At 40.0% G+C, this 72,089-nt stretch overlaps 1 protein-coding gene and 1 long non-coding RNA gene across 2 annotated transcripts; one reads left to right on the top strand and one right to left on the bottom strand.

Moving 5' to 3' along the window:
• Positions 1-33,703: 33,703 nt before the first annotated feature.
• LOC146559099 (uncharacterized) lies at positions 33,704-49,319 on the bottom strand. Its single transcript, XR_014888276.1, has 2 exons — positions 49,151-49,319; positions 33,704-35,060 (listed from the first exon to the last, which is right to left on the bottom strand). It is a non-coding gene; the product is annotated as an uncharacterized LOC146559099 (long non-coding RNA).
• A 169-nt stretch (positions 49,320-49,488) lies between these two features.
• lhx1a (LIM homeobox 1a) lies at positions 49,489-58,092 on the top strand. Its single transcript, XM_085244786.1, has 5 exons — positions 49,489-50,380; positions 52,063-52,286; positions 52,913-53,196; positions 55,015-55,180; positions 56,088-58,092. The coding sequence occupies exons 1-5, from the start codon at positions 50,211-50,213 to the stop codon at positions 56,465-56,467; spliced, it is 1,224 nt and encodes a 407-aa protein (XP_085100912.1). The 5' UTR covers positions 49,489-50,210; the 3' UTR covers positions 56,468-58,092.
• Positions 58,093-72,089: the final 13,997 nt, after the last annotated feature.

Raw genomic sequence — 72,089 nt, 5'->3', positions numbered from 1 at the left:
TGCCATTTTGAAAATGACATGAAAAAATCAAGAAACTTAACAGAAATTTAGAAATGTAATAAAAAAAAACACCAACTGATACAAAATAAAACAAACACAAAGAAACGCATGTAAAACAGCTGTTATACAACAATCATATATTACTCTTTATGTTGTTGGTTTTAAATCTCATACTTTTAAAATAATCATCATTAAAATCTGTTATTATATAATGTTTTGTTATTACTTATCAGCACTTTATGGAATCATTGAAAATGTTTACCACTGTTGTTATTCTTATGCAGGTGGGAGAATCATAGAGCTGGTAGTGGGATGCTTCAGTGTTCTGGCATTGACGAGCTGTTTTGCTCTATTACAACATAAACCCAAGACTATAGCACAAAGAGATGTTGTGGAAACGTAAATGTTAATCTGGCAGCTGATGATGAACTATCCTTCTAGCACCAGTGATATGAATGCATATTCTCTTCTATTCACAGAGTATATGCATTTAGATTTATTTGAATGTAAATGCTGTGCATTCACATTATCTGCTGCATTTTGCATTTACCAGACCATCTGATCCTTTGGCACTACTGGTCCAATGCATTTCAATCTATATTTACAATATAACAAACTATAGAGCCTGCTACACGTTCATTGCTATTATCTCTTACACCGTTCATGTTCATAAATATTTCTTCGTAGCAAATTAGTGTCAGCTTAAAAATAACTAGAAGTTAATGTGCAGCACTTTCTTGCACAACCATCTTTTCAGAGTCAAAAGGGGAGAACATATCCAGTGAGCAGCAGACCTGACTGCTTTGAGCTGACATGGAGGTAAGAGTAACTCAAATAAACACTTTTTAAAACCAGGATATGCAGAAGAGTATCTCTGAATACAAATATTTCAAATATAATATGTCTGCTGTGTAAAGGTATGGTTCTAATAAACTTTTATAATTATTTACATTTCTCTATCTTTTGCTTCCAGAGTGGTCAGGAACAATCATTTTCAATCATTCTTCTTTATCATTTTTGTTGTTGTTGTTAAGCTATGCAACATTGACCTCTGAATCATCCAAGCATAAAATGTGCAACAAAGTTATAATGAACAAACCAGTGTTGAGGCTACAAATAACAGACAACTTAGAAAAAAATCCAAACAATTTCATATTGTATCTTTAGGCACTGTTAGTAGGAGCCTGTAACCTAAACACATTTTTTTAGTTGTATCTATGAAACATGGCAAAGACCAGTTAGCCAAAAATGTGGCCTAATTCAGCATGGTGTCCAGTGTTTCCTTAAAAAATGAAAGACAAGTTCAAGACAAAAGAAGCGCAGGCGTGAAATCTATTTAGCAGATGAACAGTATGTGGAAGTCATGTCCTCAATAAATAAAAAAACATCCAGAAAAGACCAGTGTGTGTGTGTGTGTGTGTGTGTGTGTGTGTGTGTGTGTGTGTGTGTGACAGAGAAAGACAGAGAGAGAGGGAGAGAAAATAAGAGATAGAGCATCAGGCATAGAGGAGATCCCCTTCTGGCTATCCTCTAAGGGGTTGATGATACTAAAGACACTGGAGAGCGCCCCGGCTGTGACCCACCCACACACATGCACGCGCGTACACACACACACACACAAAAACACACACGCACCAACCCTCCAACCATTCTGTTCTCTTTACAACTTTACAAAATAGGCTTTTAATTTAGCTGGGCGGCCGGGGCGTGTGGGGCCCGCCAGCATCAATCATCATGAGGAGGTTGAGGAGGCTAGGCCATCCCCTGGGCCCTCTCACTGACGAGGACATCCCTGCAAGCGCACACACACACACACACACACACACACACACACACACTAAAGCTCAAGCATACAACCATCTTCCTTCTGCCGTTCTATACAGACACACCTTCTTGAGACCCCAAAACCTTATCATTCTCTCAAACACACATGCACATGCTCGTGGACAGACACACACACAGACAAACCCTCTGTCCCCTCCAGGCTTTAAATGATTAAACCAGATGGGGAAATGGAGGGAATATGTGGAAACAAACCATTGCTTTTTCTAATCTTTTATTTTATTTAATCATTGGCAAAACCAGACTAAACCATATGACAGTACATGTATGTGTGTGCTCATTTTGTATGCACCCAACCCAAGTCTGCCTTCTAGATTATATTTTATTTTTCTTTCTCTTTTTGTCATCTTTTTGGAATCCTTTGTACAATCATGTTCTCCTCTAAGCCAATTTGTATTTGCATTGCAAACATTCATTTCCATTTTGGGTTCATGTGCCTACCTTCTTTGTTAATTGGATTTGGATCGTTTCCAAATGTTCAATGTGTACCCAGTAATAATTATATTCCAGAAGAGATCTGTATGAATTTTGTCACATCCTTGACGGCTTGTCACCAGATCACCACGTGACATTGATATTTTATTGCATTTGAAGGATGCCTAACATGCAACAAAATATGACCAGGATATTATCTTTTATTTCTAAATCTGACGACACTGAGGTATTCTATTAGTGTTCTATTTGTTTCACTCTAGACTGTAAAGTCTGCATTTACTAAAGTACTGCAGCTAAATTATATTTTTAGATGTTTTATTTACTGTTGTGCGACTGACATTTTTCAAAGCTATACTTAAACAAGCTACGTGTCACATTAAAGGAATACCCCCAATAGGCAATATTAAATTCCAATAAAAGATTACAGAGGTCAGTAAAAGGCCAAAAACTGTGTATTAAACACCAATTTATCATGACTTTCGCTGCCTTCTCCCACCTAATTACCTTATGTAGGGTAATTAGTTTCTGTTGCAGGGCAACTGCAGAAACATATATGTTTTCACAAATGACTAACATTTGAACTATATCTTTGTGAGATGTTTATGTATTGTAGCACCTTTCTAAGTGTTCAAATTTGCAAGAAAACTTACATTATTGACTTTTTAGTACTCATGTCAGAGTTGGTGTCATCAACAGTGACTGAATTAAAAATATTGAAAGCAAAGGTTTCCTACATCAGCTGATGGGGTCTTTCATTTGATAAAGCTTGTAGGTTTTTGCTGAGAAAAGAACAATGGAGGCATTCTGGACTTTTCAGTTTCAGTCAAGTGTTACTTAAATGCATATTTTGTTTACATGAAATAGGCTAAACTTGCTAAATCCCATTTTCATTGATCACAGAACATTTAGCAAACATTTTCTTTTTAAAAGGCCAAATCCATATTCACTGACCAACATGTTTTTACAATTACCATGTGCAAAAACATGACTATGTAACACTTACTAATGGTCTAAAAGTCCACATAGTACCTTTCATGATTTTTCATAATGTATTTGTTTTTTTTACCAACCCCGGACTATCTGCAATACAACCATTATCTTTCACATGTCAAAAATGTGCCCCTCAAGAGAAGGAATAGGGCCTAAACACTCCTGGCTAATCATGGAATGTCATCCCATGTCCACTTGTGCACAACTTACTGACTTGACAGTTGGTTAAGGTCTATTAGTTTTTCTTCAAAACCTTTCACCATTATTGTGGTGATCAAAAGCTGCTGGACAACTTACACTCTTCCATGTGCCTCACTGCATCTTATGGATGGGTAGAAAGAAAGGATTCAATGTAGCAAGGACAAGTTGGCATAAATAATGCTTAAACACCGGTCTGGTGTGGCATACTAGGATTTGTGGCTTTGGTGCATAACATCTGTTTTCCTACTGGGAAAGTCTGCATTCTTGACATTATTTTCACTTAATGAGAGTTTCGTCAGCTCTTGATTACAAAGATAAGAAAGCAAAGGTAGTTTTGCACATTACCACTATTAAAGGCTCAAACAGAAAAGCAAATAAAAATTCAGTGTGTTAAAACATGTCAACAAAGCCTATATCATTACCCATTTTTCCCTCAAAATCTTTCATCTTAGTGATTGAAGAAAAGAAGGAAGCAAAATTTGACCAAGTTAAAAACCTGACTGCCCACCAGTCTCCTATATAGTATATGTGCGACATCTCTCAACCTTTCTTTCTCCCTCTCATCTCTGTCTCTCACTACCTCCGTCTTCCAGGTCGTGTGTAATCAGATAAACTGAGCCGAGAAGTGCGATAAGAAAGGGGCTCCCTGGGGTGCTATGTCGCTCCCTCCTACACCCCTCCTTTTCCCCCACCCCTCATCCCTCCTCCACCACTACACCCCACCCATACACCCCCCCTAGCTCTATCTTTGCTGCCAGTGGCAATGGTGGTTTTAGTATGCATAGAGCTGAGCTATCTGCTCCCCTGCACCTTGACTTCCCCCCTATACACACAAACACACAAGCGGCAACACACACATGCGCACACACACACGCACACACAGACACGCACGCACACACAGACACACACACATCACAATATTCACCCATGCATACATATAGACTCACCCATATTTTACCACAATACAACATGTCACATACACTGCTAATGATATGTAGAGAACGCTGTTCATAGCAATTATAACAAAGTGTCAAAAACATACACAGACAATAGGTCTACTTCAAAAACTTGTATTTTAAGTCACAGTTCGATTTATCGCTAAAATAGATCGGGTTGGCAGTAAAGTAGCAGTCTCTTTCAAATATCAGGAGGGCTGACCTCTGATGTGGGAAAGAACAGCAGCTTCTCTGCAGTTTTTTCTATTTTCATCTTTCTTCATTTCTCTCCATCTCTCTTTTTCTCTATTATTTTTCAAATAAAAATAATGTTAAGAATCTCGTGCTAAACCTAATCGAGTACTTTTGGAGCATAAACCTAATAAAACAGTGTTTGAAAATAAAGCTTGAAATAAAGAAAGTAAAAAAGTAACACCAAACTAACTGAAAGAAGGTCCTACCCAAGAGCTGAACCAAAGTCTGCTGAAGTCTCGTGAATTAAAATTCCAAAGACACTCCTAAATAGTCTTAATATCTTTGAAACTGTGAAACATTTTGTTGGAAAAAGTAACTGACATGTAACTGAGAATGCACTTTAATTGTCAGTTGAATAACTGGAAGTAATGACTTGAACTTTCCAAGCCACGCATTCAGTTTTAGATCAATGGGAAACTGGAGCCCATCGTAGTTTACTTTGAAAAAACGGATCATGGTGTAAAGACCCTTGTAAATCTTAAACTAATACATCTGGGACAGTATATTTATATCTTTCAAGTGTTCAACCTGCCTGTTTTTTACAATACATTACATTTTATCTTTTTTGGGGGTCTTTTCATTTTACACCTTATTTTAACGTCTTTTTGATTTGGCTTTGTATGCCTAAGAGTTCTGTATAATCTACTACATAAATATGTTTCCCTGGCTTGAATAGGTTCATATAGTAATCTCTACTTCTATGTAAATCTGTTTATGTACTAGCTTCCATTTTGCAGTATTCATATACCAAACCTCCTTATTGAGTGAATGTTACATATAGTACAACTTGAAAGTAATGTTAACACATAAACACAGGCACATTAGTTTATACCTGAAACGGACAATGACTCAAACACTTTGACAGGATGATCACATTTTATTTATTCTGGGAATAGAATAAGTCTTATCCAAATCTGGCCACTAACAAGTAAACTGGAACTGTCAGGTGGACTTTGTCTGTGTCTATTGGGGGACATTGGGGAAGTAGTTGTTAGACTCTGCAGCTAGCAGCTGGTGATAAGACAAAGGCAGGTTGTTTGCTGTCTCCTGTCCTGCCCGGCCATTAATGGTAACCTGCTATCTGATGGAGGCTAGGCTGGACACAGTCTTTCTGACTGACCCACTGGACAAGCTTAGGCTGTGTGTGTGTGTGTGTGTGTGTGTGTGTGTGTGTGTGTGTGTGTGTGTGTGTCCTCCTGTCTGAAATCAGTCTGCTATCACCTCCAAGCCTTTGAACCTATAAATTCATAGTATGTGAGTGTGTCAGTGGGTACATTCAGACCTTATAATTGTCTTTATACATGCTCAGCCAACGGAGTGGAGCTGTAGCAATCATCCTGCAGAATTGCTTTGTCATTGTTCCTTGTGATTAGAAGTGGGCATGTGTGTTATTTTGCCACTGGCTTGTCAAATGGCTCTTCCTGTGTCTGCTGCACCCGCTGAGGGGAGACTTTTCATTTGTCAAACCAGAGTTTGTTGATCAAAAGAAAAAAAAATCTCTTTCACCTTTTTCATGTCAACATCTCCATCATTTTGTATAATTTAATCAGTTTAAGGACAAGCTTAAACCTCAAGTCTGCAATACACATCAAAATTTGGTTTATTAACACAGCACATAGTAACCCAGCGGTCCCCAACCTTTTTTGCGCCACGGACCGGTTTAATGTCCGACAGTATTTTCACAGACCGGCCTTTAAGGTGTTGCGGATAAATACAACAAAATAAAACCAGTACCGGTATCAAAACAAAAGAAGATTTATTCATAACACACGGGAAAAGACCCAGGAAAACTGAGTTAGCAATAAAAATAATACAAAAATAACGATAAAAACCCCGAGAACCATAAATTTCACACCCGAGCCTCCACTCTCGCGGCCCGGTACCAAATGACTCACGGACTGATACTAGTCCGTGGCCCGGGGGTTGGGGACCGCTGTAGTAAACCACTATGAATTACTCTTCCTCGCTCTTGTGTTGAAGAGGCCATGTTTTCCTGCGTTTAGACAGCTCTACTGTCAGAGACAAGTGATCAATATATTTGGGGTTGAGTGATCTGCTGTCCCTCAGTGTCTCAAAGACAGCCAACAATTTTCACTTCAGTTCCATTCAAGTCCATCTTCAACTTCTCTGTATAAAAAACATGACTGGCAGATCACTTCACAAACCTCTAGAATACCTGACGGGATAAAAACACCAACATTCAGATAAAAAATTAGATGGATATTTTTTTCAAATATCTCTAAAACCATTGCTTTGGTAAGCACCTGTGCAGTATGAGCAATACAACTTATATAATTCACTTTATATAATTACTCTAATAAACATTCCAGTTTAGTGGGTAGTTTGCTAATGCCAGTGTTTATTAATGCATTTGAGCTTGTTCTTCGACAGCTGATGCTGGATAACGATGTTAAGAAGTGTTTTGTTTTGTTTTTTTATAACATTTTATAAGGTGACACATCAGTGTGCTTGGTTTGACGGAAGGCCTCTGTAAACAACAGAAAACTCTTTTTACTTTACTTTTCAGTAACTTTGAATGCCCACCTAAAGTAGCATGGCATGGCATGTCAGTGTGCTTCATTTGACCCGAGGCCTCAACAAACACACAAATATTTTTTCTTTAAAGGGTATAATGTACATGAGAAATATACTGTAAACATTAAAGAACATGAATATTACTGGAAAAAAGTAGGGTCTGCATTTGACTACATCAAAAGAGGCTCGATTTTAGCAAGTAAGAAGTAAAGAAGTATTAAAAATCTCTACGTGTGTACCATTCCAAGCATCACTTTGAACCAAAGCTGAGCCTGCAGCAAAGTGAAGTATACAGTTCCTGCAGACAGCAAAATCCAGGCTGCACTGACCAGAACTAAATTCTAAACCAAACACACACACACACACACACACGTACATAGGCACTACAGAAACTTGGACAATGGCAGCAGCTTCTTTGTACCCCGTGTGACTGCAGCAGCTACTGGCTGGGGCTGATGCAAAGCTGATTAACAGGACTCATCTGGAATCAGTGACAGATGGATAACCTGTCCTGCAGGCCTGGGCACAACCAGAGCTCCAGGAAACAGGTAAACCTGGTCAGAGCTCCGTTTAGTGACCACAATGTAATCAGAAGATTTACCAGTCAAGGTGCACTTGCATACATACTGAATAGAAACGCACAGCTGCAAACAACTGTTTCTGACAATATTATTCACAAATGCCTCAGCTAATAAATCCGTTTCTTTGGATGGTCCAGGTGCCATGAAGCTAGCTAGGTTTCTGAAATGGCTGAAGTAAAACTGGGTTTAATTTAATCTTAATGTAATTCACTGGGATGATTCACTGGGATGAAAGAATAGAAGTATAGTTTAAGGTTTACATCGATCACATTTGTAACCTGTGCAAAAAATGGCTTTTCCAATACATACAGAATAGGCGTTAGTATGTTAGCAGAACAACAGATTTACATGAGATGTGGGTGTAGATCACACATGTTTTTACAGTGTACCAAGTCTATTTTTCAGTCACATTATGCTCGTACAATCCAAGAAAAACAGACTTGGAGTGTACAATTAAGCCCTGTTGCCAGATTAAACAGGGAATATGTATGTGTATATTTATATACAGATGAGCTACAATATTTTTCATACATATTGTTTCTTAAATCCAGTACTCATTTAAAGTTCAGAATTACAGAAATATCTCACCTGCACTACATAAGTTCTCCCATTTTCTAAATAACAACAGTCACCACGATCATCTAAATCCAAATCACAGAAAGAAAGAAAAAACAGGAGGTGGAGAGATTTTAGCAAAGTCTAACATATTAGCTTTTGGGTAATAAACCTTAATCCTGCTGTGTGGCTGGGGCCTCTGCCAGTGGTGAATGCAACTGCCATAAAGTGATGTACATGGAATTGTTTATAGGTAGGTTATATGTTTCCAGTCATCCATGAATATACACAACCCAAAGTTTTCTAGGAGAATATTACCCAAAAGATTCAATTCAGTTTTATTTATATAGCGCTAAATCACAACAACAGTTGTCTCAAGGTGTTTTATATTGTAAGGTGTCTCTGTTCTTTGTTTTCTCTGTGTAATAATACAGAGAAAACCCTGAAAATGCTAATGTTCAAATGACCCTTTATGAGCAAGCACTTTGGCAACAGTGGGAAGGAAAAACTCCCTTTTAACAGGAAGAAACCTCCAGCAGAACCAGGCTCAACATCACACAGCGTCTCCTAGCTTGCCTTCTTCCTTGATGGAAATTAATTAACTGAAAAAGATGGCTGAAATGTTTTATCACCAGTGAAGCTGACTTGGCATATATAAAAATGACATAACATCGGCCCTACAGATGTATGGTAATTGGAGTTATTCCACAACATTTTTAAAGTGTATATGCTCACAGCTGCGACTTTAAATCACACAATATCAGTATGGCAACTTTTGTAAAAAAAATAAAAAATAAAATATTTTTTCTCTGGCAAAACCAGAGAAAAAAATATTAGTGATCAATGCAAAAAAAAAAAAAGGTTGTCTGTCAAAGCTGGCATGTCTCCGATCACCCCACTGTAAGGACCATGCTGTCTTTCTCAGCATTGTATCCCACATCATATTTCACACTTGTTTTGCACCCAGTAGTTGATTCCTCTAAAGAATGGAATTAACTTAATTTCTGTCATCTTTGGCCTCTTGTCAAAGGCTCTCCACTCATTTGTTCTTATTTTGCTATTGTTTTACATGAACATGTTTGGCAATGTCAGGGTGGGGTTGGAATAGTACATAGGTGGGGGGAGGGGGGTGCAATAATTAGTGTTGGTATTGAAAAGTAATAACAGTATGGATTAATGTGGGAGAAGTGGAGTGTAGCGCATCATCGAGTGAGACAAATCCAATGCTGGGAATTAGCAGACAAAGCAAGAGGCAGTCAATAGGGATTATGCGGGGGCTAAGCTGCCCCACTTTGGCTTGGGGAGGAGGAGAGGTGTGGGATGCCATGATGGCAGTGGTGAAAGCTTTAGGACTGATACTGATATACACTTGTGCCGGTTGGCTTGCCATCGCCACCTCTTCAGCAGATGATGCGCTGATGCAGGGTTGAGGAACAGTGGAGATGGCACAGAAGGAAGGACAGCAAAAGAATGAAGATAGGCGTCTTACACTTTCTTTTTAAGTTCTCATAACTCCACCCACTATCTATGCAATTGTGCCCCTCTGTATATAAACTAGAACCCTCCTGCATTTAGGAGAGGTGGTGCTGCAAGCAAAGTCTGTGCCAGCTGGGCAAACACTCAGGTTGACAGAATAAACACCTTGCAAATAAAAGTAGATTATAAAACCCCTAGACACAGGAGCAGCACAAGTGTCAATGCATAAGCACGTCCACACTCACTCCTTCTCTGCATGGAGAAAGAGACTGGAGGTTAGACTGATATATCTCCTCTGGTTGTAAATGGCATTGCATATGTGAAGATGTTTTTACTGTGTTGCATTTTCTGGTTTCTGCAGTTGCTTTCATGCTTGTCATACTTAACTGGAGACTGTAGTCCTTGTCCTGTGAAAACTTTGATTTTGCACTCAGTCTCACTTTATTTGCACTTGCTGTTTTACTTTCTATTCACTGTTTTGTTTGCTTTCTCACATTGTTTTGTTAGGTTTAGTTCATTTCATAAAAAAATGTATAAAAATATCATGGTTTCTGGCAAAACACGCTTGTTCACAACAATTGGCCTGGATATAGATTAAAACACTCTTTTTGGCCTTTATCATGATAAAAAGACTGTATTGGAAACTGTTGGTTTGCTGAGTTCAAGGAGGAAAAGCCTACTCTGGAATTAGGAGGTAACTCCGCATCTTTTCTGAAAATGTTTTTCAGTAGCTTTGAATTTGGCTTGGCTTGATGTCACTACTGGTAGCATGAGGCAAACGCTGGAGGAGCCTGGCCCCTAAAGAGGTTGCACAGATAGTACAAGTCCAAAATGGCACATTAATATGTGCCATTGCCAGGAGGTTTGCTGTTTCTCACAGTATAGGACCAAGAGTATGGAGGAATCCAGGAAACAGGGAGTTACTATTGGAGAGCTGGACAGGGCCCTGAAAGGTCCTTAACTCATTTGCAGGATCGGTCTTTACTCCAGAAATAAGGAACAAGATGACTGCACTCTGAGACACGAGATTTCTAAATTTACTGATGGTGCGTAAATGAAGCCAATCCTAGATGTTTCGATAATGTGCACGGTGATAGTCATTTTTTATTAGGATATAAGATTCCTCAAAGTGTTAATGCAAATGTGTTAATGTGTGTTCCCTAATAATCCACCCTGGATGACACACGGAGTTCAACAACTTATTCGAACAAGGAACAACGCTTTCAAATCTGGGGACCAGGAGGCATACAGTGCTGCCAGGGCCAACCTGAGAAGAGGCATCAAGACTGCCAAGCAGCAGCACAGGAGGCGTATCGAGGCCAGGTTTGAGAACAACACAAACCCAAGGCAGGTCTGGGAGGGCATCAGGGCTATCACGGACTACAAAAGAAGAACACCATCACCCTCAGCCGACAGTTCTACTCTGGCTGAGGATCTAAATCTCTTTTATGCCCGTTTTGACAGGGAGAACACCGACCCTGTCCTGTCCCCTCTCCCCTCAACCGACCCTGCTCCGGTCCTGAGCACTCATGAGCTGAGGCGTGTGTTCCGGAGCATTAACACCAGGAAGGCGGCCGGGCCGGATGGAGTGCTGGGCCGGGTGCTAAAAGACTGTGCTGCGGACCTGGCGGACGTCTTCACCTCTATATATAACACCTCGTTGTCCTGTTCACTGGTACCATCCTGTTTCAAAGCAGCAACCATCGTTCCCATCCCAAAACAGTCAAATGTCACATGTCTGAACGATTTCAGACCTGTGGCACTCACCCCCATTCCCGCCAAATGCCTGGAGAGACTGGTCATTAAACACATCAGAGCTGCTTTTCCACCATCCCTGGACTCGCACCAGTTTGCATACAGGGAGAACCGGTCAACCGAGGATGCGATCGCCACAGTGCTGCACACATTACTGAAGCACTTGGAACACAGGAACACCTATGCACGGCTCCTCTTTGTAGACTACAGCTCGGCTTTTAATACCATCCGGCCATACAAACTCCGTCCCAAACTCCACCAACTGGGACTTAACTCCTCTCTGTGCAACTGGATTGTGGACTTCCTCACTAACCGTAGACAGAGTGTCAGAGTGGGTAAGAACACCTCTTCCACCCTTGTGGTCAACACCGGTGCCCCTCAGGGGTGTGTTCTGAGCCCTCTGCTATACACTCTCTTCACCCATGACTGTATTTCCTCCTGCGCGTCCAATCTCATTGTTAAGTTTGCAGATGACACTACAGTGCTCGGACTTATATCCAACAATGATGAGACAAACTATAGGACAGAGGTGCAACAACTAGAGTCACGGTGCCACGACAATAACTTGGTCTTAAACACCAAAAAGACCAAGGAGATCATTGTAGATTTCCGGAAGAGGGGTCATAACAACCATCTGCCTCTCTTCATTGGCAGTGAGGCGGTGGAGAGGGTGAGCAGTTTTAAATTCTTGGGGGTAACTGTGACCGAGGACCTGTCCTGGGGCAACCATATCACCTCAGTTGTACGGAAGGCCCAACAGCGCCTCTACTACCTGAGGAGACTGCGGAGCGCACACATTCCCAGATCTCTGATGTTGAACTTCTACAACTGTGCCATCAGCAGCGTTCTGACGTATGGATTTCTAGTGTGGTTCCCCAGCTGCACCAAGGCCGATCAGCAAGCACTCCAGCGGGTGGTGAAAGAAGCTGGCAGAATTATTGGAACAAGTCTGCCAGAGATCAGTAATATCTTCCCCACTCGCTGTCTGAGGAAGGTGCACAGTATCCTGCGGGACCAACATCACCCTGCGCGCCACCTTTTCCATCTGCTGCCCTCAGGGAGAAGGTACAGGCCAGAACATCCAGACTGGCCAACAGCCTGTATCCACAGGCTGTGAGGCTCCTGAACTCTCTGCCCCCCTCTCACGGACAATAACCATATCCAACTTCTTAATAGCAATGAACTGGTCTGCATTGGTGCATCATATCTTTATTCTCTTCCCCCTCCTGCCCCCCCCCCCCCTCTTTCTTAAATAGATAACTATCATATCTGATATCATATCTCACAGTACAATAATATTGAATGGGTTGCATTGTTGTATTTTGTCATGTTTCTCAGGTCTTTGTCTGAATTTCTACGAACATTATTGCTAAGGATTGTCTTATTGCATTGGAGTCACACTGGGTTAAATATGTACACTTGGGTTTTAAGGGGTATTTATTATTTTCTTCTTTTTTTTGGGTTGTATGGAAGCCCCAAACGCAATTTCATTGTTCTTGACAATGACAATAAATAAATAAATACTAAAAATACTAAATACTAAAACCAAGGTAATTCCAGCTCAAGTAACTATTTGGTTAGACCATGGTTTTTAAGGTTTTTGGGTCCTTGTACAATCATCACGGCAACCAGCCTCAGTTTTATCTGAATTTAGAAGCACAAAATTGGAAGACATCTATGCTTGTGTTTTTTTAAGACATATCTGTAGTTCAACTAGTATATGTATGTGTGTATATATATATATATATACATATATACACGTGTGTGTGTGTGTGTGTGTGTGTATGTGTATTTATTTTAGTCCTTGTCCTGTGAAATCGAAGGTGATGCACTACCTTCACTGCTGCTCTGCATGAGCCTCAACACTCTAAGCCAGCTCATCACAAGGGGCAGATTTGGATATAGTCAAAAGTGACGAAGAAGCTAGAGGTGGGTGCTCTCTTCCACAGCATGTATTGTATCCTGTCTTCCTTCTTTGCCCAACCAGTCATAGCAGATGGCCCCGTCCCTCTCTGAGCCTGGTTCTGCTGGAGGTTTCTTCCTGTTTGAAGGGAGTTTTTCCTTCCCACTGTCACCAAAGTGCTTGCTTATAGGGGATCATATGGTTGTTGGGTTTTTTTCTGTAGGTATCATTTTAGGGTCTATCTTACAATATACAGTGGCTTGTAAAAGTATTCGGCCCCCTTGAACTTTTCTACATTTTGTCACATTACAGCCACAAACATGAATCAGTTTTATTGGAATTCCACGTGAAAGACCAACACAAAGTGGTGCACACGTGAGAAGTGGTATGACAATCATACATGATTGCAAACATTTTTTACAAATAAATAACTGCAAAGTGGGGTGTGCGTAATTATTCAGCCCCCTGAGTCAATACTTTGTAGAACCACCTTTTGCTGCAATTACAGCTGCCAGTCTTTTAGGGTCTGTCTCTACCAGCTTTGCACATCTACAGACTGAAATCTTTGCACATTCTTCTTTGCAAAACAGCTCCAGCTCAGTCAGATTAGATGGACAGCGTTTGTGAACAGCAGTTTTCAGATCTTGCCACAGATTCTGGATTGGATTTAGATCTGGACTTTGACTGGGCCATTCTAACACATGGATATGTTTTGTTTTAAAAGGAGATAAGATATAAGCCATCAATGCATATGCCCTACCAGTCCTGAGACACCCAACTAGAATAATAAACTGTCCAAAGAGGAATATAGATGCCGCTGATGTCAAAATATATCAATAACTCTAGCATATTTGGGCTAGAGTTCTGATATGGTAAATGGACTGGTTCTTATATAGCGCTTTTCTACTCTCCTGGAGTACTCAAAGCACTCTATACAACACGCCGCATTCACACAAGCACTATTATCTATACGTGCTTTCTAACTATCATTCATATGCACTCATACTCCAATGGATGCATCGGAGAGCAAGGCGGGGTTAATCTTGCCCAAGGATATTTGGCATGCAAACTGGGGGAGCCAGGGATTGAACCACCAACCTTCCGATCAGCAACTGATTAATGAAAATCACATCCACAATCCAGAATGAAACACAGAGCATTCATAAATACACCAGGAAGATGGCCCCCAAAGATGAACTTCTTCTTGCATCCTTCGGGGAGTGAAATGCATCTGAGAGAGAACGGTGTCACAGAACGCACCTTCTGTGGTGTATAATGTACAGAGAAGCTTCACACAACACAGTTATGAGGATTGTCATTGAAATCCAAGCCTTTGCATGGGATGTACCGTCATCAGATGTTGGAAGTGGCAGACATGAAGAAATCCTAAGAGTGGCTAGAAAGGGGCAGCTTAAAGGGCAGCACAGAGGCGCTGAGCATGGCAGGACAAGAACAGGCCGTAACCACCAGAGCCATGCCAGCAGGAGTCTACTGTCAAGAGACAGAAGAAGACTGCAACCCCGGCAAACAGCAATAGAAAGAAGGAGCACAAGAGTATAGGATCTGAGACAGATGGACCAGGTGGTAACACAGCATTGGGAGCTGTAAACCTAAAACTGTAATAGTGGCTCCAGCAGACTCCAGCCCAGATACAATCAGAGGTCTCTGCCTAGAGAAGTGCAGTTCCAGGATAAGTTAACATACTGTGCACAACTGTCAAAGTCACAGCCCTAGGTAGAGGATGTGAGTTTGGGAAACACACACACCGTGGTTTTTTTTGTGTGTGTTTTTTTAAATATAACTTTTGAGTATATTTGAGATTTAGATATTCAAGGAAATGTACGTAGATGTAGAAGACATTGCTAAGCCATGGTTAAACTGCCATCTTCCACCTAAATGTTTCCCTTTCTGAAACATCCAAAGCTGCTTTTGATCTACTCTGCTGGTCTTTTGTCTGCTTTGTATTTGAAAGCCTGTTTCTTGCTACTGTCACCCTGTTGCTTCCTGCTGCAGTACATGTGGTCAGCATTTCCTCTAAGCTTTAAAATCGATCACGTTTACACTCGATATACACAAAAAGGAAAAAGAAACATGCAAAAAGGTTATTGTAACACCTAAAAGCCTCTTCAGTTAGGACCACACACATCCCCCCCGCCCGCCCCCCCCCCCACCCTATACATGGTGCTCACTTTTCTTCCACGTCATTTTATTATTTTTTTTAAGCAGTGAAAGAAAGAATAGCTTGCTGGCTGAGAGGAGCTTGTGCTATTTTCATTTATTTATGTATTCATTAATTCATTTATTCATTCCTTTTTTCTCTGTATATAATTCTTTAATTTTTATGTTAATGGCCACATTGGGTGGTGGCCGGGTTTTGATGACATATCTCCAGTGGAGCTCCTGCGATGGCTTAGCCCATCCAAAAATAGCTGTGAAATCCAACGAAATAATAGAAGGGTGGCGGTAGTGATGGAAAGAGTGGGGGATGGATTTGAAGCAGATGAGGCTTTGCATTCGAATAGCATGGTCTGTCTGGAGTGAAGGGACATCCCCCCAGCCCCCACCCCAAGCACTTCATCACCACCACCACAACACCCAGGAGAGAGATGGAGAGAGGAGGTGTTATCGGGTCCTTGCAGCCACAGTCCTGACTTGTTACTGAATATGGAACGTGGCAGAGGACCAGAAAAGTGAGTTGTCTTTGTTTTGTCAAGTGTGCCATGACAAAATGCTGGGGAGCCCCCACCATGACCCCTCCAAACATACACATATACAAAGACACACATGCAGGTGACATAGCTTGGAGCCTGCTTGTTTGACCTACTAATCATATTTGCATAAATATAGACACACATACAGACACGCAGACAGAGAGATTACAGGGTTTGGAGGGCGGTATGTTGTGTGCATGCATTATGTGTGTATGTATGTTTGACGAGTGACCAAATAACGCGCACAAAATGTCTTTTATAATACAAATATACACACACACACACACAGATGAAGAATATGCAGACACACACACGGACATTCCTGGAAAATATATTTGAACATGTAGTCACACAAACACACAACAAGACTCCGTCTTCACTGCAACAAGTCCTGCTAAATATTCATGAAGCTCGACAACAATAGTGTCCGTCCATCTACCTCGAGCTGGCCCTTACTTCCCCTTTGCTGGTGTTTTAGTCTCTTGTCTATTAGACTGCTGTGTGTGAGTTTCCCAGCTGATGACTTGATTCAGGCCTACACCACCAGTATTTCACAAATTCTACACATGTTCCAAAACATGTAAGAACATATGTTCACACAAGTTCAAATGAATCTGATGCTCCAACAAAACATCAGTATCATAATATGGAGAGCTGAAGATTTGGACAGCTTTGTCATCACTGAGTACTTCATGAAGTAGAAATGCCTGTCAGATTATTGGAGACATGGAAATAGCCATAGGTGATGTGGGATAGGAATTACATCAGGGATGTTGGAGTTTTCATGGACTATGATGCTTGCAGAAACATCGTGATCTGTAGTTAGAGTACAAAGCAGACAGAAAGAGCCTCGTGAAATGGAGGTACGCACAGGAGAGAAGAGGAATGAAAGTTAGTAGATGGGTAGATCGATCCAGACATTAATAGTATCGATACCAACACTTTTAATGCAATAGGATTGGTATTTTTTTCTGTGCTCTATAGTTTAATTTCTTTTTCTGAAAATGAAAAATATACCTCAAACACACACTATGAAAAATGTCTGAACCTTTTTTGTAATAAATGTCAAGACTTTTCTATTTATTTATCACATTTTTAATAGAAGTTGCCCAAAAACGCTTTCAAGATAGACCAGAAACACCAAGTTTCAAAATACACGAAAAGATGAAAGGTGTGATATATTGTGTTAAGTAATTAAAGTGATTCAGTGTTTATTAAAAATGTGGTCAGAATTTACAAATTGATGCTGATTAATTTTACAAATCATTACACACTGCTCTAACCTACATTTACGTCCTTTAAAAGTTAAAAGTATCTCTGGTGACATTGGCAATACAGGCCTCTATTTACTTGGTATTGGATCAACACCAAAATTTTTAGAATCACAAAGCACCAGTAGAAGCTACACATAAAAGTGAATGAGAGGGAAACTGGTTTAACAGTGAAGCTGCAAGGAGCAGAGGTAGTGAAGTTGGATAATTTTAAATATCTGGGGTTAACCATCCAAAGCAATGAACAGTACACAAGAGATGTGAAGAAGACAGTGCAGACAGGGTGGAGTGGATGTAAACGAGTGTCAGGGGTGATTTGTGACAGAAGAACAACAGCAAAACTGAAAGGGAAGATTTACAAAATGGTAGTGAGACTTGGTATGGTGGGTCAGCTAACCATGGGTCAGGGATGGTTTGGAGGCAGTAGCATTAACAAAAAGACAGACGGCTTAACTGGAGGTGCCACGTGTAAAAAATGTCATTGGGAATGACCAGAATCGACAAGACTAGAGGATCTTGTCCATTCTGGTACATCAGAGCAATAGCTCAGGTTGAGCAGTTTGGAGAGGAAATTAGAGAGGCAAGGAGATGGTTTGAACATGTGCAGAGGAGGCATATGGATGGATAATGCATTTAATGGACAAAGGATGTTAAAGACAGAGAAGGAAGGAAGGAATGACCACAGAGAAGATTCATTTATGTGCAGAGGGTTGGTGACAGACTGTTGGTGTTGCAGAGCTGTGTGACTACATGTGTGTTCATTACAGATATGATATAAATCAATTTGATTAAAAGTCTGAAAAACTGCAAATCCATCAATTCTCTTTAAAATTATCTTAATTGTCTGCAATTATTTTGTATTGTGGCTTCCCTGCAATGCAAGAAAAACGCTTTCAAATATGCACAATAAATACCTAGAATATACATATGCAAATACATATAACCAACACTCTACAACAGAACAAAACCCCCTTTTGGAATTTTTGTGTTGCACTTGAAAGCCTTGGTCACAGTTGTTTGCTGGCATTATTGCATATGTAGCACAAGTTTGGGGAAGAATATTTAAAGGAATAATATAAATGTGATTTACTTAGCTTGTAACTTCAACACACCTGCCTTATTTACTATTACAATACAATTCCAATAGTGGAGAGTAGGTTTGTAGTGGCAACCATACCATCAAAGCAACGTTTAAAGTAATATGTATTCTCTTAAATGCTCCCATTGATATCATATGCTACTGGAAAGCAAACAAATGAAATGCTTGTAAAACTGATTTCTGAAAAATAATTGTTTTCCCACATCCATGTATTGATGTACATCCAGGATGAATGTGGGGAATCCAGGATAGTTTATGATGTGTTATCAAGGAATTTTATTTCAGATACTCTGTCTAATTCAGTGATATTTATTTTCAGTTTCCTATTGGTAGACTATGTGCAATTCTCAAATATTATGCATTTTGTTTTACTCAGGTTCAATGTTCATTTATTATAGTCAAACCTTCAGATTATTTAATCCATTTTCTAGTTCATTCAGAAGTTGTTCCGAGTTATTTCCACAGCACAGTAAGTCGTTATAATCTGCAAATAATATTCTTTTCTAAGACTTTGAAATTGCACATATGTCATTAGCCTACAATATGAAAAGCAGTGGCCCCAAAACTGATCCTTGGGGAACCCCACACGCAACGGGTTTCGGTTTTGATTTGATGGCATTAATTTTGATCAATTGTTTACAGTTTTTAAGGTACACATCTGGAGCAAGTCAGGGTATCTTGCCCAGGTGTACTTTGGTGTGTTGACTCGAGCAGGCAGGTATGAAACCACCAAACCTTCCACTTAGCAGATGACCTGCTCTACCTCCTGAGCCACAGCTACCCCAAGTACACGTGCCCACACAGTGCTATAAAAAGTATTTGCCCCATCCTGATTGTTTTTTCACACTTAGACAATTATACAAATTACTTTTTCACACAGGGAAATAAAATCATCATATAAAACCAGCATTTTATGATCACATGGCTTATTTTTCACTAATATTGAAATTTGTTTGATGATCTGAAACACGTAAGTGTGACAAATATGTGCTAGGATAAGAAATCAGGAAGGGACAACTATGTTTTCATAGCAGTGTGCAAACACACACACACACGCACGCACACACACGTAGGGTTAATAGGCTGCCAGTGCTGTCTGCATGTGCTTGTGGGCATGGTGGCTGAGGTGTGAATGTGTGTCAGATGGTCTGGCAATGTAGTGGTGCCCACAACTACAGGGAGCAACCCACATACACACACACACACACATGCATACACAATTTGTAAGCAAACACACACACCTTGTCACAGCCACACAGAATCCTGTTTGCTCAATCTGCAAGATGTGCTTCCATGAATATAAACATACACACATGCTAGGGTTGGAGTCACAAACCTGTTTACCTGCCTGCTACTCCTGTTCACCTACTACTGTAGTTTGTTTAGGGTTGAATTTATCTACAATGGAAAGTATCAGTTGTAGGTACTTGTTAATGAATGGAAGTTAAATATTTTGTTCCTGTTTCTCTTGCACAAATTCTTCCATTAGTAGTTTTGGTATTGCATGACGGTCAGAGTACTCTCCCTGCTAGTCAAGAATTCAAAAAATTACTTGATGCTATTGGATAGACGATATAAAGGCTTTATTCCAAAGATACTCACATCATCTGCTGTTTTGTTGTTGCTGTTTTTTGTTTGTTTGTTTTTTTCTCTGCAGCATATACACTGCTCAAATTGTTTTTAAAGGAACACTTTAAAAACACGTCAGAGCTCAATGTGAAAACAATCATGCTCTATATCTGTACTGATATGGACTGTGTAAAGTGTTAGGAATGAAATGGAATGAAATGAAGCAACACTGAAAAATTAGAAAGATCAAAACGGGCAAATTTCGAGGCCCCAAACCACAGCTCAATTCATGTTCAAGCCATTCACCTTTGTCAAAATCGCTGTCAAACCTAAGATGAGGATGTGGGCCCAGCTATTGAAATAGTACTCAGTAGTTTGTATGGCCCCCCACATGCTTGTATGTGTGCCTGACTATGCTCCTAATGAGACCACAATGTTGTCCATGATGATTGCCTCCCAGATCTGGACCAGGGCAACACTGTGCTCCTAGACAATCTGAGTTGCAACCTGGCAGTGTTGGGTGGACCAAAACATAATGTCCCAGAAGTATTCTATTGGATTTAGGTCAGGTGAGTGCAGATTTGATAAAGGAATTGATGCCACTGATACAAAGGTATCAATTCCTTCATCCTCTGGGAGCTGCCTGAATACTGACATGAGGTCAGGCCTTTTCAGGGAGTGGATCAACGCAATATCTAATATTACAATAAACAACAATCTACAATCTACAACAAATAACAGTGTAACATGTGCCGCTGGTGCCTAACAGGTGTGTTCACCTGTCACAGAATGAGGAGTTATTATACAGCTTTAAAGAAAAATGGTAGGAATGATTTTCTGAAGCTTTCTTTTATGGCAGTGAGGTTCAAGAACAAGAGAGAAAGAGTTTGGCTGCCTCAGAAGTGTGGAGTGGAGCGGTTGTCTATGATGGAGAGCAGTTTGTTCATTGACCTCCTGTACCTCACTGACTCAAGCACCTCAAAATTCTGACCATTGATGCTGGCATCTCTGACTCTCATGCTGCCACCCTAGCAGACAACAGCTATATGTATATATGTATATATCTGTATCTATCTATCTATCTATCTATCTATCTATCTATCTATCTATCTATCTATCTATCTATCTATCTATCTATCTATCTATCTATCTATCTATCTATCTATCTATCTATCTATCTATCTATCTATCTATCTATCTATCTATCTATCTATAGATAGATAGAAGGCAGGAAAAAGTAAGGGATGGTTTTCACACAGTTTTTTTGTTGGGAAAGGTACTTTTTACATTATACATGCTTCCCTTAGACAATATTATTAAAAAACACTGCATACATTTTTATAAAGCGAAATGAAGTAATCAGTTAAAGTTCAAGTATGTCTTAAAGACAAGTAGGCCTGGATGAACTGTAATGTTCTACATTCAGATGTTTCTGTTGCTTTTATATTTGGCCCTACTAATCTTAAAAGTATTGTAACTAACCAGGTAATTACTTTGGATTGAATTAACTTGGCCTCCAGTAACAATGAAGGATCTTAGAGTCATTTTTGACCAGGACATATCCATCAACATGTACATTAAACAAATACTTGGGAGTGATTTCTTTCATTTTCACAAAAGAAACATCCTCTCGGAGAGATACTGTTCTTATATTTATTACTTTGAAGGTAGCTAAACTCTTGTAACTCTCTATTATTGTTTTAAAAGCTCTCTGAAAAGCCTTCATATGACCCCAAATCCAACAATTAGGGTACTGACAGAGACAAGGAAAAAGTATAATGGGAGGCTGATAGGGCCTTGGACGTCCCTTTCTGATAAATCTTGCATGTATAGTTAGGCTTCCATAGCTATGCTGTCAAGGCTCAGGCTGCTGATTGACTTTCCATAATGCACTGAGCCTTTCTCTTCACTTCCTTATTATCAGTTCATGTGTTTATATGAACCAACTGCATTAACCTTCTTGCTATTGTACGCTTTTGCTATGTGCTCTAGTTTTTTTCTCTTCTCTTTGTTTAAAAAAGCATATTCAATATTAAAAAGGCTCAAGGACAAAATACTACTGAGGAGTTTATTTCCGAGTGTAGTTTCTATCAGTTTGCTTGTTTATGACTCTGGAAGAGTTTTTGTTTCTACACCAAAAACCTTTATCATTGATTTTTTTAAGATTCTGTCAGCTTCATCTTACATCTCTAGTTGAAAGAGCTGAGAAGGTAGAGTGGGTCATCTACTAATCAGAAGACTGGTGTTTTGATCTGGGCTTATCAAGTCTGTGTCCTTGGGCATGATACTCAACCTCAAGTTGCCCCTGATGCATCCATCGGAGTGTGCACACACGAGTCTTTAAAAGGCGTCGAATTAAGATGGACATCACTGAATACCATCTTTTTCTGAAAAAATAGAGTTACATGGTAGTGTGGGGGTTAGCACTACTCAAAGCCAGGGTTGGGGTTTTCTGTATATGTTTCCCTGTGTTTGCACATGTTCTCTCTGGGTACTCTGGCTTCCTGCAGGATCCTAGAAAGTTGTATGGGTTAGAATGTTGGACTGGCAATTTGTCCAGGTTGTACTCTGCCTCTAGTCCTACGACAGCTGAGACAGACTCCAGCCTCCCTGTAACTTGGAATTAGATAAATGGAAGTAAAAGGATGTTAAGCATAGTTATCTCTTTATGCCCACTCTAACGTGTTTTCTTAGGTGAGATCATGCTGATTAATTTTTGAGTTTTTTATTTCCCACAAATGATAGTGTGCTCAATTTAAAATCTTTGAGATCACACATGACTTGATTTGTGACTGGTTATGTTCTGAGCTCTTATGTTGTGTCCACCAGTTAATGTATGTTGCTCCACTGTCTCATTTTTATTCTCTCTCGGTCCCTGCGTCTTTCATTCTCTCTCGTGCCATCTCTCTGTCTCTCTGTTCCTCTCCTCCCCCTCTGTCTTTGCGCTCCCTCTCTCAGCGGTAAGCCCTCTAATCTCTCCTGTTGAATCGCCTGGCAGACACATACCCTCTGTCTGCGGAGCCAGTAGGGAAGCTTCCTGTGCAGGTGCACCACAGAGCATGCACGATAGGTGCAGAGAGCATAGCAGCTTTTGGGTTACAGAGCAGGCTGGGCTTCGCATGACGGGTATGTTAAGTGTGGGTATGGTAAGTAGAAATGACATAGCAGGTATCTTGGACAAGATAGGCATAGGAGACTCTGGGTATAGTGAGGATCGTAATAGTAGGGGGTGGGTGGTTATGAGTATATGTCAGGCAGAGAGCATGTGGAAACCTCAGCATGTATGTCAGCCATGGTGACCACACTGGGACTGGCAGATGGTGGGCACAGTGAATACAGATCATGGCAGACATTTTGTGTACAGTGAGCATGGCAGGAATGGTAGCATTGTTAGCAGTCACAGTGCGACCCCATGCAGCGTGGCAGGACCAGGGGCCAAGGTTGTTGGTCGCATCTGGACTCAGGCCCAGGCTTTCTGAGATCCAAAGAGACATTTCCTTTTTCCTCATTTTGCTGAGTGGTTAGTAATTTTTGATAGTTGGTAGCTTTCCCCCACGTTACTGGCATCTCTTAATCAATGTTAATTGGCTTGGAATTAGCATATGTTAATTAATGATATTTACTTCAAATTAAAGGTATGAGTGGTCCCAGAGGGTTTCCTGTTCATCTAATTAGAACCAATTAGCTGCAATTAACACGTGTAAATGAGACAGCACTGAGTCCAAAACAAACAGTGTGTATGTACAGGCTGCTGCCCAGCTTCCCCTGTGTTGCTGAATATGCATGGGCCTGTGGTTGCTTTTGTGTCTTTTTTCTTGTGTAAAGTGCTGTTAGAAAGTATTTGACCTCTTCCTGATTACTTTTTTTTTTGCATGTTTATCACACTTATATGTCTCAGATCTTCAAACAAATTTTACTATCAGACAAAGAAAGCCCAAATAAATATAAAATGGTGTCCTCAAATGATAACATTAAGAAGTATCCAAAACTACATGTGTGAAAAGTAATTGCCCTCTAAACCAAATAACTGGTTGTGCTACTATTTGAAGCAAAAACTGCAATCAAGCATTTGCGATAACTGGCAATGAGTCTTTGACATTACTATGACAGAAATTTGTTGCACATTTCTTAACATATTTGTGTAAGTTCAGCCACGCTGGGTGATTTTTAAGCCTGAATGGCCTGTTTAAGGTCGTGCCAACTGGATTTGACTTGGCCACTTCAAAACCTTCATTTATTTATTCTTTTTTAGATTTCCTGGTGTGTTTCCAACTTTTTTTCTGCTATATAAGTACTTTTGAACTTCAGGGAAAGAACTGGAATCCTCCTTAAGGATGTTCTTGTAAAGAACAAAATTTATAACAAGTTGTCTAGTTCCTGAAGCAGCAAAGCACCCAAAAACCCTTACACCACAGTGTTTGACTGTCTGCATGCTCATTGATGCTCGCTTTTACAAAATGCTGTGTTAGTTTTACAACAGATGTAACTGCAAACATTTCAAATTCCATTTTTGTATCACCACTGCACAGAATATTTTCCCCAAATTTGGGGAGTGGGATTATCGAGAATGTTTTGGCAAATGTGACACAAGCTTTTATGTTTTTTTCTCCTTGGCTCTCCCTCATGGATGCCATTTTCTGTCCAGTCTGTTTATTCTTTTTGAATCATGAATAATAACCCTAACTGAGGCTCGCAGTTCTTTATTTGTTGTTCTAGATTCTTTTGTGACCTACGCAATGACTCACAAATATGTAGCTATATTATATCAGGTGTCTTATCGTATATTTTACAACACACCAGAACTAACATCCCTTCCCAGCACAAACAAATAACCATTCAGGACCCTTTCACTCCCAGTTTCCCTGCTCACATCCTCAGTGCCTCTCCTATTTTTAGAGCTCTATTGCCAAACTAATTTGCTTTACAGACCTTTCTATCAAGTGAAGAAAATCCCGGAGGTGTATTAATTGAAATTCAGTCGACGGCACATCTTGTTTTGGTCTAAGAAACCACCAGCCGTGCTGAGTGTGGAGAGTAATCTCACACAGGGAAAATTGCCAGGAAATGAGAAGATGTAAACAAGGGAGAAGGTAGAAAATAAACAGAAGTCATCCAAGCATCTATTGCATCTCACAGTACTCTATTAAAAGTATACTGCCTTTTTATATATAATTTTGGCAAATACCATCTTGCTTGGCTAATAAAAAGGGCTAGATTTTTAAAGCGAGAAATCACAAATGCAGTCTCTTTCTGTGGTCAAATGATGTCGCCAACTTTTTAAATCAGTTGTAAATACATATTCAGAGAATAAACTGGGATGCTTAAGTCAAGCTGCTATATTGTTCAAGTTTGTTAATGGGTGGGCCACAAGCTTAACGCCACAGAAAACTAGCTTATAGGCTTATCCTAATTATTGTCTTTCATCAGTCGTTAAAGAATTTGTGACGTATAGAATACATATCTGGCTGGTGTTGTTGTTTCTAGGGAAATAATTTCACCCCTCAAACAGTCCCTGGCCTGATTACAGTACAGGAACTTTACAGTTCTCATTGAGCCACTAATATAAACCCCTGTGCTCATACTCTCTGTGCCTGCCCAGAATATGCAGCAATTTAGGTATCATTATTTGGATCTAATGACACTCACACATACAGGGATCCAGACACCAACCCTGAGATTGGTCATCAACCTCCTCTTCTACCTAAGCTAAAAGCTATTGTGACGGTCAAAGAAACTTGATTCTTTTCTTTTGTTTGTTGCATTTTTAGTGGGAGAAGTGTTTCATTACTCATCCAGAGTGCCTTCTTTAGTCTCACCTGACTGCAAGTTTCCCCAGCCTGGGGGTCCCATTGTATAACGACTAACACTAGCACCACTGACTAACAGTGGGCTGTGAGCTCAAGTTCATGATTTTTAATATGTAAATTGTGATTAGCATGTGACCAGTGGCCATGACCACCATTCACAGAGAGAATGGCTACAATTACAGCCATGTAAGATGGTGAAAAATGTTCTCTGTGGTCCCCTCCACACTTCAGAGATGGTTGTTCTCTTTTCACATAAATGTCCTCCTTGACTTCCTGTTCAAATCAGCCTTCCTTCCTCTCCAGAATGTGCACATCCCCATTGCTAAAATAGTGGCCACTGGCCTACGGTTTTAAATGAACTGTAGAGTCCTAGCTTGAAGAGATAGCTCTTCTGGGATATACTCTCCATTTAGCCAGAAGTCGCTTGGTTTTCCCAATCTATAATTCTCAGCATTACTCTGTTTAACCCAGTCCTTGGAAGGCTACACAATTTTGGGGTTTGAAAGCAACAAAGACCCATTGCTTTTAAAAAATGCATCATAGCTGTTCCAATACTTTTGACATGTCAGTTAAGCAGTGGTTGTCCTTTGTCTCTCCTGGATCACCTGGAACATTCTTTAGTCACCTTCCCAGCTTTGACAAATGTCCAGCTGGGATAATTATATTTACTCGGGGTGATGTTTTGGTGTTCTTCTGCCTCCCTGGTTGTCGTGTTTGCTCTGAACACACAGTGTTTATATATCTTACATAACCCATACAGACTTCGTAAAGTCTGGGTATAATCTGTGGGCTCCAGTCAGTAGTGATGTCCTGTTCTAACTGCTTCAGACAATCGGTCACCCTTTCCCTGTAACTACTACAAGTGTCTTGTTTCAGGGTATAATAGGTATTTTTGTCAATGAGCAGTGACAACATTTTCTTATGATTGTCTGGTTTAGCAAAACCTACCGTGGTCTGCCAGAAGGATGATGACGTTGTTCCCCTTACTGAGTGATGTGAGCGCCTTCCTCTCCTCAATGCTGATATTGTATATTAATGATCGTGAATCCAACATCAAAGCGCATTGTTAATCACTATTGCTATTTTCCGTTGTTATGCAACTGCTTTGTTTATGAGGTTAGTGAATCTACATTGACTTGAGACTGAAAAAGTCACCTTAATGAATGATGGCACATTTCTTCCTCTGAAACTCAGGTCGTCTGCTATAATCAGATGAACTGAGTCAACTTTCTGGGATTTCCTTACCTGGATGACTAGCCTGCCTCTAGACAAACTGTAAAGGTCAAGGTTTGAGTTAAAATAAAAATACAAGAAAATAGAAAATCTGTGGGAGAAAAAGTGTGTTTGTTTGTGTGTATGTCAAATATTTTTGCTTTGTTCTGGTTCCCTTGAAAACACATCAGATCTCAATTGGGGTAAAAGAGTCATGCTGTATATCAATACTATATTGACTCTGTAATGTGTTTGGTATGTGCTTGAATGCATATTTAACAGTGATGGGGCACACTCCTAATTAGATGAAAGATGATGCTCTGGGGGTTCTCCTCTAAGATTTGAAATAGGACATCACTGAGCTCCTGGACAGTCTGAGGTGCAACCTGGGAGCATTAGATGGACTCGGGGTGAACCTGATCTCATCAGGGTGCAAGGGCTGAACCTGCCAGTTCTGGTATTCAATGGCAATTGAATTAACTGTCTGTGCTATATTTACTATCTGCACAGTGCTGAGTAGAGGGCCTATTTGAGCACACTGGGCCCTCAGACCACCTTCATGAAGTCTGTCTGATATCATCTTCACACCAGAGGCCTGCTGGAGGGCATTTTGTAGAGCTCTCCCAGTGCTCAACCTGTTCCTCCTTGTACAAAGGAGCAGATACTGGTCCTGCTGATGGGCTAAGGACCTTCTATGGCCCTATTCTCCTCTCCTACAGTTACTACCTATCTCTTGGATTCTCCTCCATGCTTGTGAGAGAGAGAGAAAGGGAGACACGGTGAAGGAGCTGGACCTGCTCAACCTCTATAGATAGTTAGATAGAATTCACCAAGAACAACTCATATTAAGAGTATGTTAACTGTAATATATTTTGAGTGGAACCATCACTCCAATGTCACATACTTTGCTATTGCAGAGAGGAATGTGTTTTCAGTTGGAATTGAATGTGTCACAAATTTAAATTCATGTTTTTCTACAGGGATGAGTTCAGCCACTGTTTTCTCCTTCCTCACTTTGCTTGTATCTGGATTCCAGGTTTGTCTGGATGAGTAAAATCTACAAAGAACTTCAAAATAGCATTGTCTGCTGTCTGGGCTCAGCTCCTAAAGAGACCTGAAGCACTGGCTAGAGTGTTCTGGCAGACATAACACACATCCTTTCATTCCACCTGGGTATTATAACTTCTCCCCCATATCCATCCTTTTTGAAAAACCCCAGACTTCAATTATCCATCCAGCATTGGCAAGGTATCAATAAAGAACCCAGCAGTGACATCCGCAACTTTCAGTGCTGTTCTTTAATCATGAATAGATGCAGATTATATTTCTTTTTGTGTCCTTTCTTCTCCACCGTCAACCTCACCTAAACCCCCACCACTACCTATCGAGGTAAAAGAAGGTGTCTTGGTGAAATCCCTCCCAGCTCAGAGCAGTGCCTAATCTTGAGTCACTGGTTGTGTGGATGCAGTATTGACAGCTGCTTCTGTGTACGTGTGTGTGTGGCAGACTCCCCTCTTAGTCTCCAGGTTTAGAGGCAGGAGATGGCGAGGTGCTTCAGCATACTTACCACTCTAACAATCAGGGAGGTGGAGGGTGTGGGGGTAACATTGCAAAAGGTTTTGCTGCTCAAAATATAGCATCCACTGCCTTTGTTGGGTGATAAGGGAAGGTGGAGGGTGGGAGGGTGGAGGGATACGTGCACACAAGGAGTGATCTTGGGAGCTGAACAAATCTGAGAATGGCATTATGGGCTGGTAAACACAGATGCCATAAGAGGCTGCAGGATTTGCTGTTTTCCCATTTTCTTTCTGTTTTTTTCTTTTTCTTTTTTTTTTTTTTTTTGGGGGGGGGGGGGTTGCCGAGAGAAAGGCACAATGATGAGATGTGCTAGTGGAGAGATGGAATAAGACAGATGAAATCTATGGAAAGGAAAGAAAAACAGGAAAGGAAAGGAAAAGATTTGAGCAAAAAATATAAAGACTTGAGGTATAATTTCCACATTTTTTTATTTTATGAGGTGGGCCACTGTCACTACCCTATCTCATAATGTAACTATATATATGTGTGTGTGTGTGGTAGTCTAGTAACTACAGTTGTACTGAGAAATCATTACTTTGTTTAGTGCTGATTGACACAATATGAATTCCTAGACTGACTGCAGTTAAAAAGGTTGGCTTATTGACTGAAACAATTCCAACTGGAAAACTCGTGAATCTGTGTTGCACCTGAATAGTAAAAATATTACTTTCCAAAAGTAATATTTCGGTCTCTCTTCTTTACAGACTATATGATCTGAGATGATCAAAAATGTGAAGAGAATCATAACTGAGAAGAAAAGAGAGCCACTGTGCTTTGACCATGCGCAAAGTAGAATGCAGCCATCATTACTTTACATATACATGTACATGCATGGATACGCTTGGTCCTTTGGGTGCCACCAAAATAGTTTCAATCAACTGAGACTGCAAGACATCAAAAATGTATTCTGTTGTTCTTACTCATTTCTCCTGCAAATAACCTTAAATATAAGAACTCACTGTTTACCTGTGTACAACACGTTGAGTTAACCTTTGCCTGTCTGATGAGTTTCTAATTAAATGAAAAAAAAGAAAAGAAGACACACACACATCATCAGACATCAGCCAATGGATATCTCATACCTGTCAACAAATACATTCAGAGACAGAATATTAACCTAGATGCATCCAATCAACACAGTGCTAAAAGGTGATTGATCTGTAGCACTCACACAACAAACAAACTAAAAATGGATACAAAAAACATTAGCTACCAACTCCTTTCCCTACAGGTTTGACATGTGCTGAAAAATACTATTTAAAAAAAAAAAAAAAAAAAAAAAAAAATATATATATATATATATATATATATATATATATATATATATATATAATTTACTTCATTTGTGCATTGCCGTGTTTTTGCCGTTTGTATACATTTTCAAGAAGCAGGAAAAAAACCCATCACCAGGTGCAGTCTGGACTCTTCCAGTTGCAGTCACGTCCTGTTCACATTATTGCATGCTTTGATTCTGGCAGAAAGAATCATTGAACACGTGAAAATTATCAGAAAGTTTGAAAAGGTGATGCAGTTGTTTGATTGCTGTTTCTGTTTAAAAGGTACAAAGTGTGGATCTGAAGCTACGAGTTTATGTCTCTGTGCAGCAGCAGTCTTTAATTTGCTGGGAGTTGTCATCTTGCTTTGCTCTGTTCTGAACTCGGATTTCCTTTGAAGCCGGTCTTAGAATTAACTTCCTGTTCTTCTGCACAGATTCTCATCCACAAACAACTAACCGAGTCTTAAAGCACATACTTGTACACATAGGAAGGAATACAGGACAGCTGCATTCCTGCCAGTATTCAGTGTTTTGGCTTGAGGGAAAGGAGAACTTTCACCCTGCCATCGGCTGCTCAGTGGAGATAAAAGATTCCAAGTGTTTTTACCTGCGTTTGTCTCTGCCGCTCTGTATCTGGGAATTACACCAGGGAGCTGGTCGATAACGCCACTACAATCAGGCTTGCCACAGTGAGTAGCGTGTTCTCCTTTCAGAGCTGTCAAAGAGGAAAGACAATGCAGCACACCTGTAGTCTCCACTGAGAGCTTCCTCTGTTTTATTGTCAGCACAGCACGCTGGGATTGCGGCTGTGGCTCACCCCTCTGGATACTCCCTTATACTGTACAGAAAAGACTAGATAGAAAGACATGTACTGCATGCTTGCTCATGTATTGGATGCAATCATGCAAAATGGAAGTCCTGCTGCTGTAGTGAAGGACTGATTTCCAGTGTAATATTAAATAAAATAATAATTTAGAGTGCATACGCGAGCTTTCTTTGGCAAACAGAATCTGTATATATGCAGCACCTAACTTATTATTTTTCTCCCTAAACATTTACTTTTTTCTTCCAACAAGAAGAAAACTGAACGAGATTTTGAAACGTGATTTCTGGTGTTTAAGAACACGCGTTATTTTGAAACTGGAGAACAGAGATGTTCCTGATCATTCAGGAGTCCTCCTGGTAACAGTGTTGGAATTACAGACATTAAAGACGTTTCATGTGTGCAGATTTTTTTTGTTCCAAGAATGAACTTAAGCTTAACGTTTTTGTACGTCATTGAAAGCAAAACCATACACACAAAAAGCTTAAAATAGTCAGAAAGTTTCCGTATTATTTCATCCACTACATCACTGAAGGTAGACTGAATAAACACTCCTGTGTCAATTTCCCTTTTTTTCTTTTTTTAATTCTAAGCTCACTACTGTAGTCTCAAGTTGTCCTTTCATTGGCTAAAGCCTCACTGCCACTGTCAGTATCTCACATTATGTGTGTCATTAAACATGCGCAGGAAGTGATGGGTTAGGATCATCAGTATCTTTATTAACAAACATGTTACCAGAAACACAGAAAGGCAGAAAATGAAACAAGAGTTCTGCTGTGCTTTAAAAGTCAGGAGTGTCTAACTTATCCACCTGGACTGTTTTCTGTTGCGGTCAGTGGATCAGAAATGTAAGTGATATGAGTTTGCTGCTGATCAGTTTTGAACTGACAGTTTATGCAGTATTAAAGTTAAACCCAGAAGACAAGCCCTGAAGGAGCAAATTCACATATATATTTTATTTATTTAAGTAACCTTAACTTTAATAATCCTCTCAAACCAATTAAAACCTACAGATCTATAATGACATGGGACATGAAGGGCAGGGACAAGGATTTCTCTGAGGATTACAAAATGTAAACAGAGCAATGCGAAACAAAAATAAATTGAGCTCATCTGAATTGTCCCTCCGACCAGGGGATTGCATCACTCCTCTGAAAGACACAGAAAAAGGAGGAGGCCAAGAATGTCTTTCTCCACCCCTAGCTGTGAGTGTGATGCACTTGTGTTATTTACAAACTGAGAAACGATACAAAATAAAGAGAGTGGACATATTTCTGATTCTGTGTTGTTCAGGTATTTTACTGGATGCAGCTCTCTTCTACACAAAATTAGTTTTTTCTTAAAAACAGACGAATCTTTTCCAGGTGTAAATATGTCAGCTGTGATTCTGTGGTTAAATGTCCTGTCCTCGTGTGCAGCACAGAGAGGCTTCAGTTGGATTATTTACCTTTTCATTTATTCAGTCAGTCAGTCAGTCAGTCAGACTCATCTGTAGTTTCATTGCTGTAAAGGGATTCATTGTTTTGTGTCTCAGTATATAATCTGAGTGAATCATGGAGTCTTCAGTGGCCATAAATTGTATCTCCTGGAATTTCCCCTTTCCCCCAAAGAATAGGTGAGCTTAAAACACATTTCACGATCCTCAACAGAAATGTAAATTACATGTGTGTAGAAGAACATGGTCAATATGACACATAAAGTATTTTATTGATGTTTGTTGCTACATATTCCCAGTAAATACACAAATGTTGCCCTTGCCGTTCCTTAAAAACCTGCATTTTGAATAACAAACAGAGAACGCCAGTAAACAAAATCTTTTTCTCTTTGTTGCTTCAAAACTATGGGCGATTGCACGTTAAGTTCTCTACTTAAATGAGTTTGCACTCATTCTGTCTGCAGATTCATTTTGTTTTCTCTTCCTGTGTTGCCTTCAAAACCTCCCTTTATTCCCCCCGTGCTGTCTTTTTATGCAACTTTTAAATTGATTTCATCTTTTCTTTCCAGCACTATAATCATCCCAAAAAGCTTGCAACTTGTGAACTTGGGGAACACTAAATCCCCTCCCCATCCTCTTTCACAGACACACACATACACGTTTAGACACACACACACACACAAACTCGGTGGCGGGGATCTTAGGCATTCACGGGCTGATGATTCCAATAATCCAAGTTCAAATACAATTGCTGGATCACAGGATTTAAATGACATTATATAGAAATTAGATTTCACATCTAGAGCAACTGAACCTCCCTCGATCCCATCTCTTTCTAATTACACTACTTTCCTCCCTGAATCTTCACCAGACTCTTTCTTCTGCTCCTCTTTTTGTTCATTCTGCTTGAATACAGCCTGGGATATTCTTTAGCTGCACAATGCATCTATTACAATACAAAGTAACCCAGGAGCTGCTATATATTCCCAATGATGGCTCCCCGGTGAATTTGGAGCTTGTGTGATTCATGGTGGGCTGTAGTGTTACAGAAAGCCAAGGCGAGCCTGTCGAGTCACCTACCTGTAAATGACATAGTGATATTTACAAGAGAAGGGACAGTTTGACTAATTTTATTTAAAATTATCTTCGGAAAGCGTTTGAAACTGGAATCACAAATCTGCTGTCAATAACATAAGTTCTTCTCTGAGATGAGTTGTAGATGACGATGTAGTTTTCATTTCTGATGTTATGTTTGCACACATGGGGCTGTCTCATCAACATATGAATGACATCAAAGTTTGCTACATGTCAGTGTGTGTGTCTGTTTGTATATTTTATGTGTCTGTAGAGCCGGAAGGCCTTAAAAAGCTCTGCTCACTAAACTAGCTTGATAGATGGATAGACATAGAGCATGGGATGCCACCATGGTTTCTGGAGGAATTTAAAAACAATAAAAACATTTTTAAAAGGCATTAAAAATTTTATTTTACCTTTTTTTAAATGATAAACAGAAGAAATAAAATCATCGCAGTCAGAGTCAGTGAGCATTTCCTTACAGTGTATAAAAACCTTTACAGCTCATTTCACAGCATTAGCACTCTTAAAGGTACATTTGATTGAATTCATTAACCAGATGTGAGTGTGAGGGCCCAAAACTTGAAACCATATGAACAGAGTGAAGGTTACATTGTCATGGTTTACAGTGGTATACCAGAACCAAAAGAACTGCTGATTCTGAGATGATCAGGTGAGCACTGATTTTTCATGTAATCTACATTTAACTGCATTTTTCCAAATGTGTTCATGATCTTATGCATATCATAATGTAAAAGAAATGTCAGCAGTATTGAAAGTTACTAACAGCGAGAAGCCATTTAAACCCACCAGTCACCTTCTGAGATCTCTACACTCAGGAATCAGGAATGAAAAGTCTTGAACAGTCAGACAATAAAGACTTGTGAAAGTTTACAGTAAGCCAGCGAGCCTGTACTTCAACCCAACAGAAAACCTGAAAATGGCTGTGTATTTCCCTCATCCAGGCTGGCTGAGTGTAAAGGGATATAAATAAAATATAAATGAGCCTTAAAAGTATTTTAATCCACTGCCTATAGCATCAGAGCTCTAGTTCGTGTGTTATAAGACATATGAAATGTAAACATTCCCTAGTGGAGGGATTGGAAATAAAAGTTTTTTTGTTTTTCTGTTATTTGTTGTTGTTTGTTTTGTTTTTGTTTTTTCTCTAATAGGAACCGTTTGAAACAATCCTGTTCAAAGTTGTTTTAAAGATCTTTACCACACTACTCTTTCAAAGACCCAGTCCAAGCACTTAATGCATAAAATACCAAGACTTAATCAGGACTATGTAAAATCACAGTTTAAAAACCAAGATAAGGGGACTAATTTGTTCTGGGCACACTAATATCCTGACGTTTGCTGCTCACTCACTAACATACTAACACCAAGTGGTTTAACTATTTTTAGATCATGTTTTCACTGAAACACCAGGTTAAATTCTAGCTGCCTGACTTTGATGACCAGAGATCAAAAATGAATTTAATGATACTATGCTACATATGGGTGTCATGGAGGGGCAGTGGTTAACATTGGGTTTGCATCTTTTGAAGGCTCTCCCGGTGTCTGCGTGGCCTTTCCTCCCACAGTCCAAAGACATGCTTGTTAGGTTAATTGATGGTTCCAAACTGGGTGTAGGCGTAAACGGATGTCTGTCTCTATGTGTTCGGCCTGCTGTTAACTGGTGACGAGTCCAGGGTAGACCCCACCTCTTGCCCCATGACAGCTCCAGCCCCACTGTGAGTCTGGGTAAGCAGAAGAAAATGGATGGATGGACATATTATATGGAAGTAATTGGCAGAAATAAAGAGTTTTATTTCATGTTTATAGAAGTACATTCCGATCTATTTATATAATGCTAATATCAAGAAAAAAAAAATATAATTATGTAAAGAAATACTTATGCTGGATTACATTTTTATTAACCTAATGAGGGAAAATTCTTAAATACGGTGGGAAATCACAAGAATATAAAGATATGTGCAAATGTTCCCTGTTACTACTTTTTCTGGTGTTTTCTGAAGCAGTTGAAGCATAATTGAAATCTTCTATCAGAGCAGCATCGCAGATCGAACATATGCATTATGTTAAGTTCTTGGTGAACGTGTAAAAATGGCTACATGTTTTAAATCTGTGCTTTGAATTTGAAGTTTACTGTGAAGGTACAACTGTGCACTGTTTTTAATGGTAATAATGGAGCATGTCACCAAGCTCACTGGATAGTTTTTCTTATATCTTCTGAATATCAATAAAACTGTAGATAATGTTTCTATTAATGAATTTTATGCAAAAATGAAGATTTTACATCCGGCAGCGTTTTTTCCTGAATTCCCATGTCCATGCAGCTGGCTTGGTGAGTGGAAAAAAACCTTGGAGAAATTATGTAAAAAAAAAAAGCAGAGGAGTTTACCTTTTTTTCTCTGGCTACATTTTTTTTGTGCCTACGATGACCTGAATAAATTGTCCCAGCAATAGTTTACCTTTAGGAATTGTAACCAACCACTTGAGTGTTTGCTGTAACAGGAATGTGGAACTGTGTATGTCTGTGTGACCAGGCGAGATGGGTGTAGATAAAAGGATTCTGCCAAGTCCTGATTAGATCTGCTCCTACGTTTGTCTTCCAGTATCAAGAATTACATGATTTATTAGAGTGTGTTGGGGCTCTGTTGTTGGAGGGTGTGAACTTTCCCACACCTACACCCCACAAGGGAGTGCATTCCCGCAAACTCCATGCAAATGAAGTTACTAGCTCGCTCTCTCTCTCATGGGTCCCTGCAGTTGTTTAACTCTCTCCTCCCCAGCTGAGGCACCTCAGGGTGACTCAGATAATTTTCTCCATTAATGAGCTCCATGATTGCAAATAAGCAACAACGAAACAACAGATCGATGAACTGCCAAGCGTGAGATTAATTTGTTTAATACAAGGCAATTTATTATATGTGGTGAGTTTGAGTGGATGGTGGAGAATGCTACATTCTCTCTAAAATTCAAATAAGTGAATGTACAAACTTAGGAATGTTCTCATTTAAACAGTCATTTTAAATAAAGGGGCTTAGAATTGTAGATACACAGTATGAGCCTGGACTCACTGACATTATCACAACATAACTAAACTGGGCTGTTCAGTAACAAAGAATGTCGATACACAAATGATTCTGTTTATTTGGTGAACTGTGTCTGTTAAAATACTAAATAAAGTAAACTGCATTGTATGGAGAGAACAACGTGGTAACCAAAGAGCACATGAGTTGTTCATTAGTATTTTAAAGTATAATCTAGCATATAATCTATCGTACTCACACGCTGCTATTACTGTACGTAGTTTAATATAAAGTAGTTTATAGTTATCAGGAATATCCATAATGATATAGTTTTGAACTGTATTTTTTGTTTATTAATGTAAAGTAATAACTTCGTTTGTACTTCTTCACGACATATTTTATACACTAAAAACTAAGTTTTGATGTTATGCTTCATCCACGTCAGAGTCCACTTGTGGGTGCTCAGTGCCCCTTTTCCTGTTAAATTCCATTTCCATATTTCTCTTTTGACTTGTCCTGCAGGTATGTTGAAGCCTCCAGCCTGTTTTAGAGCCCTAGAAACAAACCATTACAGTGATTGCTAACTGTCCTTATAACTGGCTCATGTAGTTAAGTGTATGTCTTAATAGTGGATTAGTTCTAATGCACAACTTAACTTATCTACATAATAATGTTATTGCAACTGATATAGTGTGGAAGCTAATTTATAACTATCAATATACAACTAAGCTATACAAGCTATATTTTGTGAAGCTATGGCGTTAGACTGTAAAAAAAACAAAGATGGAAATAGCTAGTAGGTCTGAAAATTGAACTGCAGATGTGCCTTAAACTTAAACGCTTTCCTGATGGCTTTGTAAACTCAACTGCAACATTCAGATAATGCTATATAATACAACACTTAATAACATCAAGTTATTAAGTTCACAGTTAGAAAAGAAGACAAATCAGTGTAATTCCATTGGCTACAGTTTTGTTAACCAATGAGTATGCACTGTCTCTTCAGGTCTACCTGTATGTCGCGATCAACACAGCAACGAGGAAAGCTTGAGGCTTCGTGGCCAACGTTACAGTGGCCTGATGACTCTTTATATATAGTTCCTAAAAACTCGAATTGGACTGTGAAATCCAACCAGGCGACAGTGGGAATGAAAAACTCCCTTTCAACAGGAAGAAACCTCCAGCAAAAGGTTATCATCACCTCATAAGGCTGACTTTAAAGCACGACATCACTTGAAACTGTTGTTGTGTTTATGGAGATAGTGATGTTGTGGTTTCAGGTACCTTGTTTCTGTTTGAATGTGATGTGTAGGCTGTAAAGGTGGCAGCATTCATCTCTGATTTATTTGTAAATAAATACCAAAGTTAGCGCCTATCCCCACACGCCCCATGAAGTTTCAAGTTTGATATGGGTTCACCTGACACTATCAGCAAATAAATGAGTACCCAATGACAAGAATGTGTGTGATGTTCAATAGCTGGCAGACTTTCTATTCTTCCTCCTCACTCAGGGCTCAGCTGGACATTCTCAGAGGGGGTCAAGGTGAGTACTGTTCCTCAAAACTGTTGCTAACCATCAGTCTGCCAGCTGGGCTAATTTACAGCCCACCCTCCTCCACCATGCCATGTCCAACCTCACACCCTTCGCCTTCAGTGCCACTCTTCTACTGTTCACATGCTCTCTTTCTCCCTGCCTTCTCTATATTCACCTCTATCTCTCTTTTTTCCATGGTTGGGTGTGAAAGCGCCAGCAGCACGCTCCAGTGGAGACAAATCAGACCTTCCCAACTGTGTCATCATAAAACATCCTTTAGGAAGGTTGCGACCTCCTCACCCTTTCAACTCATCTGTAGACACAGTGAGTCAGGAGAGGAGGGGTGCCTTCCATGCAGCAGCATAACTAGCCCATCCCCATTATCATAGAAGAATCAGGAAGTGATAGGACTGGTGACAGAGTTCAACAAAATGCATTATATGATTAAACGCTCTCCAGTAAATGCAGCGCATGCAGCGCACTGGAGAAATAAGTGTGGGGAAAATGCCAATAAATATAAGATGACTGTTAACAGTCACTTTGCTCCTGTATGCAGTAATTATGTTGGAGTAAATAAACTGAGTGCTACACATACATAAAGCACCTTCAAGAATAAACTAGCACCTCAAAAGCATATTTTAGATGATCTACATTTTGCAGGCACTGTAAGGCCACTCTGGGGCAAAAGTGACATCACTGGTGCTGCACACAGTTCAAACTGACTCTGTTTATGTTAGTTGTGTTGTGTTGTGTTTTCTCAGCAGTGGCATCAGCGATAGAGGGTGCTAAGTTAGCCTTATGTTGACATCACAATCTGTCAAATATTATACTTGAAATGTGCAATTCACTTGTATTTTTATTTTTATTTTATTTTTATTCCTATTTATTCTATTTATCCCCTTCGTATATTTTATTTATATATGTCTCTGTATTTATATGTGTGTGTGTGTGTGTGTGTGTGTGTGTGTGTGTGTGTGTGTGTGTGTGTGTGTGTGTGTGTGTGTGTGTGTGTGTGTGTATAATATTCTGTAACTGTAACTTCTGTCGGTGCTGTGCTTTTGGAAACCGAATTTCCCAGAGGAACCCACCCGAGGGATTAATAAAGTTTTATCTTATCTTATCTTATCTTATCTTATCTTATCTTATCTTAAATATGTCAAGCATAACATTATGCAATTTGAGGGGACACCTTGTGTTGTTTTTTTCTACAGCTGATTGAAGCAGTATGTCTAATTTTTCATAAACATTTTTTCCACAACACTGAAATAAGAAAAAGGTCTGTAGACTGTAGTTAGTCTAGGTTTGCCCAAAGACTAAAGGAAGCAAATCATCTCTGAACACTTGGTGTTTGGGGTCAATTTATCCTGTAAAAATCAGGACAACATGTTTGTAGTCTAAGAGAGTGTTACATGGTGGATTTGATATTTTATAAACGGCAACACATCCGAAGAAATACTGCGACTGTGATTCTTGGCAGCATGGTGAGGTTGTCAGTCCTGATACTACTGTTCCTGTGCAGCAGGATTGCCCGTACTGTGTCAAAAAACAGCTCAGTACTCAAATATGGCCATGGATATGAGTTAGATAAAGAGTTTGAAGTGTACAGAATAAAGCACTGTTTGAATGTGTGATTAAAATGCGACTTGAACCTTGTGCTCACTGACTTGCAATCTGTAGTGATTTGAGTGGCCTGTAAGACTAGAAAAGCACTGTATAAAGGCAAGTACAGAACATTATAGCACTCTGAATATGTGGATGTGTGTATGTGTACCTCAGCGACAAGTTTTCAAATATGTATGAGCTGTTTTTCAGTCAGTTTGGCCAAATTTGGGTATTTATGTGATTTTCATGTAAAATAGGTGTACCTAACCTGCAGACACAAATAATGAGCTATGCCTAATGCGCAGACCCCCCCCCCCCCCTCCCCTCCAAAAAAGACCTGGCAATCCTACTGTCTGAAATAAACAGTCTGTACATTATTGTAGTTGGCACATGTTTTTGTACTGAGAGAAGACTAGCTGTTGCCTTTGGATTTAGGCTTGACGACTCTAGACTTAAGTAGAACATGTGAGATTACCATGTTTGACTTAAAAAATAAATATTTAATTCTTGTAAAAATAAAAAGCTCAAAGCAGACTTAAAGAACTCTCTTTCTTACTGTCTCTCTGTCATTATCTAAACAGCAATTTCTCAATGCTGTGCTAACAGTGTCTGATGTGACATCCTTCACAAAAACACCAGTTTATGGAAGCCACCTTGATATTTAGTGGGTTCTTATTTTTCAATTATAAAAACATATTTACTGCATGATTCTGTTTAAGGTGTTGGGGGGTTTCTTTACTTTAGCTTCAGAGATATCGTGGTTTTGTTTAGTACTTTATGTCCCAACAATTGTTTTTCAAGCTGTCCTTTAAGTGGCTATCTTGGTTGTACGCAGTATCGCTCCTGCAAAGATTACACTCCAACACTTGAAAAGCATATACTAGCAGTCACTTATACACTCATACAGCTTCAAGCTGATCCAGCATCAGACCTCCTATTGCTTTAACCTGATGGAGCCATCAGCCAGAAGCCAGACAGGGACCAGTTGTTCTCATGGTCTCTGCTGCAGAGCTCTGACACAGGGAGAGACAAACAATTTGGCCTTCCTCCCACAGTCACAGCTCTGGGAACTAGCAGGGAAGGCAACTATGGGTTTTGTGTGTGTATGTGTGACAGAAAGACAGAAAGAAAGAGAGGTATTTCAGTGTGGTAACAAAAGAGACAAGTCATATTCACGAACCTAAATTTAAGTGTAGAAAATGTAACATACCTGTGTAGGGAGATCTATTTACAGCCAAATAGTTTGCTTCATGAATATCAAGGCACTTTGCTTTAAACAATAAGGATAGGTATATTCTTTACATGTAGACAGCCTCTCCTTTGTCTTTCCTAGAATTAAAGATGTGCAAATGCAGACTGTTTGGTCAGCTCTGAATTTTACCACACGCCTGGTAAGACAGCAAGGCTTTTTGACACAGGTCTAGGACAGAGGGAAATAGGGTCGTGTGTTGAAATGGTTAATGTGAATCTTAATAGAGGCGGCAATGTCATTATCTCCAAATCCGCTGAGCCCTCTCGACCGGGGGTGGGGGGGGGGGGGGGGGGGGGGGGGGGGGGGGGTCACACCATAGTCGACCACTTTACATCCCGAGCGTGTCAGGCCGAGAGACCGGGGGCATGACTGCCAATCCCATCCGGAGGATTTGTGTCGTCTTCCACCAAATTCAGTAAGCGCATGCAGACTCATAAAGGTGGTTTGAATTAAGGAATTTGTCTGGGAGACATGGCCAAAGTCAACGAGCTAGTTTTGCCTTTCAGCTGCAAGAAGACAGGATGGAGGGATCGGGAAGGGTGGGGTGGGGTAAAGGCCTGTTCAAGGCACCTGACTCATACTGCGTCCAGTGAAAACAGGCCCAAGTAAAATGAAGCCTGCCTGCTTTTAAATGAGATGAACATTGTCAGATTTACACACTGCCATGGTTTCCACCAACCCCTGATAATCCTTTCCCAGAAATTTCCCAGAATAAATTGTCCTATTAAAATGAAATGTTGCCCATATAAGTTTAATAAATTGAAAACGCTTGTTTGAATCCTTGGTAATTTGGACAGAATCCCAAGCATGTAGCAAAGGCTGCAGCAAAATAAGATTATTTGCTATGTATTATAATGTATGCAGCAGTTTTAATGCGACCAAACAGTGTCATCAAGCCCCCCCATGAAATGTGTGCTTATTTATATGCAGTTATTCAGGTATGCAGTAAATTCCAATTACTTCTTAAGATTTCTATTTAGCATGAGGGCGAAATATGACAGGGATGCTCTGTGTTTTGAGCAGCATTGTAAATCTCGTTAACTCTTTGCAGCATATAGCTGGAATTCTGCATTCATGGCAGGGACTGCACAGTGCATATGATTTTAACAGCCAGCTAAAGTCCTGCATGTGTTTCTTTTTTATTTTATTTTGGTGGGGTTTTTTGTTTGTTTGTGGGTTTTGTTTTGGTCTTTTTGTTGTTGTTTTTTTGTTTGTTTGTTGTTGGGGGGGGGGTTATAGTTAAATTATAATACAAGACCCCCGTCTTGTATTATAATTTAACTATTTGCATTCAGAAACTACAGAGAAATGTTGATTTTCATGAAGTAATATTTGATCTATCACAGGATGCTTTGACTTTCCTGCAAAACAAAACTAATACAAAGGTCTTGAATAGACTTTTTAATGAATAACTGATTTGTGATACAATCGGTTAAAATAAACAATTATGATCTGGAAACTGCATCCTAAAACTGCTTTTGTGTTTCTATTTTGCAATTTGGGAGATTTTGAGGACATTTTCCAAATGTGTGTGGAGGATGTCATCCTCAACTGACGTGTGAGACAAACAAAGGAAGATTAACTTACAGTTATTAGTAACACACAAAAGAGAACTTTATAATCTATGAATGTGCTTTTATTTTTTAAGTAATTTAAAAGCATTTCAATACTTTAAGCTTTTTCTTTCATCTATAAAAATATCTCAGAAAAACAAAAATATATAGCAATATCATGCAATAAATTCTCATTAAATAAACGTTTACTTTAATGAATCATGTCTTCTTCGTAATATTTGTGCTTGCAGTTAAATAAATTATCTAATCTTTGGCTATGTACATTTAATTTAGTGCATTTAACAGCATACATGTAATCTTCGGTGTGAGCCATTAAAGTAATTTGAAATAATAATTAAATAAACAAATGTATTTAAAATGTGTATTACCCACAATACTATAGAGAAAAAATGGTTTCGTTTGAATAGGTGAGTGGGTGTCTGTGGGGATGTTTGCTTAGAGCAACATAAGGTCTGGGACCAGCTGTGGATTTTATTAAAAAGTCCAAGAATTCGCATCCGATTTCTCATGCTGCTAATTTTACTGTCTCGTGTGAGCTCTGATTGTAGAGTACTGAGGAGGGTGTGTGTGGAAGGCTTTGCCCCCAGGAATACAAGGACCAGCCCTGGATCGCTGAGGAAAGGCCCTCGCCGGCAAACTCATGCAAAAATCTAAGAGAAACGTGTCTCTCTGCTGATCTGCGATTGGGCTTTTATTCAGTGGTGTCAAAACAAGTTTTTGATGGAAGAGAAAAATTCAAAATGGAACCTGGATGTACTTTGTCTAACCACATTCATTTAATTTGAATCCATTTGCATTTATTGGTTTATTTTGCACTTAAATGCCTTGTGCTTTCTGTTTTTATCACAATGGTGAATTTCTGGAGTAAGTCATTTATAAGTGTGTCTTTAACTTCTGCTTCTGTGTTGAGCTATGTTAGGAACTGCAGCATAAGTGGATGGCAGATGCTACTACCACCTCTGTGCTTAGTCCCCCGTGCTGGGCCCCCAGGGGCCCTAAATCCCTGCTGCCCTTCCCTGCAGCCCCCCTTCTGACATGTAGCATGCCGAGCCGAACGGCGCTTTGCCTATGCATTAGCCATCCATTTCCAGCGGCTGACACCTCTCCAACATAAAACCGTAAGGCGGAGGTAAAATATCTCTCTCCTGGCGAAAATAAAGCTTTGTCTGCCTGCTGATCTATTGGATATAAAAATAAAGCCGCGGCTTTGAAGCAGGCTTTACCTTATGCGCGCCTCTGGTTTTGGCGTACACAAAAGCTCCAATGAAAATGGATAGCGCGTGACTGACCGCCGTGCGTCCAACACAGAAGCATCACTCACTGCACTTCTTATTCCTCCTTCTCCTCCCCATGCCTCTCGAACAGCCCGTTTTTTTATTACATGGACGTTGTTGAGGGCTGAGCTGTTTGTTATCGATCAGTGAATGTCGATAATTATGCTGGGATTTAAAGTCCAATCGGATTTGGAAATTTGTACGCCTCCATATTAAAGAATAAACAGGGGACGCTTGATTCCTGTTTGATTTTGATTTTTTTTTTCACTGAGGGGTAAATTTAAAGGTACAAAAATACCCGACTGTTGTTCCTCAATATGGGTGTGTATATCTTTTTCGATGAAGAAGATTTGGTGGGAAAACAGCAGGGATTTTCCTACATTTCTCCTGCATTTGCACCTTCTATTCAGGCCTGTGGATACAAGCTATAGTTTTTTCCCTGTAAAAATAATTACTATAATAAAGGAGACCACGGAATTTTAACTTCTGTGTCATCACCGACATACAGGCTACGCAAAAGTAGCAAAACAGCAATCACATTTACTTTTAAATGAGCGAAATTTTAGTTTAGTCCTAGGATTTTCCTCAGAATTCCATTTAGAAGACAATTCTACGTTTATTTCTGATCTGTCAAAGTTCAAATTGCGTTATCCGCCATAGGGCATAAATCATGTGAGCCCGTTGTCACTTGCGGCAACTGAAAAGAAAAAGAGTTTGGTCGTTAAAGAAAAATACATCATTTAAAAAACTCATTCATGGCGTTTATTGTTTTCCACTTCTTTGATGATTTGGGGATAAAACTGCTGTTGAACTGTTTGGTATTAAAAGATGTGTTTTATTATGTACAGCTGTAATGTGAGTTTTAAAGGAAAACACGAGTTTTAGCCGTGGAAGAAAGAGAAAAAAACCTTAATTTCAACATGTGAAAGCCTCTCTGCTATGCTTTATAGTTTAATGTAGATTTATCAGCAGCATCCGGTACTCCCTCACTCCATGCTTATGGGCATTTTTTTTTTTTTTTTTTTTTTGTATTTCAGAGCGCAGAAATCTGCTGCCGTGGCTGCAACAGCGGCAGCAGCTATCTGGCGCTCTGCAGCCATGCAGCTCGTCCCCTGAGCATTGGCCAGCGGGCGATAATATCTCAAAGGGAGTGGTTATCGCCACACATTATATTATAATCATTAGTGATCCCAGCCCTTTCACCTCGACTGCAGAATAAGCGCAGAGTACCATTAATCTAAACTAGTGGAACTGCTTTAGAGCCTGCTTCCCAGTGGCTTCATGCAGAAGCATTTCTCACAGAGTCTGACTGCAGAATTTTCATCTCAGAAAAAAGACAGTTGTAGGCTATTATTATTATTATTAGTAGTAGTAGTAGTAGTAGTAGTAGTAGTAGTATTTAATTGGCTGTGAAGGTGAAGTTAAACCCACCTGGTTTAGACATGGGAAGGAATACTTGTCATCATCTTCTTTTTTTTCTCCAGACCGTTTCTCTACAATTACATGACTGTTATTCTTCATGCGGGCTTTAAAATTCGATCACATATGACTTGAGGCATAGAAACATTACACTTCTGAAGAAAATGAATATTCCGAACGTTTATGTATTTCTCATATACATTAGTTAGAATCTTGCCTAACTACACTGACATAAAAAAAAATCAATATGCTAATCTTTAATTCTTTTTCTATTTATCCAGGACTGTTGTCTGTCAAACGGAAATTACAAATAGAAAAAAATAAATAACGAAAAATAACATTTGCAAATTAACCAGTTGTACTATAATAGATGTAATGCTGAGGTGTAGATGATGGATGTTATATTCTGACAACCGTAAATTGGAATTATATAAATAATAACTGCAATACTGTAAACTCGCTCTTTACCCGGATTAAATTCGCCCCCTAGAGGAACGAGCCGGACTCTGGTGGCGGCCTTGTTTCTAGCTGACCCGGGTTCCAGACAGCATTACTGTTCTGGACTCCCAAGACCCAGTTCACTGACTCCTAAGATCACACACAAAAACAGGGGATGTAGATGGGTTTGGATGGTGGAATCATGAGCCTCAGAATATTAGCTTTTGTGTGTGTGTGTGTGTGTGTGTGTGTGTGTGTGTGTGTGTGTGTGTGTGTGTGTGTGTGTGTGTGTTTGGGGAGGGGAGGGTGGGGTTCGGAGATGAGAAGGGACAGCTGTAGGGAGATGATCTATAAATCCCATTGGATTTCTCTCAGCACATGCCCGGGCCGGAGTTTAGAAGTCTGGAAAAATGTTTGCTTAGAGTTGCGCTATTGGCTCAATCTCAATAATCCACAGTCAACCTCGGCATATGTTTCGGGGTGGGGGAGGGCGGGGGCAGGGAGACATGGCTTCTTCTTTCATGTTAGCCATTGGGCCTTTTCTGCTGTACGACCAGCGCGTGGTGGTTTGCGTGGATGGATGGATGGTTGGAATTTTGGTCCTGGCAGTGTGTGATAATGCCAGAAGAATGACTGACAGACTGGGCAGGACAAGGACAGGGAGGTGCCCATCCCCTTCTCCTCCCATACAGACTCGGTTCTTGAACGTGACGCTAAAGTTGTGGGCGCTGAAACAATTTGCGCAACCAATAAACGGCTCTCACGCGTCCTGGACACTGTTAAAATGCGTTTGTGGGCTTGTAAGCAAAATACATTATCTGGTTTTGGTGAACTCTGATGAATTTTGGATTGTGTTTCCTTGCCTGTTTTTTTCTTCTTCTTCTTTTTTTTAATAGCAGAAACACGTTTTACTATTTCAACAAAAACAAAAACTTCACTTGGACTATCATTACATTTATTTAACAGACATTTTTTTGTCTTAAGCTACTTGGCAAAAAATTTCTTATTTCTCGTGGACTTCCACTTCAAGTGCAATTTTCCAAACATGAAAAACTATACAAATGATCTTAAGACAGACAGTTTGAACGCAAATGAAGTTTTTTTTATTATAAAATAAACGCATTCATACGGTATCAGTGCATCTAATTATAAATTATGCATGTCAGCGTCTGATTGCAAGTTATTTTGTATAATAATAATAATAATAATAATAATCCTGCAGAGAGCCAGCACACAGAAGAAGAGAGCAGCGAACTGTATCGAACCGTCCTCCCTGCTCCTCCCCGGTACACTCAGTTGATCAAAGCTCCAGTCGGGGGTGACATTTCTCTAGGTATTAACGGAGTCCACCGTCAATCTGCCCCCTTCTCGGCAGCCTGCCCCCGGCTGCAAGGAAGCATAACCAGACTTTCTCAGCCATGGCTACTCTGGAATCTTCCGGTGCCTCTGTCTTATATTTTACCCCTTTCCCACAATCCATCTAATCACCTGCTCGAGCTTCTGCATTTATCCTTCCCCCCCCCCAAAGTCCTTCCTCTAGCCGTGCCCCTCATACATTGTTGTGGTGACATTGTGTCTCTAAACTGAGCCTGGAGGAGAGAGGGGAGACAAATAAACGTGTCATGATTAGAATTAATGATTGCATGCATCTTCACAGCCTCATTCATTACCTCAGATTAATTATCTCGCAGTGTACCAGTTCACTTGTCCGCACTTCATAAAACCCAAATCTCCTGGGCTGCTTTACAGCACTTATGGCCCTGATACAAGAACATCCCCTTTCTTAGCATGGCTAGCATGGCCTGTAGTGATCAGAATTACACTTTGGAGGAAGAAAAGGATTTAAGGTGAGCAAAATAAAAGTCTTCTTGGCGAGAAACATTAAAGTTAAATTACTGATTAATTTGGCTATTTGATTTTCACTCTGGCAACAGGCCTGCTGTCAGCAAATCCTTCTGAGAAAAAGGTTCAAAAAGGGAAGAAGAAGTTTTGTTTTCTTCGATTTGAGCGCAGTGGCTGTGCCACAAATTCCAATTTACAACTTGTGCCTGCATCAGGATGAAAATATGGGTGAGAATAAACATCTATTGCTAGTACAGGATTACAGTGGTAAGGTTAAAACCATTTTTGCATTTAATAGTGTCTTTGCCCGGAGGGGAGTTGAGATATTTTTAAGCCTATAGCCTATGTTTTGATTTCCTTCTATTCGTGGATTAATCTGTCTCCATGAGATGAGCTGAATCTCTCTCTCCTTCTCTCTCTCTCTGGCTTATTTTAAATCAGGCAGAGATTATCCCTACTGACAGGCTATCAAAGCATCTTCAACACATGGAAATAACAACTTTTGTTGTTTACGCGGTACAAGTTTGTGTCGTGATAGCGCGTGCAGGGAGTGCGAGATTTCTTTGGCTATTGTTGGATTCTGCAGGACGTTTTTAGTGGGGGGGGGGGGGGAAGACGAAGAAGAATGAACTCGGCTTTATAATCCAAAAGGACACGCAATACTTCCGTTGTTGATTTTGGAAAAGGGAGCGCTCAGTTGTCAGGCAGCTTATTGACCTCTCCGCCTCTCCCTGTCCTCCCTGATGGAAACAGAACATGAAAGATGCTTCGCAATAAGGAGGCAAGTGTGGAAACGGGTGAAACGAAACAAAGGAAAAGGAAATGAAACAAAAAAGAAAACGAGTGAAAAGGGTGCTGTGTGTGCGCGCGTATTTCCAAGCCTTATCTCTTTCTTCAAGCCAGTAACACATGTCCTGTTGAAGGGGCGCTCCCCAGACGCCGGCCCGGGAGGGAGGCAGCTGGACGTGAATGAGCGGGTGTTTTACATGAGAAGCAGCCCATATGTAAAAGGTGCTGGCGGGCTGTTGCTACAGAATGAATGGGTATGCTCGGGTCATCGGTTCTTCTTTAAAGTGCGCACTTACTTTAAGACGATTTTGTTTTAACAGCGACGACAAATGCGTCGTTTTCTTGCTGCAAATGAATTTATTAAATTATTGTCACACAACAGTCTCTGATTAATTACTCAATACTACTTTCAAATGCAAATATTGGCCAGATAGTGGGACGAAATCCATTAATTCAACGAGCATGCCCCCCTCCCCCCAAAGCTAATTTAATTGAGCAAGAAAAAAAGTGTTAAATCCTCCAAGCTTGTAAATAATCAACAACACATAAAAGACGGCTAATAATCCAGCCGGCTTTTAGGCTCGTGGTGTTATTTACTAAAGGTGAACTTAAAGTGGATTGGACGTCCCTAATGAATCGTCTGGGTCGCGAGCTCCCGACTGGCGAAGAGAGCAAGCTGTCAACTTTAGAGCCTCTCCGTCTTTCACTTCCATGCTTCCTCTCAGTCACACCAAAGAGAAAGCGGCTGGTGTGTATGTGCTACTGCTAAGGACAGAAAAGCGTCACATCTCCTGAACCCAGTCATCGCTTAATAAGATCTCAGCAGTGTGCGGCTTCCCGCTGCGTAATCAAACATTTACCTAATGCATGGTGCGTTCAATTGCAAGGCTGGCAGCTAAGATTTTAACATACAGCTACTTTTTTCTGTTTTAAAATGACGAAGCCTCCAGCTATTAAATAATAAAGCAATCACACATCAACAACTTTACAGCAATGAACAAGGGAACCACCGCCATGCAGTATGCGCTACCAGCCTCTTTATTCAGAAGACGCCACTATATAGTCTCTACCTGCTCAGATTTGTCCCTCATGTGTCTCCTCGTGGCCAAAAGACACTTTGCTCAGCAGCGGAAACGTTGTGTCTCCCTCCGCGCTGCTCGCCTCCGCCGCGGCTCCTTCCTCCAAACACATTCACTAACATATGACAGTTTGCAGGGAAATTCTTGACAATTGCTATCTTGAGTGTGTGGCATAAATAGCAGGCAGAGTCCTCGCTGGGTTATGATGGGGCGGCTTGATGGTTGCTTCCATGGCACAGCGCTGATTGGTCCGGCTGCGACCTGACGTCAGGAGGCTGGAAATAAGGCTGGGTTGGAGCTTTAGGACCAAGACAGTGTACTAGAGATCGAGCGCATCCTTGCGTACGCACGGTACTGGAGATCGAGGGGCATCCCAGCACACTGATTACAACCGGAGCGACCGGCGAGTCCCAGCATCCTATTACAAACCAAACATCCAGGATCATCCAACAGAGAGGAAGGGAAACACTCTTTTTTTCATCTTCTGGCTGTGTGATTTTGTTTCTCGCCGGGTTTTGAACAGTGGATAAGATGCCATGTTAAAGTACTCTGAATTATTTGTAGGCGTGCGTGTCTTCTTGTGTGACAGCTCTGCCCTAAAATCGTTTTATTAGAAGCCTCTGTCAGCACTGGCTGCCATACGACGCTCTTCTCTTTGGCCGATGCGTCACCGGGACAACCAAACCGGCTCCCCTCTTCTCGCCTGAGCCGATCGGCAGCTTCCTGTGCTGAACACCTTGGTTGAATTTTGCCACGGATCCATAAAAGGACTGATTTATTTTTTTCAACCTTTTGACTTTTCCTCCAGTGAGGACGCGATCGCCAACCCTTCCTGGTTCTTTGCTTTTTGGGACGTTGAGTCTTTTTACGCATGCAGGGAGAAATCTGTGGTGACACCTGATCGACTGGCTTCTCTTGCGCACGTTTGACCCAGGAGCTCCAGGCGAATCGGGGAGGGAGAGAGCAGATACTCGGTCAATGCTCGGCCTGTGCTGTTGATTTGGTTTGTGTGTTTGCTTCGTTTGTGGGGGGTTGTTGCCCAGCCAAAGCCATGGTCCATTGCGCCGGCTGCGAGAGGCCTATCCTGGACCGCTTTCTGCTCAACGTGCTGGACAGAGCCTGGCACGTCAAGTGCGTGCAATGCTGCGAGTGCAAATGCAATTTGACAGAGAAATGTTTTTCTCGAGAAGGGAGACTATACTGCAAAAACGATTTCTTTAGGTAAGCTCGATGAAGATGGCAGAAACCCTTTGAAAAGTAATGTTTTTGTACTCCTTCGCTCTTTTACTTTTCTTTTGCATACGAATAATACGCAGCAGGTAAGCAGGGACAAACCATGAAAGAAATTATATAAAGATATTTATATATTTTCAAAAGAAGGACCAAAGGTAGTTATGGCACACAGTGAGACGAGAAAACTATATAAGAAACCCTACAAATATTAGATTAAACTGCAAACGACCTCAGTCTACCGCAAATTTAGTGGAAACATCTGTATCTTCCACGTTATTTACCATTTGAAAATATAGTCTATTAATTGTAGGTGACCACCAAAAAAAGGAAAGTATTTCTTCGTGGCTCAGACTGCTGTTACAGTTCAAATCTGCTCAATTATAAGTGAAGAAAACCTAAAAGATAACACAAACAAAAATGACAGAACATCTGGTTAGGTAACAAAGAGAATGTCCTTTTGAATTCTCTAAATAAACGAATAAAACGACCCGTCCCGTCTTTTGATTAGTAGTAAGTAATTGAAAGCTTGTTAACTTGGATTCTTATGCAAAAACAGCAACAAAAGAGGAGCAGCAACATTAAACGCGTGTGCGCTCACTCTCAGCAGGGGGAGGGTTTGTTAGGAAATCGAGGAAATCACACTTGAAGGGGTTTTTTTGTTGGGTTTTTTTTACAGCTTGTTGGCAGTCGTGGGAGCTTAGAGCATCAAACCGGCGCTAGAGAAACCGCTGCCCGGTGTGTTTGCTCAGTCTGGCTGAGGAGGACGTGATAAGTGGATTTGAATAGTAAACTAGTTGAAAAGATCAGGTCCGCAGACGATGCAATCACAGACGTGCAGTCAACAAGCACCGCACGCAACTCAGCAAACATTGTTTAACAGTGAAGTAGATGGCAGGGTGATAATTTATGAGCCAAAATCCAACCTAGTTTTTAAAGACACCTCAAATTGGTTTATTTACTGAAGCTCGACGCTTAAAATACGTGTTTGCAAAGACACACAAAAAACATGTAAAATAGAGGTAAAAATGTAACAGATGAAATTTTTGTGCAAAGGTTAATGCAGAGAGGAGTTCGCGTTTGTTTGTTTGCTGGCTTTATGGTTTTTTTTTTAAAGAGGCAAAGCTACTGGTCAGCATTTTCTTTTACAAAAATAATTAAAAGTACAATTATAGCACAAATTATTATTATTATTATTATTATTATTATTATTATTATTATTATTATTATTATTATAGCATGTGATATAGAAATCTCCTAAAATAAAAAAACTATCTCTGTATGAATCTTCATTATTTTTGATCCGTTAAAATAATGATGGAATTAAAATGTCACATTTAACAATATTTATGACTCGATTTCATTCCTTAAATTACGCTGATATTTAATAGGATGGATTAATAATAAAATATGTATATCATACAAAGATATATATGAGAGAGAGCAAGACAGAAATAGATGATTTGTATCCTTAAGACACAATTATAACTTCCGGATGTTTATTTTGAATGTTTATTTTTGTGTCCGTTATATAAGTCGGCCCCATCACTTTGGTGTTTTTCCTTGCTAAATGTTTAGATCATTGTCTCTTTAAAGCAAATACATTAATAAACAATAAATTAAAAATGCAGAACACCCTTAATAGCAGGAGTAACCACCTCCATCCCCCGCAGGCGGTTCGGCACCAAGTGTGGCGGTTGCTCGCAGGGCATCTCTCCTAACGACCTGGTCCGGAGGGCCCGGAGCAAAGTGTTTCACCTTAACTGCTTCACCTGCATGATGTGCAACAAGCAGCTCTCCACCGGCGAGGAGCTCTACATCATAGACGAGAACAAATTCGTTTGCAAAGACGATTACCTAAACAACACCAGTGTAAAAGACACCAACCTCCTCTCAGGTATGCAGAGTCCTGCACGTGTGTTCTGTGAGTGTGTGTACGCAGGGCGAGTTAAATAATAATAATGATAATAATAATGATAGATAGATAGATATTTATTTGTTTATTTATTTTTAAAGATGGACTTAACGTTTTCAACCTCACAGTGGCTTCCTCATTTCCATGACACAGCGCACGATGGTTTAAAAGCGCGAAATATTTTCTTTTCAGTTCAGATGATGGTTCTTTTGGCCTGATATGTAGCTGTGCTCAATCTGTTTTATTTTCATAATGTCAGATTTGGCTTTCTTTTTCTGTCCTTCTTTCTTTCTAATTAAGACTGTGCATTCTTTACTTGATATTTAAGCCTCCTCCGCATTCATAAATTCTGCTGTTGGTAAATTTTCCTTTTGTAAAACAAATGGCTGTATGTCACAAGTAAGGCCCGAATTCAGCACAAAACAACATCACTACAAAACGATAATTCCGAAATATAACTTCTAGTTAGCAGTGTTAGCGTGTGTTTGCACTTTGTCAGTGGTGATAATCCACCGAGTTAAATGCACTTTTAGAGACTCTGGCGCTTCACTGCTACGATAACACTGCTGTGTGAATATTATTCTAATATTTAGATGTCGTTTCTGCAGTAACGGCATGCAGCGACCCGAGTTTATCACCAGACTCTCAAGACCAGCTACAGGATGACGTGGTCCTAAAGGACACAGAGATAGCCGCGCTGTCCGACAAGGAGACCGTTAACAACGAGAACGACGACCAGAACCTGGGAGGGAAGCGGCGTGGCCCACGGACCACCATCAAGGCCAAGCAGCTGGAGACACTGAAAGCAGCGTTTGCCGCCACTCCAAAACCCACCAGACACATCAGGGAGCAGCTGGCCCAGGAGACGGGCCTCAACATGAGGGTCATCCAGGTAAAGAAACAGCTGCACCCAAGCAGGAGCTCTGCTTCAGCCTAAACTCAGTCTATAAGTCTATATAGACCATTATTTTTATTATCATTATTTTATCAAATGCGTGTTTCTAAATGTGTGGTCCATGCGGCCTCCTAATGCAATCCTTGATGTAGTATCATAACTTTCGTGGTCCCCGGTGATTTAAACACGATTCTGTAGTAAATCATCTAAATCGTGCAATGTGATGCTTTCAAATATTATGGAAATAGATTCAGGGGACACCCAGGGGTTGAGGAGGTGGGCTCGCGCCTTTTTCCGTTTTATAGGGTGTTACGCACCCATTAAAAGGTGTGATGTAACAGCTTATATTTTATGGAAAAATGTCCCAGCCAAGCTGCCAGACAGCAATGACCGAGCAGGCCCTCATCCCATCAGGGAGGCTCCACCTCCCCAAGCCTCCCCTCTCATATCCTTCACCCCTCTTTAAACGAGGCCTCTTCCCTTCAAACTGCGCGGTCACATCGAATTCATTAAGCCAAAGATTGGCCGATGGACGAGGTTGATTTGGAAATGGGTAATTTATATGGGTATTTTTGATTCTTGGCGCACACGACGGGGCAAAGTCGCCAACTGGCGCCGAGGTGCTGGGAGCGCTGGGAGCGCTAGGAGTCCTGGCACAGCGCTGCCACCACGTTTTGCGACCACATTTAGCCACGCTGTGAGCATTTTCAGCCAAGTGGAAAGGCACAAATCTGTTTCAAGGGTCTTCAGATTGTATCCTCACAACAAGCGTGCGTTACAGAAGGCCAAGTTAAACAACAAACGACACATACAACCAACTGTATGTTATTATTATTATTATTATTATTATTATTATTATTATTATTATTATTATTATTATTGATAATCCCAACTGATATTATTATAAATCATGGTTTATTTTCAAAGTCTATTGTGTGACACAAGAATTGGAAATACCTAATAATAAAATGTCTCAAATAAATTATATTTACGCGCCAAAATCACACAAACGTAGCCCTAAATTTATTGCAAAGTAGTCAAAGTAGTAGTGTCATTTTTTAAACTATGGGAATACATTTTTGTTTGTTTGCTTGTTTGTTTAAAAAAAGGCAAAATGCTTTAACGTAGAGTAATACCGAAAACGTGGAAGCGGGGAGATAGTGCTATTTAATGTGTGTGCGCTTGAGCGAGGAAAGGGGAGAGCATAATTAAAGGAAGCCGGCCTATAGATTAGGAAATGATAACCTCCAAGAGTCCGGTAATATATTGGTAACAACCCGCCTATTAAGTATTAATTGGAGATTTTAAACCCCTGCTGCTGCAGCCTTCAGTCGGAGTAAATGGAGGGTTAAAAGATCATTAGGGAGGTTAGATGGGACTGTCGCTCCTTAAACGATAATTGGGCGCAGTCCTCTTCGCCGCAGAGCCTTGCGAATTTAACGCACTGGCTCAACACGCTTGCCGCATACAGCGCGGTTATTGACTCTAATAAGAAGACAGCGGAGTAGGTGCCAAGGTAAACATGATACCTAATTACACTTTCCTTTCAATGAGGATACATTTAAATGCCGACGTTTGTTTGCATGTTCAGAAAAAACAAGCAAACCATTGTTTGTTTAGATATTTATTCATAGAATAGCAGCTCTAACCCCTCCCCGGCCACCCCCTTCCATAATCTCCATTTCTGCCTCTCCTCTCGTCTTTCGCCATAGAATATTGACGTGCAATCGAAATGGCGTCAGCAGTCTATTGCATATTTTCTGGGCCACATGATGTGATACACACGTACGCGTGTGTGTGGTTGCGTTTGTTCAGGTCTGGTTCCAGAACCGACGTTCCAAAGAGAGGCGGATGAAGCAGCTGAGCGCACTGGGCGCCCGGAGGCACGCGTTTTTCCGGAGCCCGAGGCGAATGAGGGCGCTGGGTGACCGGTTGGAGCCTGGGGAGCTCATCCCCAACGGACCGTTCTCCTACTATGGAGGTATGGTTGCTTAATATTTTCTTTCTTTTTTGACACGTTAAATTTCAACCTGGTTCTGACTGATAATGTGTTCGCCAAACATTGAATTGTTAAAAACAATTCAATGCATCATCTGTTATTTCCTATTAGCCGGTCATTTCTTCTTAATGTTTTGTCTTATATGCCATTATCCTATTCCCGGGGAATTATTTAGGTCTATGCCACTTTTTAAAGACGACCAGTGAGTAGCGAGCACACTAGGTCTATCCACATTTAACCGTCTTCGTTGTTTTCACACAATATTAAATGTCAAATGAGTGCATAATGTTAAAAACTAAAATGTATGAACAAGCAGTGAAAATGATGTAGTTTTCCTACTTACTGTTATTTTGGATGTATTCAAAAACAAACAAAAGAGGCTATACATGTTTTAGTCTGGGTCATCTCATCCACAGGCTTTAAGAAATGGCTTAGTATGGAATTCACTTCAAGTGAAGTTAGTTTACACCTGAGTGATTTCATACCAACGCGGCAATATTTCATCAAATGCTTTGAAATATCTGTTAATTTTCAGAGAATTCCATTTGTGTCTGGGCCTTTGTCCTTCCTGCTGAAGCAAAAAGTCTAATAATATTCTGCTGAGCTGAAAAAATTGGTCTCAGTAGGTAGAATCGCTGATGAAATGGCCCCCATTTTAATTAATTTTGTGGCCACGTTGTTCTCCCCACCCAATTGCAGTTTTGATTTAAGTGTAACGTGCTCTGTGACTAATGTAGCACAGCGAAGGTCTCTTTTTCTCTAATGCAAATCAAGCTATGTATATATATTCAATGAATTCCTCAACATCCCTGGAATTACTTCTGCAAACCCATTGTTCTCAGTCTGAGCTAATGGTGATATTTTTTTTCTACTTCTCTTGCATCTGCAGATTATCAAAGTGAATACTATGGTCCAGCAGGGAACTATGACTTTTTCCCTCAGGGGCCACCATCATCACAGGCCCAGACCCCAGTTGATCTCCCCTTTGTGCCATCCTCAGGCCCCACAGGCAACCCCCTTGGAGGTATGGACCACCCGCTCCCGGGCCACCATCCCTCCACTGAGGTGCAACGTTTCTCCGATATCATGTCCCACCACCCAGGGGATTCTCCCAGCCCAGAGCCCGGCATCCCAGGGCCCCTGCACAGCATCTCGTCAGAAGTGTTCGGCCCTAGTCCTCCTTTTACCTCACTGTCACTGAACGGGAGCGGATACAATAACCATCTGTCTCACCCGCCCTCAGAAATGAACGAGGGCACTGTGTGGTAGCTTTGCGAGGGAGCGGACTTTGCTGGCCAGAGATTCAGTAATGAAGGGTCGTGAGATCTGGAAGTGTTGGGGGACTGAGTCCAGAACAGGGACACGGATAATGACTGGGTTAGGGCAGTACCATAAACTATTTTTTCTCCTTTTTTTTTGGTGATTTCATATTTATTTATTTATTTATTTTCCCATTTGTTGTTCTTTTTGACAGGAGAGCATATTTAGCATAAAAATGATGCCCCAAAACACTGCAGCATTACGTTCGGGTGTTTTGATTGCTTCTTTCAACTCTTACCCCTACCCAGCCTGCATCCAAAAACTGGACTGAGACATCTTGTTACCCCTCCTGATTCCGGTCAGTGGCACGGCAGAGCGACCAATCCCCCAGTCCCCCTAACACTTAAAAAAAAGGAAGAAAAAAAACCTTTTCAAAATCTCCTGTAATATGTCCTAAACATGAAAACATCCTTAGCTACTGTCAAAGACTTCAATAGCTTTACAGAGAGAGAATAAAGGGGCTAAGGGTTGGTTGTGTGCTGACCTGGCACAGTAGGAAGGCTGAGCGGCATTCAGACTATGTGCGAGGAACTAGACGCGTCCCTTGTATTTATTCAGAAGCTCCTCAGACCTCTTGCCTCTCAAGGCTCTGCCATATTGACACTTAACCTTTTTCACAATATGTTTCTGGAGGCCAGAAGAAATGACAGTTTTCTCCTCTGCCTGGACTATTTGTTTGTTTCGGTTTCAGAATTTCAACCAAATCTGAAGAAGGCTGCCTTCAAAAGGCAAACCAGTAAAAGACTCCCTATGGATTGCAAGCCCTTTATTAAAAATGGAAGTGAACTTGAAATGGTGAGATGAAGTCTACCTTCTAAAAATCTTCTACTGGGGTTCTAAATGGGACTTAGAACAGTCAACTGTTTACGTAATATATTCAATTCAGGAGTCCAGAAGTCTCGAAAACCACGTTTTAGAACCTCTCAATCCATATAAAAATGTTCCAAGCAACCAACCAAACTTTTGTATTGATTTCATTTATATTGTACGGAGATAAAAACACATTTGCTGGGGTTGTGGTTCACTGTGCTAGTTTGTACGAGATGTTGTTTACAAAAAAGGTTAAAAAAATAAAAACACGAGTAAAGTAGACATTTGACAAATAAAAAAAATAGCACAAATATTGTTAAAGTGCTTTGCACCATCATCGCAGAACGTGTTGAGACAAAATGTAAGTGTTAAAAGGAGTAATCGAATTCTTAATTTTTTTAGTCTGCTGACGATACATTCATAAAACTGTTAATATACTTAGGTTTTATTTTTGTGTCTTTAAAGAAGAAAAATCCAAACTATTAAAAACTGATGATCAAATATGCAGCAAGCAGCTGCTACATCTCTTTGAATATCAAGCCCTCATGGTATGTCTTTTATTGTTCCAATAAACCTAAGCTTATGTGACCTCCAGTGCATATTAGACCATTCACTGTATAAATACCACATGTTGACAAATGTGTTTGTAATAAACTAGAAAATATACGTCATTTTTTTTGGGAGCAGCTATCTTAAAGTATACCAGACATTACAGTGCATTGTGTTTCACAAAGTATTGAAGGTACATTACAGCTTTTGTCCAGTTTCTTGAACTGTGGAATAATTGTCCTTAATTGCAGACACTGATGCTGATTGGTTAAATCTGAATAACTGGACTCGAAAATGATGAGCACATTTAAAATGGCATTTGGTGGAAAATGATGAAAAGACAGAAAGAAACAAAAGCAGAAGTCTAAATGAGAAGAGTGATGGAAACATGCAGTGTAGGTTTGTGATGATGATCCTTACCTGTCATCACAGGGTTTTCTTCTCGTCCCTGTTGCAGTGTTGCAACACACCCTAAACTCAAACAGAACAACAACAAAAAAACTTTTTTGCTGATTTTACTTTTTCTCCCAGCAACGGAGGAATTCAGTGGACCAGTTTGCTGCAGCGAACACAAGGGGGAGTGAATACACTCCTCATGCTGATGCAGTTTCTCCTTCCAGCTGCTTTGGCTCCAGCCTCACATTCTTCCATTCAGTTACTCGAGGTCGTCAGCTAATCACGAGCAGTTTGCTGTGCTACTGTGAAGGACAATGATGAAATTGCTGTGGCCGTGGCTCTCGTGTTTGTTATGCTTTTCTTAGCGGGCTCCAGTATTATTATTCCCTGTAGGTTTCTGTTCTTTCAGTGCAGTCTGGCGGCTGGGAAGGACATCTCCCAACTTATTTCGGCGAACATAGCTGCAGTAATAATCAAGAAGCCCAAACACCGAGGCGTGATGTTTTTGCAGGAAAAATGGAAAAATTTTCATACTTGTACGGAAGCGAGTCAGGCGGTGGGATTGTGGTGTGAATCTGGGGAAACCTTTATCTCCCTAACCCCAGCCTGTGCAGTTAGGACTGTATGCAATCCCAGTTTTCCTCCCTGCCTCCAGACTGTAATCCACCATGAATTAATCATGGTCTTGAGAGTTAACCAAGCTTGGGGAGGTGGAGGTAAAGGGTGTGTGGAAGGATATAGGTCTCTGTTGAGCCCCTGCGCTTAGAACTCCCCCTCCCCCCAGTCCACCCACCCACCGTAGTAGCTCCACGCACCGGCGACTGACCGCCCCCAGGGCCACAGCTCTTTAAATTCAAATCTCCTATTGATCGCTCATCAGCTGTTGGTGCAAACTGACCTTGTAGGCTAATACTGGAAAAATAAAATAAGCCTTAACAGCAGTGAATGGGTTTTAAATGACATTTTAAATCTCTGAGTCAGGACATTTGAATAGCCTACACACCCACTGGGAGCCAAAATAAGTGCACTTTTTGTGCATGTGTGTGATGAGAGAGGATGATGGGAAGGAGGTGGGTGACAGTAGTGACAGCGTGTGTGTGTGTGTGTGTGTGTGCTGGGGGGCTTTAATACTTAAAGGATGGCATGGGGGTACAAAATGGTTTACTTTAGAGTACAACAGGGGATCTGGCCCAGCAGACAAACACTGACATTCTCTGAGGGGTTTTTTTTTTTTTTTGGAGGGGGGGGGGGGGGGGGGGGGTGCACTCTCCATATGAGAAGCATTTGGCTGCTAGTTTTAAATGTAGAGTGGCTCAGCTGGAAGTGTATCCTCTCCTTGGAGCGAATGTAGCATAAGCACACAAACACATGGCACTGGGCCTCGTTTCTTCTCAAACAAATGACACATGTTGGGGGAAGCCAGCTCCTTGGCCAGAAATGAGAAAACGCTGTTAATCAATGGAGCGGGTTGCTTGATCGCTGAGCCTCATTTCCCTGGCTCAGTACTCAGCCAGTGGGTGATACACAGTCGTGTAACAAAATCTGATAAGCTGACCTCTGCTGATGAGCTGTTTGTTTTGCCACCTCACTGGTCTTTACACTTCCTCCTCTTATCAAACACAGAAGGATGTGTTTAAGTCAGACCATTTTTTTCGACTTTTTTAGTAATGTTGGGCAGCATAGTCTACAAACACCTACTATTTTACAAAGAGAGGTATAAATCAGGAGGGAGTTAACCTAGTGTTTAAGGCACTAGGTGCATTAAACACCTAGTGCCTTTTATCTGTTTTCAGAATAAGAAAAAAGATGCTCCACAGAAACTGATTGGTTAAAAGAATTGTTAGGAATAAGAATTATCAGACCTTTTAGCAATTACGAGTCATTTTAGACATTATCAGTGGCTGAGAAGAAAAAGAAGAGAGAGCCATCTCAAGAAAATGTTGATTTTACTGCAAACGGCTGATCAGGAAATCAAAGAAGTGAACTAAAATCGCATATGGTCCTATTTTTTATTGGCAACATTTTGTTTGGTTCAGTGTGAAAAAAGTTGCTTCATAAATATTTTATTGTTGCTTTAAAACACTCATGCACACCTATACACCCCCCCCCCCCTAAAAAAAAAACTTTATCAGTGAACAAAGAGAAGGTTCTTCCTAATATTTAAATTTAGCATTTTTAATCATTCTGCTACAAATGTTACCTTAGAAGTGCTGAATTATGTGTGGCTTGAAAATGTCACTTTTGTTTTTCTAAATATTCTGGTCCTGCTTTGAGGTAGCTTGCTTACAGATAGTGATGAGTATATATTCATCTGCACCAAAGTACAAAGTAGAATTTAAACAGTGTGAACAATAAATAGAAGATTTATAAAACATTTATAAGACATGATGTGAGGCGAAAGTATTGAACGAGAGCTCACAAATAAACAAAACTCACACTACAAGCCATCATAATCCACATTCCAAAATACCATTTATTACTGCACTGTGTATCACCATGATATAGGTTAATATAAAGGTAGTTACTGATAAATCGAAATTACTGCCTCACAAATATAAAAACATATACTGACAAGAACGACTGTTTTATTGTTACTATTTACAGTTAAGTTCAAAAGTGTTTGGACAACAACACAGTTATATTTTCAGATTTTGTTTCTCTTCATCACACTCGTCAGTTTTAATTCAAAAATAATTCCTCATTTTTATAAGGCCAAAAACATTTGGACAATCTAAAATAATTTTAAATATGAAGATTGCTTTTAAAACTTAAATGAAAATGATTAGCAGTTAGTGATCGTCCTTCCTGATTCTCTGATTGTTTGCATATTTTTACACTTGTTTCAAAGTTTCAGATCATCAAACACATATTAATATCAAACAAAGAAAACACAAATAAACAAACAGTTTTTAAATGATTTCATTTATTAAGGAGAATAAAAAGCTTTCCAGATCGTACAGCCCTATATGAATGATTGAGACCCGATAATGGCAATGATAATATAAATAACAGGACTTTATATAAAGGCACCTTTCAAACCCCCCACGTTTACCTTACATTAGTACAGTAAAATATCCCAAACCTGAAAATCCTTTGCAGTCAGTTACTACCTGAAGTCTAGAACACCAGGATATCCAAAATGCAGCGTTTCCTTCCTCGAGAAACTATGTCAACTTTTGCCCTGGCTGACTTTGACTCTTATTTCAAGAAATCTGGCCAAACTTATTAAAGAACAAAATGTGACTATCCAGAGTTGGGACCAGGAAGCAAAGTCTTACAGACCTCTCTGCAGCTTTTCTCCTCCTATCATCCCCCAAAACCCTAACCCCAAAGGCACTGTGTATGTTTCCATACAATCGAAAGACAAACCAAAAAATAACCAAATAAAAAATTATTTTAAAAATTAACAAAGAATAATTTAACACCCACAACTGTACCTAAGTGCAAATCAATTAAATGGGGGCTATTAAACAGGTCTCTCTCTCCTTTTAGAAAATTATATAATACTTGATCACCGTATTGATTTATTCTGCTTTACAGAAACCTGGTTACCCCTGAGTTATATTGTCTGTCCTCAAAGCACAGGTCAAGGAGGAGGAGTGGCAGCAATCTTCCACTCCAGCTTATTAATCAAACAAAGACCTAGAGCATTAAAGTATACCTATAACCATAACTAGCAATGACTTTATGAGTTTCTTCACATATAAAATTTTAACCATTTGACAAAAAAATCATTCACAGCCATCCCACAGCAGTGCCACTGAGTAACTCTAATAACCAATGATGTTTACTTAGATTGGACGACCCTTTACTGTGTTCGTTTGTAGTTTTCCAGCCCTTTATATCTGTGAACTTGTCTATGTTTAGCACATAGTTGTGACTGAAAATTATTTTTCTGTTTAAAATTTTAAAAATCTATATTCCTCCAACTATTGCAATTGGTTCTTTAAACATCTGTCATTAAACCAACAGAGTAATGATACCAAAACACAATTGTGGCTGTTGGAAGGTGTGCATTAAATGAAGCCCAAACATGCAGGATATGATTAGTGCCCTGTTTTCCATACAAAGCCACGACCTTACACTTAAAACGTTTAGGTTTTTGCCTGGTACATTAATAAAACATGGCCAAATGTATCAAATAAAGTGAACAATTTAGCTATTTCTTATTGTAACTGCAAAATAAATAAAAACATTATACATTTCAAAGTTCTGTCCGTAGTGCTCGCCTCTGACAAAAATCTCAGTAAATGTGACTTTATAAAAGTGAATGTTTTACTTATAATTGGTAGCCCATTGCTCTACGATTTACATAAGGAAATTGCCCATGTAACAAACAATGTGTTCACCCAAAGAAGAAAGTACACTCGTCTAGCAAAGTGGAAAGTACTAATTTCCCCCTGGAGAATGTCCTGATGGTATGTGAGGTCTGCAGGTTGGCCTGATTAGCACGTGCATGGAGTGTGTCTACACCATCTGACCCACTGAGTGATATTCATTTGTCATTCACATATTGGAGACCAACTGCTGTGTTTGTTGCTCAGGGCAAGGGTTTTCTCAATGAGTTGTTTGTGTATGACTGCACTGGCAATCTCTCATCATATTACAAGGAATCCACACTTCAGTGCAAAATCTGTTTATAATTTCTTGTTGTTGAACTTGTGCATTTCCTTTCATGAACAGTGTGTTTTTGAATGCATATTTTATATAAAATTACTATTTTATAAATATGGTATCAGTATGGTTTACAAGGCCATGCTGAGCTAGTAAATTAGTTGAGTGTGTTTGGAAATTTTTCTGAAATAATCTTAGACTAAAGTCAGACAAAACAGATTCTCAGCCTTCACACTGTGACACTTGGTCAGGATCATGGGTGTTATTTTTAACAGAATCTTTTAGTGTCAGTTTGAAGTGTGCAGGGTTGTCCAGTAAACTTCAGGAAAACATGCTCTGCTAGTATTAAAGGAAGCCTGTTGCAGATGGGCAAAGAAACATAACGTGGTTAATTTTGTCACAGGTTGTATTTTGACACAGAAAATCATCTTTTCTTAAATTTAAGGGGATAGCTATGTTACCTGAACCCAACCAAGCAGAAACTAAAAATAAAAATTCAAAATAGTAAAATTATTTTTTTAAATGATTATGTTGTCAACAGCAATAGGAAACATAGTTTTAAAGATCCCTATATAGCATTATTATTACTTTCACCTTCAGATCAGGATTTTGCCCATGAAGGAGAGGTCAAAGTTCAGATGTGACATAATATTGTAAATCTTTCTGTATGCTGTAAATACACACCGCACTTGTAAGAATCATAACTTCTAAGTTATAAATGCTTTTTGTCAATTTTCAACCAATAAGTCATCAGGCTGTCCTTGAAGAGCTTGTTGTAAGCCACATTTTAATGGATTGCTAACCTGACCCCACAGTACAGCCATATAAATGGTAAATGGTCTGTATTTGTATAGCGCTTTACTTGGTCCTATACACAATCATCCACCCATTCACACACACATTCACACACTGGTGATGGCCACAGCCGCCCTGGGGCGCACTGACAGAGGCGAGGCTGCCGGACACTGGCGCCACCGGGCCCTCTGACCACCACCAGTAGGCAACGGGTGAAGTGTCTTGCCCAAGGACACAACGACCGAGACTGTCAGAGCCGGGGCTCGAACCTGCAACCTTCCGATTACAAGACGAACGCCCAACTCTTGAGCCACGATCGCCCCCATATAAGATCGTATAATATTTTATCATAATTTATAGATGGACAAAAAGGCCAAAACATAACACACACACACACAACACACACACACACACACATGTATATATAGATATAGATATATATGCACAAATGCACTCATTTAGAATTGTTTACGGTGTATTTCCCCTGATAAGCAAATTGATTTTTGTTATTTTCTGCTAGCTTAGCATTTTTTGCGCTTGCATTATCTGGTTGTGTTTGAGCAAGTGGCTGCATGCACCAGCGTAGAAAGCCCTTATCACCCAAACACACTGTAACTTAAGCTCCAGGTGCTTGCTGCCATGTTACTGTACTCAACACACATGGCCATGTTGCTAATTAAAGCAATCCTATGCTTATCCTGAGGGGGAAATACCTGGATTACCAGGATATTTGCAACTCAAACCTGAGACATGCCTAATCAATTTAAGGCCATTAGACAATTAATTCACTTTGGTAAAGGGTGGTATTTACAAATGCACTAATCTGGCTCCTAAGTTGTCACTGTGAGTGTTGATGAGCATTATGTTCATATTTACTGAGTTCATAATGAGTATTCAGAGATGAGAATGAGCAAGTGACACAAGAAAGGAATAAACACATCTCCCAGTTGAGCATTAAGTTATATTACGCTACAGTTATGAAAAAGACATCTGGATTTCCATTGAAAAGCAATAAACCTCTCCAACACCAAATATGCATTTTAATGTTCAAGTGAGCTTCAGCTACAGTGTGATTTCTCAGTCCCGATCTCATACCCTGTTATCAGTTAGTCTGAACCTGTATCTACATCACATTTATTTTATTTATTTTTTATTTTAATCTGCTATAATGTGAAATTTGTCTATCATAAAGGTTGTCTAGTAAAACTTCAGATTTAACCTTTTTATATTAGTGGAAAATTAAAAAAAGAAATCAGGTAAAGTCCCCAGGCCTAACACTGTTTACCTAGCTAACTTTGGTGGGTGAGAAAACTTTCTAATGTTAGCAAGCTAAGATGTTCTCTAATCCATTCAGCTGTTGGGAATCATATTGTTACTTATTAGTGCAACCTTTTGACCATAAAATTAGTAACATGAACAGAACACATACAAGAGGATCACCATTTATATGACATAATTTACTCAGTCACAGGAAGCTGTTGCGTAACATCATCAATAAAACTCATGAGCCTGTCCTTGTCAGCATAGAACAGTAGACACTGTTGCAAGTTATTGCCAGTGCAATAGATGTGAGAACACACAATTCAATTCCTGGATTCGTCCATAATGTTAGACTTATGAATTTGTATGAGGGGAAATACAGTGTTATCTCCATCAGCTGCGTATGGCAGAGAAAATTAGCTTATTTTGAAAAACACTAAACTGCTGTGGAAGCTACTCTATATTTGTTAAGTTATAACTAAAGAACCTGGAACATCTGGAAGAACAGAAAAACTTTTATTGTAATTTTATTTTAATGGAGCGGGACAGAACAGTAACTAATATCAAGAAGAAAATGATGACTTAGTACTTGGTGGAGAAACACTTGCTGGCAAATACAGTGGTAAGATGTTTCTTGCAGTGGTAGGTTTGCACACATCTCAGGAGAAATTCTGGACAACTTCTCGTTACAGAAACTCTCTAAACTCTTTAGGTTTCTTGACTGCCTCTTGTCATGCCAAAATTTCAGCTACCTCCACAGACTTTCTACAGGACTGAGGTCTGGAAACTGACTGGTCACTCCATGACCTTAATGTGTTTCTTCCTTAGCCACTCCTTTCTTGCCTTGTGGTTTGTTTTTTGGTCATTTTCATGCTGAAAGACCCATCCATGACCCATCTTTCTTTCCTGTACCCAGAAAAACAGCTTGAAAGTCTGTTTCTACCATTCTGCTTGACTGTGGAGGTGGTGTTTTTAGGTCATACTCAGCATTGCTATTCCTTCAATTGAATTTTATTTATAGAGCGCCAAATCACAACGACAGTCACTTCAAGACGCTTAACATGCCGGCTTGAGTTGATGCCAAAGAGCTTGATTTTGGTTTGAGCTGACTACAGCACTTTCTCCCAAGCCTTCTCTGAAACATTTAGATGTTCACTGGAAACGTCAGTCAAGAAACTGATTCTTTAGACAGGTGTGCTTTATACACATATCAAGTTGGTATCAGGCATACCTGTTTTTGACTGACTGATTGTTTTCATGGGCACGCATCCAATCTGTGGGAGCCAGACTTTTGGCTGGGTTGGCTTGCTGAGATTTGGCAGGGGATCAAATGCTTATTTCACTCAGTGGTATGCAAATCAATTTATAATTCTTATGTAACGGGGTTTTGTTTGTTTGTTTGCTTTTTGTTTTGGTTTCTGTGTGGTGGGGGTTATTCTGTCTTTTTTAACTTAAAATAAGCTACTATTAAAAAAAATCATCAGTAGCCAATAAGCTCATATACGTCACTGCCTCAGTAATCCTAGAAGCAATTAGGTATAAGATCAAGGATTCATGTAGAGAAGCCCTCCCATGGAGGTGGAACCATCATGGACAACCAAGACCCTGCAAAGGATGTACCATTTAGAGGTTGAGGAAGTGGCAGACATCAAGAAGTCTATTGGCTAGAAGAGTTTAATGATCCAAAGGTGCATGAGGCTGCCACAGATGAAAAGACTGCACATCTTTTCAGACTGTGCCCAAAGACTACCACCACGTAATAGCAGGAAGTAAAATATAAGCTTTGACCGTGTACTCTGGAAGGAACAAACAAGTAGCTGGGATATTGTACAGGAACATCTGTACAGGAACATCTGTGCTGCATATGGACTAGAATCCCCACTTCCTGATGAGTGACACCACTGAAGGTGGTTGAGAACAACAGGACTAAGGTCTATAGACAACCAGCTGCTGGCCAGCCAAGGAGGCACAGTGGTGGCTGACAAGGAGTAGAAGATAAAATAGAGAAGTACCAAAAGCTCAAGGAGCAACAGGGGCAGATGTTGAAGGTAAAGTCCAAAATGATCCCAGTGGTAATAGGAACATTAACCCTGAAACTAGAAAAGTTCCCCCAGCAAATTCCAAGTTCAGTGTCAAAGGTCTCTGTCAGAAGAGTGCAGTCCTAGGAGCAGCTGAGATCCTGCACAGAACCCTCATAATTGAAAAAGCTGCATACACATACAATATGTGCATACATATACATATAGAATATGTACAGAGAAAAACCCAACAATCATATGACCCCCTATGAGCAAGCACTTTGGCGACAGTGGGAAGGAAAAACTCCCTTTTAACAGGAAGAAACCTCCGGCAGAACCAGGCTCAGGGAGGGGCGGGGCCATCTGCTGTGATTGGTTGGGGTGAGAGAAGGAAGACAGGATAAAGACATGCTGTGGAAGAGAGACAGAGGTTAATAACAGATATGATTCAATGCAGAGAGGTCTATTAACACACAGAGAGTGAAGAAGAAACACCCAATGCATCATGGGAATCCCCCAGCAGCCAACACCTATTGCAGCATAACTAAGGGTCACCTGGTCCAGCCCTAACTATATGCTTCAGCAAAAAGGAAAGTTTGAGGTCTAATCTTGAAAATAGAGATAGTGTCTGTCTCCCAAATCCAAACTGGAAGCTGGTTCCACAGAAGAGGGGCCTGGAAACTGAAGGCTCTGCCTCCCATTCTACTTTTAAATACTCTAGGAACAACAAGTAGGCCTGCAGAGCGAGAGCGAAGTGCTCTAATAGGGTGATATGGTACTACAAGGTCATTAAGATAAGATGGGGCCTGATTATTTAAGACCTTGTATGTGAGGAGCAGGATTTTGGATTCTGGATTTAACAGGAAGCCAATGAAGGGAAGCCAATACAGGAGAAATCTGCTCTCTCTTTCTAGTCCCTGTCAGGACTCTTGCTGCAGCATCATCATCATCATCATACATGTATTTCCATGTATGTTTGTAGATGTTTCAGCAAATCACTGCAACCATCTATCAAATTTCTTCTGTTTATCCAAATGAAAGTTCAAGGCTGAATCAAGACTTTTGCACAGTACTGTATGGCAGGTATTTGACAGACACTTAAGATGAGTTCATTTGTGGGATCACTGCCAATCACTGCAGTGGCTCATCCCCTTAAAAAGACATGTAATACTGGCTTAATATTTACTGCCCATCTCTATTCTGTACTATTGTACACCAAATATGTATTGTACTTAGTATATTACATTGTATTTTACCTATGCAACATTGTTTCTAGCAATGAACTATGTTCTTAACTTCCATTAAATTCCAGTCTGACGTTTATCCATACTGTCTGTATTTTACAGAACTGCAGAGTGGGAAAAACAGACTAATATATTAGCAGTGCATTGTCTTTAACCTCAGAAAAACTGGCTTGAATATTTCCGGGAAAAAAAAAATAATTCCAATTAAAACTGGTCTGTGCAGTGCAGCCAAGCAGCTCTGTTATTCAATTGCATTAGAATGAACGATGCAGCGGCATGCAACGATGCAGTTAACAGGAATTAAAACCATAGGCAAGATGACGGATTACATGAGAACCGAGGTGTGTGTGTGTGTGTGTGTGTGTGTGTGTGTGTGTGTGTGTGTGTGTGTGTGTGTGTGTGTGTGTGTGTGTGTGTGCGTGTGTGCGTGTGTGTGTGCATCCATGAACACGTTCTTTCTCTTGTTTGCTGTTTTGTCAAAGTTGTATATACTGAATATTGAAACGCGTGTACTTGAATATTAAATCAAAATGCTTGAACACTGAAACATGATTTTAGGTCTATGTTGTGGCATGATTTCAGTGTACTTGTCAGTATTTGCCAGCTGTAGTTATTGCATGATGTATGGCTCTGTTCTTGATGTATGCATGACAGTTGGCAGTCATTAATCATAGTTAGAAGATAGGACATGGTGTAGGGTCCATTTTCTCACTTGCGGTGAGTCTCATATAAGTTAATGTGTGTTCTTGAGGTCCGAGGCACTGCAGGAGTGAACTGTACAAATACATTTCATATCATTCAACTGTACAAGAATATGAAGTTTGCAATCACATAGACAATCTCGCAAATGCTGTTTTGGCACTTCTTTGAACAAACACTCTGTGTGCATCTGTGTTAAATTCACTGCAGGACAACTTTACTTTTCCTTTCCAAACTTCCCTTTGTTGTTCTGCTCAGCATCATGTTTCTTGTAGATGTGTGGGTGTGACAGTCAGAATCAGACTCAGCAAGTGTGTCTGCACTGGTAAAACACCATTGTTGTGACACACCCACCTTCACAGAGTCGACTAACCATGCATTTAATTAGAAACAAAAGCTGGAAATAATTAATTAGACAGCAGTTTTTTTTACCCTTGCCAGAGTTCATAATGGAGCAGATAGGCTGCAGAAATCTTACAGAAAATAATTCACTAAACATTAAAAGGGAAGAAAGGCCTAAAAACAAATGGTTGAACAGTGTTGAGTGTTGAAGAGTGCTTGGAAATAGTATACATTGATACAACAGATCATCTTGTCATTATGTATGCAAAAGATACAAACTACTGAAAAATGGATAATTCAGTGTACAGTGTACCTTTACCAGATACTATACGGTGGGACAGTTGGCTGTTGGAGTCCGTTACTTTAGCAGTTTGAATGTGAGACTGCTTCACCATAACTTTTGTTTACATTCGACCAGCGTTAGAGGCATAGCTGGTACATGTGACTCAATGGATTATAAGTTATAGCAAATTCACCTTTTTCATCTTATTTTGATGTTTGTGAACATGAAGGTTTATGATTCCAGGAAGCTGAGGGTGCTGCAGTTCCATTCACACTCTGACGATTGCTAAAATGTCCATTTGTTTGTTTGTTTATTTGTTTGTTTTACATTAAAGACTACACTCTTGGAATCTATTTGTATCTTTCCAGTAACTTTTTCAGACTTAGTGCCATAATTTTTGTGCATACGCCAACAAAATCTCCATAAACATTTAAAGCCAAGAATCAGCGTTTTATCCGAGGGGAGACTGTGCTATTCAGTAAGCTGTGGAGGTTTGTCCAGTGCCGCATGTCAGTGGGGGGATCTGCGGGTTTCTCTGTGAATTTCACATGCCCGTGGCAGCGTGCTTGGTGCTTGCTCAGATTTGAAGTTTAATTTTCCACTGTAGAAAGAAGTTTTCTTCTGTGAGAAGAAAGAGAGTGTACAGTGGATGCTAATGTTTGTGTCACTTTTTATGGAATCAAACTCAAAGTAATGTCCGTACTTCCAAGCTTTAAATGCTGCATGGTCATACTCTGTCCTGCACTCTATTATCCATTGTTGATCAACACACCTCTGTTATCACAGACATCACACACGCTTACGTCATTGTCATGAGACACTCTCACAAACAAACAAGCATCTGCAAGCGCACTTACAGGAAAATCACAGTAATCTAATTACTTTTTTGCAATAGTAATCCCTTACCTTACTCATTACTTGAAAAAAGTAATCAGATTACTGCACGTTACTGCCTATCTCAAAATTTGGTACGTGTTCTAGCACATACATGTGATTCATGGTTGATGTTGCTCATATCACAGTCGGATCTCACCGCTATTCTTGCATCTTCAGAGATGTTCCAACTCTATTGTTCCTCCTTACTCAGCTCTCTATAATTGCCTATCTCTCCCACTTTTAGTATGTTAGCCCAAAGGGTCATATGTTTGCTTAGTTATTAAATTTCACCCTCAAAGTGAAATGTTATTAATAGGAAATAGTTATTTCATGTAATGTTATATCTTTTCAAAAATTTATTTCTATTGCTATAATCTTCAAAAGAACAAAGAATGCAGTGGGTGACCCTGTTACACCACAATCAGTGTAGGTCTTGAGTTGTTTCGTTCATTCTAACCTGTTGCCTTTCTGTCATATCATACTGCAAATTTCAAAGTGAGATCAGGGGACAATCTGACATAAGTTCATTTCAGTAACAAGATAAGGACAAACAAAGAGGGTTCAAGAGAAACGACACACTTACACTCCAATTAGTGATTTTAAAGCCCTGTGCTAGACCAAATGCCGAAAACAGAGCTCTTCCTTAATGAGTAATTGAACCATAGTATCCAATGGGCCTCTTCCGTCACTGTCATGTTCAATGAGTGCCTAAGTTACATTTAAATTGCCCTCCAGATCCACAGACATTGATAAAGGGTTTCTGCGAGGTAAAAAGCATGCTGGCTAATTCCTTCAGGCTGGGCTGAGGCAGACCAGTTGCTGTCCATCACTTCCTTGTTATTTGCATTGGCCCCAATCAGTTCAGAGTGGTGATCAATGCAGAGTCAAAGTGAGCTTTCTTCTTGCATTAGATACTGCATTCCATCACACTGTGTGTTAGAGCAATATTTTAAAGCGAAATAGCTGCTAGTAAAAAGGGGGAAAGCTTTATAAAGATGTCACCAACAAGAAAGCTGATGTATCATAGTACTAAGAAACCTGTGTTTTCAGAAAAGGACACAGCTTTGACATAAGGGTTACCTTGTGTTCAGGCAGACATAGCATTAGCATAATCTACTGAGGATGCATCAATCAGAACTGAAGTATTGGTCTGATACTGACCAGAAACACAGGAATACATATCTGGGAGAAAAGAATATCATGATTGACAAATTTGTGCGATAATGTACAGCTATGTGTAAAAGAAACTTTTGACAGGACTCTGTGCAGTCCTGTGAAAAAAGTAAACAAACCCGTGATTTAATAGTTTGTAGAATCAGGTTTTCCCGCAATAACGCGATACAATAATTTTTAGGATGGCTACACCTTTATCAGCATTTCACATTATTGTAGAGGAATACTGACCCATTCTTCTTCTCCTGTTCAGTTCAATGAGATGTGCAGCCATTAACAGTTAACATCCATCTTAAGGCTACGCCATAGCATTTAATGTTTAAACAGCTTGATTCTTTCTTGAGAATGACCTAATTTCAACCAAAATTTAGCTTTTGAAAAAAATGCTTTAGTCTTTAGTCGAGAATAGACGGGTATAAAAAGGACTTCATGGTTTATTCAGTGGCTGCAAAACAAGCCCAAATCCTCACCTCTCACCAATGTGCTTAACAGTTGGTACGGTAAATATTGCA

The sequence above is a fragment of the Mchenga conophoros genome, linkage group LG14 (genome assembly GCF_057382185.1).
Source record: "Mchenga conophoros isolate Kocher_MC1m ecotype Shallow Benthic linkage group LG14, M_conophoros_male_GT1.1, whole genome shotgun sequence".
In the NCBI taxonomy this organism is placed as follows: domain Eukaryota; kingdom Metazoa; phylum Chordata; class Actinopteri; order Cichliformes; family Cichlidae; genus Mchenga; species Mchenga conophoros.
This window is presented reverse-complemented; position numbering and strand designations above follow the sequence as displayed.

Excerpts from the sequence above, each read along its gene's own strand:
- lhx1a (XM_085244786.1), top strand. The coding sequence starts at position 50,211 with ATGGTCCATTGCGCCGGCTGCGAGAGGCCTATCCTGGACCGCTTTCTG. Across the intron at positions 52,287-52,912 it reads AGACACCAACCTCCTCTCAG|TAACGGCATGCAGCGACCCG; the intron begins GTATGCAGAGTC and ends TCGTTTCTGCAG. Across the intron at positions 53,197-55,014 it reads TCAACATGAGGGTCATCCAG|GTCTGGTTCCAGAACCGACG; the intron begins GTAAAGAAACAG and ends GCGTTTGTTCAG.